Below are 72089 nucleotides of genomic sequence, written 5' to 3' on the forward strand. Positions count from 1 at the left end.
ACCTAACCAACTAAACGGCGCAAGTAGGAAAGGCTTACGGACCTCACCTGAAGTGGGACCGCTTATTGCCTCCAAGCCGGCTGTACTACAGCTACCCTACACCTGGTACCCTTGACTGAAGACTGCTACCATCAGTAAACCAGGTAAAAGACTTTGCAAGCCTGTGTCCTCGTTCTTTGTGCATTCATCGGCTTACACCATCTTGCCATACACCTGGGAAGCCCTGGGGACCCCGCTTCACCTGTGGGAAGCTTTACCATCTAGCTGCCCTATCATCACCCCAGAGGACCCCTTTAAGCGGCGTCGGTCCCAACTGACCGAACACCACAGGTGCCGTCACGAACATAGACTTCATTCACAAATCCTCTTAAAGACCTTTCCCTTTAATTGCACGCCCAGGGCCACGGACCGGGTCACAGCCACCGTGACATCCCCTTTAAGACCTGACCCGATGCCGAGTACCCCACTGCCCTGGTAGGGTGATCCACTAGGCCTTCCCTTGAGCCCCAGTGGGAGTACTGTTTGGTGCCATTGCTTTACAGATGCTACTCCTAGTGGACTGTCTGCAAGTATTGGACTTTCTTCATATATCCTATGGGAGAATGCCTTAGGGGCGGCATCTGAATGAGGATTTGTGGACCTCCCCTTAGAAATAGCTAAATGTTGCTGGACTTAAGAAAGGGAAAAATGGAGGAAATAGGCACTAGAACCTACATTATTAGTATGAGGTCTATAGTGCTATGTAGAGGTTTTAGAAAAAAGGACAAAATGAGAAAAAATAATATTACTGTTTTGCTCTAAGAGGTTAAAAGAAATGTACATTCCTGAGAAAATAAAACTGTGAAACATAGTGATGGATAAGATATATGAGAGCACATTTCTGCGGTTCCTATTGTTTATACTGTATGGAGGCTTTAATTAATCCCTCTGTGCTGCAGATAGCATGATGCTTGACGAGAGGGAGGGAGGGAGACGGGACAAGCGGAAGTGAAATCCCAGGCTTGCTGCATGCTCATAGGAATATATCCAAGCTTTATGAGAACCATGCCAATGTCAGTTACGGTAAATGGAGAGTTAAGTTCATGATACCAAACAAAATTCTGCTGCTTTTCTATGCACAAAAATCATATTTTGTAAAGCTTTTCCTTCCAGACGTTAGTAATTATTTCATATGAAATTATCTATACTCTGCAGTGGAAAAATCGTCTGTTAAGCGTTGATACTTTACCTTTGGAATATCAGTTTTCCTGGAAATAAATATACAGTGAAACTTCTTTTACAAAAAGCTCCCCAAAATATTAGTCCCTACAGCGAAGAGAGAATCAACATTCATAAGGAAGAGGGTAAAGTTCTGCAGGGTTTATCCTCTCGTCTTTTGAAGAAGTTTTATGTCATGTTTGCAAAATGCAGAAAATGTGCGCAAAGTTTTCGCATTAAAAACTCCATGTGCTATTTACAAATATCATTGTGGATTTGGCTGTGGATTTCACCCTGCTCCATTCCAAACATTTAACGGGGTGAAATCCCAGATGACAATCTGCACAAGGACGGGTAAATTGCAGGTTCGAAAATTTACATCATGTTCTCACTTGGATTTTTGCCAAAGTGTGTAAATGGTGTTTTCAAAACCACATTCTCTTGTTTCATCCAGGAAATTTTTGCAGTTTTGTGGTGCGAATAAAAGTTGAGCAGATCAATTCGCAGAGGATTGAGTTTGATACGAATTTCTTAATTTTCACGCAAATTCAAAATTTTGAGATTAGGTATGCAGTTTGCAAAAAAGCCCCAAAACTTGCTTTGCACCAGTTCCTCCAATGCTGAAGCATCAGACAGTGGGTTCATATAATTTTCCATTGCTGCATAGGCCACTTCATATTGCCCTGCAGTTATGACGCCTTACAGACTATCAAACCTTGTACACTGGTGATCAGTACCTGGGTCATCACAGATAAAAGGTTACCGCTAGAGCATAGTTTGTATGGCAGAATTGTTTTCCATCTCCAGAGTCACTGGGTAAGTCTTAGCGGGGTCCTCTCTCCTTCCTGAAGAGTGTAAGCCCTTATGATCAGAGCGGTCATCTCTCTCTATGTCTTTCTCTCTTTCTTTTATTCTCTCGCTCTCTGTCCCAGCCACTGTCAGGAACAATGTTAGGGGGAAAACTGTGCAACCCCCGGCCCCCAACCCCTAAGTGGCCCTCAGGATTTACAACAAAATCTACATTGATGAGAGCAGTTCTGCAGTAGCGCTTCAGAAACGTTGGTGACATCACAATGTCACCACAGGTCCTGTACCATCCAGTAATCTAGAAGAACTGAAGAAGAGTGTGTGTGTGTGTTCTGTGTATACATGTGTCTACATGTAAGTGCTGTGTATACATGTATCTGCATTTATGGGCTGTGTATGCATATCTCTGTATGTATGTGCTCTGTGTATGTATGCGCTCTGTGTATGTATGCGCTCTGTGTATACATGTATCTATATGTATGTACTGTGCATTTATGTCAGCTTGTATGTATGCATGTGCTTATGTATACAGATGTCTACATGTATGTATTTGCTATGTGTATGTATGTCTTTGTATGTATGTGCTCTGTGTTTGTGTACTCTTTGTATACATGTGTTTGTATGTATGTTCTCTGTTTTACATATATCTCTGTATGCATGCTCTGTGTATACATGTGTCTGTATGTATATGTTTAAAATAGTAAACCATGTATCATTGCCTTTACACTTCACAAATACTTGCTCCTTTGTGTTGGAATATCAAATAAAATCCAAATAAAACACATTTAAATTTGTGGGTGTAAGGTGAAAAAATGTGGACAAGTCCATGGGGTATGAATACTTTTTCAAGGCACTGTAAGTGTTAGTGCGTGATGATGGAATATGTTAGCATTTGGAACCTCACTTTAAACTTTTGCCCAGGGCCCCACTATGTCTAAAACCAGTTCTGGCAAACGTAGTCTCAGTGGCTGGATGGAACCAGCTCCACCCAGAGCTACTAGTCCCAACATTTTCCCCATCAACAGCGCCACCCACAGAATGAATACTGTGTTGCCTTATGACGGGAGAGGACATTGAAGGAAGGGTCCCAGAGGACATGTGAATCCTTTCCAATGTTATTGTCAAATATTATATTATTATCCACAGAGCAAATAAAGATAATACAGCAAATATTGTGCTGCGAAAAGGCAAGTTAAAAAAGAGCTCAATATATCACAACTGATGTACAGGGCTCAGGAACCAAGGGTGCCAGACTACAGCAAGGCTATCCTAATGTTCAAAGACAGATCCAGCACCCCTGGAACATGCAAGTGTATGATATTCTGTTCAGCCAATGGACCATGGTGTTATTCCGAATTTCAAGTAGGCTTTTAGCAGAATGTTTTTTGCAAACTCTTACAGGCTTCTTTCAAGAATGATATTTATGCTGTTTCTTGAGCACATAAGCTAGTAGGCATGAAAGAATAGATGGGTTGCCTCTGTGCATTTAAAGATTCGTTGAAGTAACAGAAGTAGAAGAACAATGAAGGAAAAAAAAGTCCTGTTTCCCCCAAAAGACAAATAAAATTCAGGTATATATTTTAAAATATTGTATAATACAACACTAAAATCATAAAAAGAGAAAAAGAAAACACCCATGAATATAATTTGTAATACTGGCGACAATGACCATCATACCATAGGTTCTATTTTAATTTGTTCCTCCTCATCCACAAAGTAATACATGCATATCCCGGTGTGCTGACATACAGTAGATGGACTAATAGTTCAGGAACCTATTGATCAGCTTCAGCACTATTGCTACATGGTGGTGAGTCTGTTTTTTTCTGGAATTCAAAATTAACTTGTTGCCAAAATGCAAAGTATATCTATTAACATTATAGAAGACCTTTTCAATTTGTTTTTCATTTCACCTCTACGTTGCAGAGGTAGGACCAATCAAAGTATTTGGCACCCAATGAGGTTACGTTTGTTAAGTCAAAGTGGGTGTTATCATCAGGAGTATGGATCACTGCACACGTACAAGAGAAAATTATGCTTGCAAGTGGAAGTTTATTAATAGTGGCTGTGAGGTCAAGCGACTGGTAAATTAACGTTTCGGCTAATACATAGCCTTGGTCACAACGTCGCTGCAAAAAACATAAAGATACAACTATTTACAATCTAATATTTACAAAATGGCAATAAAATCATAAATTGTACATTATATACATGGTTCATAGGTGATAATCATGTACAGAATGGTAGTTCTGTAAGACTGTGTAACGAAGTATGCTAGAATTGGGATAGTTTCTAACCAAGGGTTATATAGAAAACAAGGGAATTGAAGAAGGGGTTCCATGTTGGGACGAATGGATTTGCAAATCCATTCGTCCCAACATGGAACCCCTTCTTCAATTCCCTTGTTTTCTATATAACCCTTGGTTAGAAACTATCCCAATTCTAGCATACTTCGTTACACAGTCTTACAGAACTACCATTCTGTACATGATTATCACCTATGAACCATGTATATAATGTACAATTTATGATTTTATTGCCATTTTGTAAATATTAGATTGTAAATAGTTGTATCTTTATGTTTTTTGCAGCGACGTTGTGACCAAGGCTATGTATTAGCCGAAACGTTAATTTACCAGTCGCTTGACCTCACAGCCACTATTAATAAACTTCCACTTGCAAGCATAATTTTCTCTTGTACGTGTGCAGTGATCCTTATACCCAGTGACTTTGGAACTATTGGTTCCCTTCACTAGCACCGTCATCTTCACCCCAGTTGAGTGCTAACCATCATACTTTTTGATCATCAGGAGTATGTTTTTCTCTGTATGATCCTGACCAATCATTTGTCAGGCAGCATGGCGGTGTAAGCAGGTTGCGGAATGCAGTAACACACTGGAGGCAGAGCAAGGGTTAACACGTTTAATAACAGGGGAATGCTCCATGCAGGGAGGCAATGGGTTAAACAGGGGAATAAATGGTTCAGTTTGCAAAGGATATGCAGAATTCAGAAATAAAGGATCAGTTAACGGCAGTTCTTGTGAAACACTTATATCAGAAGTTCCTCAAACTGTGACTCCTGCTGGGAAGTCAATGGTACCGGCAACGGCTGACGCGGTATCTTTTCCTAAGGGGTCCTATGGGCAACAGTGCCTTGTCTTCTGGCGGCAGCGGTCAGTGTCCGGTACCTTCCGCTGGGCCTAGCCCATATGCTATAGTGGCTGAAAAGGGTACAAGCCTGTATGAGCCCAAAGTGGCTCTGCAAATATACACTGGCAAAGTCACGGTTTCCCGTGAGCGGGAAAGTATGAGCTGGTAAGGTGGGTTATGCAAGTCTATCCAGCACTCAGTTCTCTCTTTGTGGCACGTGGACTGTACTCACAGTCATGAATCACATGGCACTTCGATCTCTGTCAGCTACCAGGCACACTCCACTCTTCTCTCTATGCTGCGCGCTGCCTGCTCCTGCCAAGACTGAAATGGCGATAACCACTGGCACGCTGCTTCTCTGGTGGTGTGCTGCACCTGATCTCTCTTTGGCAGCACACACACAGTACTCACTAGCATGGAGCATTCACCACTTCGCTCCGCGGTGACCAATGGGCACCCTGCACGTCACTCCTTACAGTCTCTGTCAGCGGTGACGTTGGGGGTGCTTGGGCGAGGGCCTGCGCTGTATGGATGCTCCGGGATTGTCATACTCACTAGTCCCTGCGGCTGGTGGCAGGAGACAATGGAGGCTGACCTGAGCGTGGTTGGTACTCCCAAGACAGAGCACTCCCCTCTCTGGCTGCTACTGCACACAATTGGCTCTGTACTCTCTGCAGCGGTTCCTCTCTCTGGATTGCTGCTGGGCACACTGCTCCCCTCAGTGCTGCGGTCCTATTCAGATGGTACGACCCTGCCGCAGCCCCAGTACTCTGTCAGGGGGAGGGGAAGCAGAGCATATTGCTCACCTAAGTGCGCTCTGCCCTGGGTTGGCACCAAACTGCTCTGCTGCGCAAGCTTTCCCCTTTTATATCTCCATCCCCCTCAGTCAAGAGTAAGTTTTGCCTCACTCCAGCTTCTCCAAGGAAACAGAGGAAGGTCCGCCTCACTAAAGCTTCCCCCAGGAACAGAGGATGCAGCCTCTCAAGTTCAGGACCTGGCACGCAGGTACCCGCTGTCTCTTCATCCCCCTTACATTGGCTCAGTGGTTAGCACTGTTTGCAGTGCTGGGGTGTTGGGTTCCAAACCCGCCAAGGGCAACATCTGCAGGGAGTTTGTATGTCCTCCCTGTGTTTGCGTGGGTTTCCTCCGGATACTCCGGCAGCCCCCCACACTCCAAAGACATAATGATAGGGAATGATAATGTATGCTGAATATGATAGTGCTATATAAGCAAAGCATAATAAATAATAAAAATAATAATTAAAGCAGATTTCTCAGTGTGTGAGATGCATGTCATACCCTGATTTCCTAGTCTAACCTCTTGCTTAAGTAGAAAGCACAAATGACAGGGCATCACAGCTGAGTTTAACTGCACTGCTTTAGGCGCTCCCTCAAAACACATTTGTTCAGAGCGGCCTATGACATTGCCTAATCAAAGTGTACCCCATTCACTATCTCCACCTATCCCCCACCGCTGAAGATGGCTGGACCATCATTGTAAATACACACCTGTACTTTGTATCTCCCCCACCTCATTGGAGATTGTAAGCTCTCATGAGCAGGGTTGTTTTATTATGCATCAATCATTATATTATTGTTAACTGTTTAACTGTAAAGCGCTGCGGAATATGTTGGCGCTATATAAATAAAGATTATTATCATTATTAACTGTGTAACATTACAAACCCTTCTATCAGCTCTCAGTCTCTCCTAGCATTGTCTGCTGTATTTCCCCTCCACCATATTGCCTGTCTGGAGATGAGTGTTCATTGTCAGTATCACAGTTATATCTGCTGTTCTCACTCAGTAATCACGAGAGCTGATAGTTGGTTTGTAATGTGACACAACTAAACGCAACAGTGCTGCTCTTCCCCCCACATTGATTCGTGCAGAAGATTAGACCAGGAGATCAGGGACAGAGACACTGTAGCTATGATGGGGGCGTGTTCTTTACGTTGAGTGTTGATGCCTGATAATGATTGGTCAGCATCATAGAGGGGAAGAAGTACACACCCCCATTGAAAGCTATTCAATTTTGATGATTGTTAAGCCAGCTTGAAAATCATAATTCTCGACATCACATTGTGCAATCAGGAAATGTCCTTTTGATAACAATGATATTCTACATGCTTAGAGCGATCGTATTGTTTGTAAAGTGTTAATACTCTGCTAGCTCCCGTTTTAGACAGGAATCTTACTAGTATACCAATTCATTGTTTAACAATGTGAAAACTATTACTATCATGAGCTGCATTTTCCAGTCATGCTGCGAAAATGATGCCCCTACTGAACAATATAAAGTCGTGCCTGGCTATGCCCACTGCACTCTGTGCCACTCACATCCCATATCTCTTTTTCTGACTTTACCCAAAATACTTGAAAATGTTGGAAAATGTTTCAAATAGAATGGAGATTTATAAATATGATATATAATGAGAAAGCACGAAGTAATTGCATTTATAGATTTCAAGATTGCAACTAGTCCATCTCGATCCTATTCATGTTTGAGGTTATGCTGTTGCCATCCTATTTCACATATTGTGTTTTTCTCATTCTTTCTTCACTTCTGTGTGTTGTTATCTATCCGTAATCAGCCTGCCCTCCTCCTCTCTATGTCTGGCGTCTCTCTCAGCCTTCACACCTCAATAGTTTTCTTTAGATCACTGTATGTCTTGTGCCTTGGAACTTGCAGAATCAGGAGGGCAGTGCTGAAATAATACAATTTTATTTTATGCAGATTTAATGGTTCTTACAAAGGCATAATGGTACGCGTAAGATGGCGTCAATCTTATACTTCAAGCTTTTACCTTGCAAGCCAAGATTCTTCTAAAGATAAAGCAAGTAAGCAATAAGGAAAAGCTGATATTGATAAAGCCGCAAGCCTGGTGGTGTCCTTCGTACAATGCTGGTACAATGACGGAGCACTTATCTACACCATCACAGAATCAAGCTGTGCAGCCGTAATAAATGAGCCATAATTAAGGAAAGTGAACAAGAGCTGACTTATCAATTCAGAATGCTGCACATAGAGGATTTCTGTGTAAGGCTTATTACTTCCCCACAATGCCTCTGGTGAGACATGACCTGAATCTATGAATCCATTCAACATACAAAGGAATAACAGCGCCAATCGATATGCTAACCTTTTCCCTCTCCGCTGTTTCTCTGTAAGTCTCTCCAAGGTGATGCTCTGCCAGTTTGCGAGGTGGGGAGGAGGGATAAGTCACTTTTGGCTTAACACCTTTTTAATCCTTAACTGCCTGGAAGGGGTTTCTGTTTGGTAGAATCAGCATCGTTTTCCTATAATTTAGTGGTGTGGCCTCCACAGTCAGAAGGTTAAAGGGAACCTGTCACCACGTTTTTGGAAGATGGGATAAAAATAGCGTTAAATAGGGGCAGAGGTGGGCGTTACATTAGTGTGTGTGTTATGCGTTTATTACCCACCTAAGTTGCCGAAATAACTTTGCAAAGTCTCCGTTTTCGCCTGTCAATCAGGCTGGTCAGGTCACATGGGCGTGGTGTCTTCACCCAGATTTGGCGTAGTTTTCCGTTGGTGGCGTAGTGGTGTGCGCATGCCCAAAGTCCGGAATCCTCTTCCAGGGGATTTAAAATAGCGCGGTGTTCGTTATTGCATTGGTGATCGGTGGGCGCGGCCATCTTCCTTTGGCCGCGCGTGCGCAGAAGCGGCGCTCTGCTGGCCGCGGCTTCAGGAAAATGGCCGCGGGATGCCGCGCGTGCGCAGATGGATATCGCGGCGGCCATTTTCCTGAAGCCGCGGCCAGCAGAGCGCCGCTTCTGCGCACGCGCGGCCAAAGGAAGATGGCCGCGCCCACCGATCACCAATGCAATAACGAACACCGCGCTATTTTAAATCCCCTGGAAGAGGATTCCGGACTTTGGGCATGCGCACACCACTACGCCACCAACGGAAAACTACGCCAAATCTGGGGGAAGACAACGCCCATGCGACCTGACCAGCCTGATTGACAGGCGAAAACGGAGACTTTGCAAAGTTATTTCGGCAACTTAAGTGGGTAATAAACGCATAACACACACACTAATGTAACGCCCACCTCTGCCCCTATTTAACGCTATTTTTATCCCATCTTCCAAAAACGTGGTGACAGGTTCCCTTTAAGTTGTAAAGTTATATTACGATTCTGAATGGGTAAGGTAAAGCTCCTGGGCTCTTATACTAAATTAATAATATGGCCCCCTCCTACTAGGTAGCATTTATGATACTAGACACTTTGTTTTTGCACTAGGTTCCTAAATCCCAGGGTATACAGTATGCTAAAGGTATCCATAGGGTTCCATTGAGTTGCCATCTGTTAAAAGAGTGTCCTTAACCCCTTCATGACCGTGGGATTTTTCGTTTTTCCGTTTTCGTTTTTCACTCCCCTCCTTCCCAGAGCCATAACTTTTTTATTTTTCCGTCAATTTGGCCATGTGAGGGCTTATTTTTTGCGGGACGAGTTGTACTTTTGAATGACACCATTGGTTTTACCATGGCGTGTACTAGAAAACGGGAAAAAAATTCCAAGTGCGGTGAAATTGCAAAAAAGTGCAATCCCACACTTGTTTTTTGTTTGTTTTTTTTTGCTAGGTTCACTAAATGATAAAACTGACCTGCCATTATGATTCTCCAGGTCAGTACGAGTTCATAGACACCTAACATGTCTAGGTTATTTTTCACCTAAGTGGTGAAAAAAAATTCCAAACTTTGCAAAAAAATAAATAAATAAAATTGCGCCATTTTCCGATACCCGTAGCGTCTCCATTTTTCGTGATCTGGGGTCGGATGAGGGCTTATTTTTTGTGTGCCAAGCTGGCGTTTTTAATAGTAGCATTTCGGTGCAGATACGTTCTTTTGATCGCCCGTTATTGCATTTTAATGCAATGTCGCAGCGACCAAAAAAACGTAATTCTGGCGTTTCGATTTTTTTTCTCATTACGCCGTTTTGCGATCAGGTTAATGCTTTTTTTTTATTGATAGATCGGGCGATTCTGAACGCGGCGATACCAAATATGTGTAGATTTGATTTTTTTTTATTGATTTATTTTGATTGGGGCGAAAGGGGGGTGATTTAAACTTTTATATTTTTTTTATTTTTTTCACATTTTTTTTAACTTTTTTTTTAACTTTTGCCATGCTTCTATAGCCTCCATTGGAGGCTAGAAGCAGGCACAGCCCGATCGGCTCTGCTACATAACAGCGATCATCAGATCGCTGCTATATAGCAGAATTGCAGGTGTGCTGTGAGCGCCGACCACAGGGGGGCGCTCACAGCCACCGGCGATCAGTAACCATAGAGGTCTCAAGGACCTCTATGGCTACAATATACAAGCATCGCCGACCCCCGATCATGTGACGGGGGTCGGTGATGCGCTCATTTCCGGCCGCCCGGCCGGATGCGGTAGTTAAATGCCGCTGTCTGCGTTTGACAGCGGCATTTAACTAGTTAATAGCGGCGGGTGATCGCGATTTCACCCGCCGCTATTGCGCGCACATGTCAGCTGTAAAAACAGCTGACATGTCGTGACTTTGATGTGCGCTCACCGCCGGAGCGCACATCAAAGCAGGTGACCCGACATCGGACGGTATAGTACGTCCGATGTTGGGAAGGGGTTAAAGGGAATATGTAGGCATATTTTTGCTATGTTTTCTGAGGATAGAGCGAACGCAGCGATGTATCACATGTCCGGCTATGTGGGGTTCTTTACTTAGACTGAGTGATTAATCACCCGGTGAATAACATTGCTGTGACTATCAGGCATGTGGGCAATCGTCCTACTCCACCCCCTTCTGTGATAAGGAGCTCACTGTTTATAGTAATGTTCATACCGAGCCTGGTGTGGGTGGGGTTAGCTTTGGTATGGGTAGTGTTGGCTGTGGTGTGGGTGGGGTTAGCTTTGGTATGGGTAGTGTTGGCTGTGGTGTGGGTGGGGTTAGCTTTGGTATGGGTAATGTTGGCTGTGGTGTGGGTGGGGTTAGCTTTGGTGTGGGCAGTGTTGGCTGTGGTGTGGGTGGGGTTAGCTTTCTCACCTCAGCTACATTGCTAAATCAAAAAGCTCTAATTGTGTAAGAAAGGCTTCATCCAGTAAACTAAGCGATACATTATTAGATTCAGGGTTGCTTTGCCTACATCATGCTGCTCTCAGATGGGATACCAGACAGATTCCCTTTAACTTCTTCCCACACTATAATATACTATCAAGTCATGGAGTTAAACCTGCCATTCTAAGGTCACCGTAACTCCACCAAAAATGCAAAAAAATAAAAATAAACTTGCAGATACCCCAAAATGGTGGTAATAAGCTACAGCTCTGCATGTAAAAAAAAAGCCCTCATGCAGCACCACTGACAGAAAAGTAAAAAAGTTAAGCAACACAAAACAATTTGTTCAAAGTTCTAATTTTTTCCCGACAATACAATAATAAAAAAATGCAATTCACATTTGGCATCATACTGACCTGGAAAGTCGGGTTGTCAGGTGATTTTTACACAGTGAACAGTGTACAAATAAAAAACAAATGGAGGAATTCAACTTTTTCACGATATCACATTATTTTACATATTTTTCATGTTCTTCTGTAAATTATATGGTAAAGTGACTGGTCATATTCACAACTACAAATCAACCCTCAAAATATAGGCCATTGATGGAAAAATAAAAAAAAGTTATGATTATTGAAAAAAAGAGGAAGAAAAAACAAAAGTGCAAAAATTAAAATTGTCTGTGTCTTTAAGAGATTAACACATAACTAGTGTTGAGCATTCCGATACCGCAAGTATCGGGTATCGGCCGATACTAGCGGTATCGGAATTCCGATACCGGGATTCCGATACTTGGCGCGTATCGGATACCGGAATCGGAAGTTCAATGATTCAAAATTCAGAAATTCAGCCAATGAGAAAGATTCCAAGTGTGGGCACATCCTGTTTAGCATGGAGGGCATGAAACTACTGGCAAGGCTGTGATTGGCTGCTGAAATGATGTCATGATGCAGTTTAAAAGTCGCTGGCGCCATTTTGCGATCACTCTGCTGTGAATTCAGTTAGTGACAGGACGCTGTTTGCTGACTGAGGGACAGTTTAGAGATAGCGATTTGCTTCTTTGTGCTTTCCAAAGGCTAATTTAGCAACCGCTGTGTTCACCTACTATTCACCTTCCTTTTGCCTTGTAGCGCTGTTTTCACAGCGATCTGCAAGGTCTCTCTGTGTGTGTGTGTGTGAGTGCAGCCCACTCTCTAGTCTGAGTGCAGCCACATAGGCCATCCATAGCTGGTTGTATTCAGTTCAGGGAGGGTGGTTCATTGCCTCATACTGTCCTTTTTTTTTTTTTTTTTGAAGTAGTGCAGGCTGCTGCACATTTTTTCCAAAAATTCCTATTAGTGTCTTTCCACCCGTCTCCAGCTAATTTGTGGAAAAACACTACATAGGATAAAGTAGAGGAGGGTTTTTGGGCCTTGCAGCGCCGTTTACGGCTGTCTGCACGGTCTCCGTGTGACTGCAGCTCGCCCTGTAATCTGTGAGCAGCTATAGCCTGGTTGTCTCCAGCTCAGGGTTTTTCACTGCGTCATACCGCCAAATCAATTTTCTTTTTTTTCAAAGTAGTGTAGTCTGCTGCTAATTTATTTTAAAAAATCCTATTAGTGTCTTTCCACCCGTCTCCAGCTAATTTGTGGAAAAACACTACATAGGATAAAGTAGAGGAGGGTTTTTGGGCCTTGCAGCGCCGTTTACGGCTGTCTGCACGGTCTCCGTGTGATTGCAGCTCGCCCTGTAGTCTGTGAGCAGCCATAGCCTGGTTGTCTGCAGCTCAGGGTTTTTCACTGCGTCATACCGCCAAATCAATTTTCTTTTTTTTCAAAGTAGTGTAGTCTGCTGCTAATTTATTTTAAAAAATCCTATTAGTGTCTTTCCACCCGTCTCCAGCTAATTTGTGGAAAAACACTACATAGGATAAAGTAGAGGAGGGTTTTTGGGCCTTGCAGCGCCGTTTACGGCTGTCTGCATGGTCTCCGTGTGATTGCAGCTCTATCCGTTGTCAGTTCAGCCCCAAAAAAATAAATAAATAATAAAGTTCACCAAACACACCAGTTACACCACTTTACATTTGTGTAGGCCACATTAGCTCATATTCAAGTCTAGTCCACACTTTAGAAAATTAGTGTGTCTTATACCTGTTAGGAGGAGTTGCTCAGGAATAAGCACACAAAGCCGTTAGTACTTTTCTGCTTATCTTTATCAGTCAACCAAGATGAAGAAGGCAGTGAGTAAGGTACGTGGGCGTGGGCGTGGGTGCGGAGCAGGGAGGGGACGTGGGGATTCTGTGCCTGCTGCGGGCACCGGTGAGTCATCAGCACCCACTTTCACAAGGGAACAGTCGTTCATGCGCAGCTTTGTCGCCGAGCGCCGTACACCGCTGCTGCGTGAAGACCAAATTGAAGCCGTTGTGGGATGGATGGCAGCTAATGCATCAACTTCCATTAGTGCCACATCCTCTCAGACACAGAGCACTGGAGAGCAGCCATCTGTCTCTTCACCACCTGCAAAATTGCCCAGGCAGACAGAGATCCCAGGACAGGAGCAGTCTCTACTTCTGTTCTCTGAATCATCTCTTGGCTTGGAAACAGGGGGCCAGCCAAGCAGCATTGGAGAAATGGAAGAAGAGGCAGGGTGCAGTGATGCCCAACAGCTTTTTCTGTCTTCCTCTGAAGAGGTGGGTGGGCCAGTGGCTCCGGTCACCACCTCGCAGGCCGCATCAGCTGGTGATGACACTCAGGTGCCACTTACTGGTGCGTGCTCTGCTGCTGAGACTACCCAGGAGGAGCAGTTGGGGGCAGAGGGTAGTGTAGATGATGAGGTCCTTGACCCATCTTGGCGTCAGGGACAGGAAGGTGGTGGGAGCAGCTCTGAGGAAGAGATTCCCCGTACGGCCCAAAGAGGGAGAGGGAGGGGGAAGACTGCGGATCCTGCAGCCTCCGCTTTGGCACCCGTAAGGAGCATGTCTCTTCCAAAAGTCAAAAGGGGGGCTCCCAAGACTTGCAGTGCCTGGTCCTTTTTTGACACAGTTGCAGATGACATTTGCTATGTCAGATGCAAGGTGTGTCATCAAAAAATCAAAAGAGGTCAAAAAGTCGCCAACCTCAATACCTCCAACATGTGGAAACATGTGCGCAACAGGCACCCGGCGGAGTTAGACAAACACACTGAAGAGCTAGGCCAACCAACAGCGGCAGCTACCACCTCTTCAGCTCGTGTTGCCTCTTCCTCTAGCTCACACGCAGCTGGTTCGGCTTCCTCCCAGGATCGCCGTGGAAGAACCTCTGGCCCTGTTGTCCAGAGACCCGCTGTCATTCCACCCGCAGCACCACTTTCCCAGTCAACCACACACTCCCAGCCCAGTCTACAGCCATCGGTAGTACAGGCATGGGAGAAAAGGCGGCCTTTCTCGTCAAACCACCCACGAGCACAGGCTCTGACTGCAGGCATTGCCAAACTTCTGTCACTGGAAATGCTGTCATTCAGGCTGGTGGAGACTGACAGCTTCCGTGACTTGATGTCATTGGCAGTCCCACAGTACAGTGTGCCCAGCCGCTTTTACTTCAGCAGGCAAGCCGTCCCTGCCCTGCACAAGCATGTGGAGGGACACATAAAACACGCGCTACTGAACGCCGTCAGTAGCAAGGTCCACCTCACCACCGATGCGTGGACCAGTCAACATGGACAGGGGCGATACCTTTCCCTCACTGCCCATTGGGTTAATGTCGTTGAGCCGGGTACAGACCGTGCGAGTGGCGCAGGACGTGTCCTGCCCACTCCAAGGATTGCAGGAATCCATTCTGTACGCATTGACTCCTCCTCTTACACCAGTTCCTCAGAATCATCGCTGCAGGAGCCGTCACAGTCCACCTCCACATGGACCCGTGATGAACGTGTACCTGTTACGACCGACATGAGCACAGCCGTGGCCAAACGTCAACAGGCCGTCTTGAAATTAATTTTTTTGGGGAATCGTAGCCACACAGCGCAGGAGCTCTGGAATGCCATCAAGCAGGAGAGCGATGTGTGGTTTGAGCCAGCGAATCTCCAGCCAGGCATGGTAGTGTGTGATAATGGCCGAAATCTGGTGGCAGCCCTGGGCCTCGGCAACCTCACTCACATCCCATGTCTGGCACATGTGCTCAATTTGGTCGTGCAGAGTTTTTTGAGGGACTATCCGGATCTTGATGCACTGCTGCACAAGGTCCGCCTAGAGTGTGCTCACTTGCGGCGTTCCAGCACGGCAAAAGCGCGCATTGCGGCTCTGCAGCGCCGACACCGCCTGCCGGAACATCGCATCATATGTGACCTACCTACCAGGTGGAATTCCACGTTACATATGTTGGAGCGGTTGTGTGAGCAGCAGCAAGCTGTAATGGAGTACCAGCTGTATCAGGCGCAAAAAAGTCGCAGTCAGCGCCGTACAGACTTCACAACCACAGAGTGGGCCACTATGAAGGATGTCTGCCAGGTTTTGCGTCCCTTTGATTATTCCACGCGGATGGCGAGTGCAGATGATGCACTAGTCAGCATGACTGTCCCCCTTATCTGCCTGCTTGAAAAATCACTGCAAGCGCTAAGGGATGATGTTGTGGAAGAGGTGGAGGATGAGGATTCACCACTTCCATCATCTTCTGGACAGTCAGCGCCACGTGGTTCCTCACAAACGCGTAGGCAGGGGACAGTTTGTGAGGAGGATGAGGAGGAGTCAATGGAGGAGGAAGACATCCGTCCAGAGGAGGGAGTTCCCGAATTGTCCAGTACTCAGTGTGTACAGCGAGGGTGGGGTGATGACGAGCGGGCAGAGATCACGCCTCCAGCTGGGGACAGCGTTTCTTGGGCAGTTGGCAGTCTGCAGCACATGGTGGATTACATGCTGCAGTGCCTGAGAAACGACCGCCGCATCGACCACATTCTCAACATGTCTGATTATTGGGTGTTCACCCTCCTCGATCCTCGCTACCGGGACAACGTAGAAAGCCTCATCACACCGTTGAACCGGGAGCGAAAAATGCGGGAGTACCAAGACACACTGGTCAGTTCCATCATCTTCTCCATTCCAACTGAGAGAAGTGCTGCTAGTGCATTCCAAAGCAGCTCAGTGCGTCCAGGCAGTGGTGGAGGCTCTGCACAAAGAGGGAGCAGAAGCAGTGCCTCTGCCCAAGGCAAGACCAGTATGGCCGAACTGTGGCACAGTTTTCTGTGCCCGCCACAAAAGTCTACACCATCACAGACGGCTCCAGTCAGCAGGAGGCAACGGTTCCGTCAGATGGTGACAGACTACATGTCTTGCCCTCTTGCTGTACTCCCAGACGGCTCTTCCCCTTTCAAGTTTTGGGTCTCAAAGCTGGATACATGGCCAGAGCTAAGCCAGTATGCATTGGAGGTGCTGTCTTGCCCTGCGGCCAGTGTATTATCGGAACGTGTCTTTAGTGCTGCAGGTGGTGTACTAACTGACCGTCGCATGCGACTATCCTCCGATAACGTTGACCGGCTTACTTTCCTGAAAATGAACAAGGCCTGGATCTCGCAGGAATTTGCCACTCCTCCTCCTGATTAAATAATTAGGTCACTGTATACGTTATCCAGGTCTCCTGTTGTGTTCATCTTTCTACCACCTGAACTTAAATTCCTGGGCTCCAACACCGCCAGTTGAGGCTCAGATGTGCCGTCTGCACAGTCAAAACATACGACCCAGTGTTATTGGGTTTCAGTAACGTCAGCTGATCCCCAGCTGTGTAGCCGGCAATGTGTCATGCGACTGCCACGCTGACACAACAACTGAAATGTAAGGGAATCTGTCCCCCCCCCCCAAGGCGTTTGTTACTGAAAGAGCCACCTTGTGCAGCAGTAATGCTGCACAAGGAAAAAGGTAGCTATTTTGGTTTTGCTCCTTGCACACGCAAAACTTAACACTTATAAAATGTGTCCACTGATACCGTAAAACCGTCCCGGAGGTGGGACTTTCCTTCGTAATATGACGCAGCACAGCCGTCATTCCTACCCCCCCGGCGCCGCGCCCCGGCTCCTCAGCGTTGTTTGATTCCGTCCCGGAGCCTGCGCTGTTATGTTATCCCGTGGCCAGGCACACTTAGCGCTGCCCGTCTTCTGGCATCATTTGGTGTCAGGCTGGCTGCGCCTGTGCGGCCACGCTGGCCGAGAGCCCGCCTCGCAGTGTCTTCTGATTTAATCCCACTGGGGGCCTGGGATCTATGGACATGCGCAGTGCATATCTGAACCTCCACCTCTCACTCATCTCCCTATGGCTTCTTCAGACTGTTCGGTGTCAGCTGGTCCCTAATAGCATGCCACGGCCGTGACACCGCACAGTCTGAAAAAGAAGCCGTAGGGAGGGGAGTGAGAGGCGAGGATATGCACTGCGCATGGCCATGGATCCCAGGCCCCCAGTGGGATTACATCAGAAGACACTGCGAGGCGGGCTCTCGGCCAGCGCGGCCGCACAGGCGCAGCCAGCCTGACACCAAATGATGTCAGAAGATGGGCAGCGCTAAGTGTGCCTGGCCACGGGATAACATAACAGCGCAGGCTCCGGGACGGAATCAAACAACGCTGAGGAGCCGGGGCACGGCGGCGGGGGGTAGTAATGATGGCTGTGCTGCGTCATATTACGAAGGAAAGTCCCACCTCCGGGACGGTTTCACGGCTTCAGGGGACACATTTTAAAAGTGTTTAGTTCTGTGTTTGCAAGGAGCATGATGAAAAGAGCCACCTTTTCCTTTTGCATCTTTTGTGCTGCACAAGCTGGCTCTTTCAGCTACAAACGCCTTGGGGGGGGGGGTTAAAGGTTCCCTTTCGACTTTCTCAGGCTTCGGCCTACATTGTGTTCCTCTGCTTTTCCACCTGCCCCTGGGCTCCAACACCGCTAGTTGCCGTCCAGAAGTGCTGTACGCACAGTCAACAGTCGCTCCTCTGTTATTGGGGTTCAGTAACGTCAGCTGTTCCCCTGCTGTGTGTGTGGCAATCCCTCCTACCTCCTCCAACCTCCTCCAACCTCCTCCTCCTCCACCTGTCCCTGGGCTCCAACACCGCCAGTTGCCGTCCAGAAGTGCTGTACGCACAGTCAACAGTCCCTCCTCTGTTATTGGGGTTCAGTAACGTCAGCTGTTCCCCTGCTGTGTGTGTGGCAATCCCTCCTACCTCCTCCAACCTCCTCCTCCTCCACCTGTCCCTGGGCTCCAACACCGCCAGTTGCCATCCAGAAGTGCTGTACGCACAGTCAACAGTCCCTCCTCTGTTATTGGGGTTCAGTAACGTCAGCTGTTCCCCTGCTGTGTGTGTGGCAATCCCTCCTACCTCCTCCAACCTCCTCCAACCTCCTCCTCCTCCACCTGTCCCTGGGCTCCAACACCGCCAGTTGCCGTCCAGAAGTGCTGTACGCACAGTCAACAGTCCCTCCTCTGTTATTGGGGTTCAGTAACGTCAGCTGTTCCCCTGCTGTGTGTGTGGCAATCCCTCCTACCTCCTCCAACCTCCTCCTCCTCCACCTGTCCCTGGGCTCCAACACCGCCAGTTGCCGTCCAGAAGTGCTGTACGCACAGTCAACAGTCCCTCCTCTGTTATTGGGGTTCAGTAACGTCAGCTGTTCCCCTGCTGTGTGTGTGGCAATCACTCCTACCTCCTCCAACCTCCTCCTCCTCCACCTGTCCCTGGGCTCCAACACCGCCAGTTGCCGTCCAGAAGTGCTGTACGCACAGTCAACAGTCCCTCCTCTGTTATTGGGGTTCAGTAACGTCAGCTGTTCCCCTGCTGTGTGTGTGGCAATCCCTCCTACCTCCTCCAACCTCCTCCAACCTCCTCCTCCTCCACCTGTCCCTGGGCTCCAACACCGCCAGTTGCCGTCCAGAAGTGCTGTACGCACAGTCAACAGTCCCTCCTCTGTTATTGGGGTTCAGTAACGTCAGCTGTTCCCCTGCTGTGTGTGTGGCAATCCCTCCTACCTCCTCCAACCTCCTCCTCCTCCACCTGTCCCTGGGCTCCAACACCGCCAGTTGCCGTCCAGAAGTGCTGTACGCACAGTCAACAGTCCCTCCTCTGTTATTGGGGTTCAGTAACGTCAGCTGTTCCCCTGCTGTGTGTGTGGCAATCCCTCCTACCTCCTCCAACCTCCTCCAACCTCCTCCTCCTCCACCTGTCCCTGGGCTCCAACACCGCCAGTTGCCGTCCAGAAGTGCTGTACGCACAGTCAACAGTCCCTCCTCTGTTATTGGGGTTCAGTAACGTCAGCTGTTCCCCTGCTGTGTGTGTGGCAATCCCTCCTACCTCCTCCAACCTCCTCCTCCTCCACCTGTCCCTGGGCTCCAACACCGCCAGTTGCCGTCCAGAAGTGCTGTACGCACAGTCAACAGTCCCTCCTCTGTTATTGGGGTTCAGTAACGTCAGCTGTTCCCCTGCTGTGTGTGTGGCAATCCCTCCTACCTCCTCCAACCTCCTCCAACCTCCTCCTCCTCCACCTGTCCCTGGGCTCCAACACCGCCAGTTGCCGTCCAGAAGTGCTGTACGCACAGTCAACAGTCCCTCCTCTGTTATTGGGGTTCAGTAACGTCAGCTGTTCCCCTGCTGTGTGTGTGGCAATCCCTCCTACCTCCTCCAACCTCCTCCTCCTCCACCTGTCCCTGGGCTCCAACACCGCCAGTTGCCGTCCAGAAGTGCTGTACGCACAGTCAACAGTCCCTCCTCTGTTATTGGGGTTCAGTAACGTCAGCTGTTCCCCTGCTGTGTGTGTGGCAATCCCTCCTACCTCCTCCAACCTCCTCCAACCTCCTCCTCCTCCACCTGTCCCTGGGCTCCAACACCGCCAGTTGCCGTCCAGAAGTGCTGTACGCACAGTCAACAGTCCCTCCTCTGTTATTGGGGTTCAGTAACGTCAGCTGTTCCCCTGCTGTGTGTGTGGCAATCCCTCCTACCTCCTCCAACCTCCTCCTCCTCCACCTGTCCCTGGGCTCCAACACCGCCAGTTGCCGTCCAGAAGTGCTGTACGCACAGTCAACAGTCCCTCCTCTGTTATTGGGGTTCAGTAACGTCAGCTGTTCCCCTGCTGTGTGTGTGGCAATCCCTCCTACCTCCTCCAACCTCCTCCAACCTCCTCCTCCTCCACCTGTCCCTGGGCTCCAACACCGCAAGTTGCCGTCCAGAAGTGCTGTACGCACAGTCAACAGTCCCTCCTCTGTTATTGGGGTTCAGTAACGTCAGCTGTTCCCCTGCTGTGTGTGTGGCAATCCCTCCTACCTCCTCCAACCTCCTCCTCCTCCACCTGTCCCTGGGCTCCAACACCGCCAGTTGCCGTCCAGAAGTGCTGTACGCACAGTCAACAGTCCCTCCTCTGTTATTGGGGTTCAGTAACGTCAGCTGTTCCCCTGCTGTGTGTGTGGCAATCCCTCCTACCTCCTCCAACCTCCTCCAACCTCCTCCTCCTCCACCTGTCCCTGGGCTCCAACACCGCCAGTTGCCATCCAGAAGTGCTGTACGCACAGTCAACAGTCCCTCCTCTGTTATTGGGGTTCAGTAACGTCAGCTGTTCCCCTGCTGTGTGTGTGGCAATCCCTCCTACCTCCTCCAACCTCCTCCACCTGTCCCTGGGCTCCAACACCGCCAGTTGCCGTCCAGAAGTGCTGTACGCACAGTCAACAGTCCCTCCTCTGTTATTGGGGTTCAGTAACGTCAGCTGTTCCCCTGCTGTGTGTGTGGCAATCCCTCCTACCTCCTCCAACCTCCTCCAACCTCCTCCTCCTCCACCTGTCCCTGGGCTCCAACACCGCCAGTTGCCGTCCAGAAGTGCTGTACGCACAGTCAACAGTCCCTCCTCTGTTATTGGGGTTCAGTAACGTCAGCTGTTCCCCTGCTGTGTGTGTGGCAATCCCTCCTACCTCCTCCAACCTCCTCCAACCTCCTCCTCCTCCACCTGTCCCTGGGCTCCAACACCGCCAGTTGCCGTCCAGAAGTGCTGTACGTACAGTCAACAGTCCCTCCTCTGTTATTGGGGTTCAGTAACGTCAGCTGTTCCCCTGCTGTGTGTGTGGCAATCCCTCCTACCTCCTCCAACCTCCTCCAACCTCCTCCTCCTCCACCTGTCCCTGGGCTCCAACACCGCCAGTTGCCGTCCAGAAGTGCTGTACGCACAGTCAACAGTCCCTCCTCTGTTATTGGGGTTCAGTAACGTCAGCTGTTCCCCTGCTGTGTGTGTGGCAATCCCTCCTACCTCCTCCAACCTCCTCCTCCTCCACCTGTCCCTGGGCTCCAACACCGCCAGTTGCCGTCCAGAAGTGCTGTACGCACAGTCAACAGTCCCTCCTCTGTTATTGGGGTTCAGTAACGTCAGCTGTTCCCCTGCTGTGTGTGTGGCAATCACTCCTACCTCCTCCAACCTCCTCCTCCTCCACCTGTCCCTGGGCTCCAACACCGCCAGTTGCCGTCCAGAAGTGCTGTACGCACAGTCAACAGTCCCTCCTCTGTTATTGGGGTTCAGTAACGTCAGCTGTTCCCCTGCTGTGTGTGTGGCAATCCCTCCTACCTCCTCCAACCTCCTCCTCCTCCACCTGTCCCTGGGCTCCAACACCGCCAGTTGCCGTCCAGAAGTGCTGTACGCACAGTCAACAGTCCCTCCTCTGTTATTGGGGTTCAGTAACGTCAGCTGTTCCCCTGCTGTGTGTGTGGCAATCCCTCCTACCTCCTCCAACCTCCTCCAACCTCCTCCTCCTCCACCTGTCCCTGGGCTCCAACACCGCCAGTTGCCGTCCAGAAGTGCTGTACGCACAGTCAACAGTCCCTCCTCTGTTATTGGGGTTCAGTAACGTCAGCTGTTCCCCTGCTGTGTGTGTGGCAATCCCTCCAACCTCCTCCAACCTCCTCCTCCTCCACCTGTCCCTGGGCTCCAACACCGCTAGTTGCCGTCCAGAAGTGCTGTACGCACAGAGCCAAACACCTCGCCAATGTGTTAGTGGGGTTCAGCACCGCCAGCTGTTCCCCTGCTGTGTATACGGCAACGTGTACTGCGACCGCCACGCAGGCACAACAAGTTAAATGTAAGGGAACCTGACCCCCCCCCCCCCCAGGCGTTTGTTACTGAAGGAGCCACCTTGTGCAGCAGTAATGATGCAAAGGGAAAAAGTGCCTCTTTTCGTGATGCTCCTTGCACATGCTGAACCAAACACTTATGAAATGTGTCCCCACACAGCGTTAAACCGTCCGGTAGGTGGAACTTTCCTTTGTCGTGTGACGCAGCACAGCCATCATTTTTACCCCCTTGGCGCCGTGCGCCCCCTCCTCAGCGTTGTTTGAATCTGTCCCGGAGCCTGCGCTGTTAGGTTAGCCCTTGGCCATGCACACATGTTGCGCTGCCCGTCTTCTGACCTCATTTGGTGTCAGGCTGGCTGCGCCTGTGCGGGTGCGCTGGCCGAGATCCCGCCTCGCAGTGTCGTCTAATGTAATCCCACCGCGGGCCTGTGATCCGTGCCCGTGCGCAGTGCATATCCTCTCCTCTCACTCCCCTCCCTACGGCTTCTTCAGACTGTGCGATGTCAGCTGGTCCCTAATAGCATGCCACGGCCGTGACACCGCACAGTCTGAAAAAGCCGTAGGGAGGGGAGTGAGAGGAGAGGATATGCACTGCGCACGGGCACGGATCACAGGCCCGCGGTGGGATTACATTAGACGACACTGCGAGGCGGGATCTCGGCCAGCGCACCCGCACAGGCGCAGCCAGCCTGACACCAAATGAGGTCAGAAGACGGGCAGCGCAACATGTGTGCATGGCCAAGGGCTAACCTAACAGCGCAGGCTCCGGGACAGATTCAAACAACGCTGAGGAGGCGGCGCACGGCTCCAAGGGGGTAAAAATGATGGCTGTGCTGCGTCACACGACAAAGGAAAGTTCCACCTACCGGACGGTTTAACGCTGTGAGGAGACACATTTCATAAATGTTAGGTTCCGCATGTACAAGGACCATAATTAAAAGAGCTAAGTTTACCTTTTCCAGCATTAGTGCTGTACACAATGGCTCTTTCAGCTACAAACGCCTGGGGGGGGGGGGGGGGGGTTAAAGGTTTCCTTTCAACTTGCTCGAGTGCAGGCTTCGGCCTACACTCCGCTCCCCCTGCTCCTCCTGCTGACCCTGGGCTCTAACACTGCCAGTTTTTGCCCAGATGTGCTAGCTGCACAGAGAAAAACACCAGCCAATGTGTCAGTGGGGTTCAGCACCGCCAGCTGTTCCCCTGCTGTGTAGCCGGCAACGTGTCCTGCGACCGCCACGCAGACACAAGAACTGAAATTGAAGGGAACCTGTCCCCCCTCCCCCAGGTGTTTCTATGTTTTACAGCTACCTTGAACAGCAGTAATGCTGCATGTGTTCAAGGTGGCTCAGAAACTTATTCTCCTTGCCCATGTTGAAGTGAACACGTCTAAAATGTGTCCTCTGTGACCATTAAAACGTCCCTCAGGTGTGATTTGACTTTGAATTGACACGCAACAAGCTCCTTGGTAACGCTGCCCGTCTTCTGGCATCATTGTTTGGCTGGCTGCGCCTCTGCGGCCGCCCTGACCCACACAACAGCCCTCGTTGTCTTATTTAATGGGACTGCGAGGGTGTGATTGATGGGCAGGATCAGTGCATCAGTTCGCCTGTCCCTCCTCTCCTTCCGCCTTCTTCGGACTGTGCGGCTTCATGGCCGTGGCATGCGATAAGGGATCAGATGACGCCGCACAGTCTGAAGCGGGTGTAAGGACCCGAGTGTGAGAGGCGAACATATGTGCTGCGCCAGGCCCTGAATCCCAGCCCCGCAGTGTTTTAACAATGTTAAGACACTGCGGGGCTGGGATTCATGGTCATCGCGAACCGCACCGGCCGACATTACATGATGCCAGAAGATGGGCAGCGCTAACGGCGCTAGGCCAGGGGATAACACGACAGCGCAGACTCCTGTACAGCAAATAACAACGCTCGGGAGGCTGCACCCAGCACCAAGGTGGGATTCTTGACACCTGTGCTGCGTCTCATTACAAAGGGAACTCTCGCCTCCATTACACAGTTTGACTGTATAAAGGGCTAAATGTTATACGTGTTCCATTCAGCGTGTGCAAGGAGAAAAATTACAAGAGCAACCTTTGACTTGCGCAGCACTGCTGCTGCATAAGCTGTGGCTCTTCTACTTTGTAACCCCTGAGGGGGGGTTAAAGGTGACTTTTGAAATCGGTTCAATTAGGCTTCGGCCTACACTCTGCTCCACCTGCAGAGCCCGGGCTCCAACAACGCTAGTTGCTGTCCGGAAGTGCTGGCTGCACAGAGCCAAACACCTCGCCAATGTGTCAGTGGGGTCCAGCACCGCCAGCTGTTCCCCTGCTGTGTAGCCGGCAACGTGTCCTGCAAAAGCCACGCAGACACAACACACCCAAAGCTGCCGCCTGTGCAGGCTTCGGCCTACACTCCCCTCCCCCTGCTCCTCCTCCTCCTGCTCCTCCTCCTGCTGTCCCTGGGCTCTAACACACCGCCAGTTGGGGCCCAGATGTGCTAGCTGCACAGAGAAAAACACCAGCCAATGTGTCAGTGGGGTCCAGCACCGCCAGCTGTTCCCCTGCTGTGCAGCCGGCAACGTGTCCTGCAAAAGCCACGCAGACACAAGAACTGAAATTGAAGGGAACCTGTCCCCCCTCCCCCAGGCGTTTTTACGTTATCCAGCCACCTTGTACAGCGGTAATGCTGCATGTGTGCAAGGTGGCTCAGAAACGTATTCTCCTCGCACATGTGGAACTGAAAACACGTCTGAAATGTGTCCTCTGTGTGACCATTTAACCGTCCCGGTGGTGTGACTTTCCTTTGTAATGACACGCTGCAACCCCCTTGGTAGCGCTGCCCGTCTTCTGGCATCATTGTTTGGCTGGCTGCGCCTCTGCGGCCGCCCTGACCCACACAACGCCCCTCGGTGTCTTATTTATTGGGACTGCGAGGGTGTGATTCATGGGCAGGATCAGTGCATCAGTTCGCCTGTCCCTCCTCTCCTTCCGCCTTCTTCGGACTGTGCGGCTTCATGGCCGTGGCATGCGATAAGGGATCAGATGACGCCGCACAGTCTGAAGCGGGTGTAAGGACCCGAGTGTGAGAGGCGAACATATGTGCTGCGCCAGGCCCTGAATCCCAGCCCCGCAGTGTTTTAACAATGTTAAGACACTGCGGGGCTGGGATTCATGGTCATCGCGAACCGCACCGGCCGACATTACATGATGCCAGAAGATGGGCAGCGCTAACGGCGCTAGGCCAGGGGATAACACGACAGCGCAGACTCCTGTACAGCAAATAACAACGCTCGGGAGGCTGCACCCAGCACCAAGGTGGGATTCTTGACACCTGTGCTGCGTCTCATTACAAAGGGAACTCTCGCCTCCATTACACAGTTTGACTGTATAAAGGGCTAAATGTTATACGTGTTCCATTCAGCGTGTGCAAGGAGAAAAATTACAAGAGCAACCTTTGACTTGCGCAGCACTGCTGCTGCATAAGCTGTGGCTCTTCTACTTTGTAACCCCTGAGGGGGGGTTAAAGGTGACTTTTGAAATCGGTTCAATTAGGCTTCGGCCTACACTCTGCTCCACCTGCAGAGCCCGGGCTCCAACAACGCTAGTTGCTGTCCGGAAGTGCTGGCTGCACAGAGCCAAACACCTCGCCAATGTGTCAGTGGGGTCCAGCACCGCCAGCTGTTCCCCTGCTGTGTAGCCGGCAACGTGTCCTGCAAAAGCCACGCAGACACAACACACCCAAAGCTGCCGCCTGTGCAGGCTTCGGCCTACACTCCCCTCCCCCTGCTCCTCCTCCTCCTGCTCCTCCTCCTGCTGTCCCTGGGCTCTAACACACCGCCAGTTGGGGCCCAGATGTGCTAGCTGCACAGAGAAAAACACCAGCCAATGTGTCAGTGGGGTCCAGCACCGCCAGCTGTTCCCCTGCTGTGCAGCCGGCAACGTGTCCTGCAAAAGCCACGCAGACACAAGAACTGAAATTGAAGGGAACCTGTCCCCCCTCCCCCAGGCGTTTTTACGTTATCCAGCCACCTTGTACAGCGGTAATGCTGCATGTGTGCAAGGTGGCTCAGAAACGTATTCTCCTCGCACATGTGGAACTGAAAACACGTCTGAAATGTGTCCTCTGTGTGACCATTTAACCGTCCCGGTGGTGTGACTTTCCGCTGTAATGACACGCTGCAACCCCCTTGGTAGCGCTGCCCATCTTCTGGCATCATTGTTTGGCTGGCTGCGCCTCTGCGGCCGCCCTGACCCACACAACGCCCCTCGGTGTCTTATTTATTGGGACTGCGAGGGTGTGATTCATGGGCAGGATCAGTGCATCAGTTCGCCTGTCCCTCCTCTCCTTCCGCCTTCTTCGGACTGTGCGGCTTCATGGCCGTGGCATGCGATAAGGGATCAGATGACGCCGCACAGTCTGAAGCGGGTGTAAGGACCCGAGTGTGAGAGGCGAACATATGTGCTGCGCCAGGCCCTGAATCCCAGCCCCGCAGTGTTTTAACAATGTTAAGACACTGCGGGGCTGGGATTCATGGGCATCGCGAACCGCACCGGCCGACATTACATGATGCCAGAAGATGGGCAGCGCTAACGGCGCTAGGCCAGGGGATAACACGACAGCGCAGACTCCTGTACAGCAAATAACAACGCTCGGGAGGCTGCACCCAGCACCAAGGTGGGATTCTTGACACCTGTGCTGCGTCTCATTACAAAGGGAACTCTCGCCTCCATTACACAGTTTGACTGTATAAAGGGCTAAATGTTATACGTGTTCCATTCAGCGTGTGCAAGGAGAAAAATTACAAGAGTAACCTTTGACTTGCGCAGCACTGCTGCTGCATAAGCTGTGGCTCTTCTACTTTGTAACCCCTGAGGGGGGGTTAAAGGTGACTTTTGAAATCGGTTCAATTAGGCTTCGGCCTACACTCTGCTCCACCTGCAGAGCCCGGGCTCCAACAACGCTAGTTGCTGTCCGGAAGTGCTGGCTGCACAGAGCCAAACACCTCGCCAATGTGTCAGTGGGGTCCAGCACCGCCAGCTGTTCCCCTGCTGTGTAGCCGGCAACGTGTCCTGCAAAAGCCACGCAGACACAACACACCCAAAGCTGCCGCCTGTGCAGGCTTCGGCCTACACTCCCCTCCCCCTGCTCCTCCTCCTCCTGCTCCTCCTCCTGCTGTCCCTGGGCTCTAACACACCGCCAGTTGGGGCCCAGATGTGCTAGCTGCACAGAGAAAAACACCAGCCAATGTGTCAGTGGGGTCCAGCACCGCCAGCTGTTCCCCTGCTGTGCAGCCGGCAACGTGTCCTGCAAAAGCCACGCAGACACAAGAACTGAAATTGAAGGGAACCTGTCCCCCCTCCCCCAGGCGTTTTTACGTTATCTAGCCACCTTGTACAGCGGTAATGCTGCATGTGTGCAAGGTGGCTCAGAAACGTATTCTCCTCGCACATGTGGAACTGAAAACACGTCTGAAATGTGTCCTCTGTGTGACCATTTAACCGTCCCGGTGGTGTGACTTTCCTTTGTAATGACACGCTGCAACCCCCTTGGTAGCGCTGCCCGTCTTCTGGCATCATTGTTTGGCTGGCTGCGCCTCTGCGGCCGCCCTGACCCACACAACGCCCCTCGGTGTCTTATTTATTGGGACTGCGAGGGTGTGATTCATGGGCAGGATCAGTGCATCAGTTCGCCTGTCCCTCCTCTCCTTCCGCCTTCTTCGGACTGTGCGGCTTCATGGCCGTGGCATGCGATAAGGGATCAGATGACGCCGCACAGTCTGAAGCGGGTGTAAGGACCCGAGTGTGAGAGGCGAACATATGTGCTGCGCCAGGCCCTGAATCCCAGCCCCGCAGTGTTTTAACAATGTTAAGACACTGCGGGGCTGGGATTCATGGTCATCGCGAACCGCACCGGCCGACATTACATGATGCCAGAAGATGGGCAGCGCTAACGGCGCTAGGCCAGGGGATAACACGACAGCGCAGACTCCTGTACAGCAAATAACAACGCTCGGGAGGCTGCACCCAGCACCAAGGTGGGATTCTTGACACCTGTGCTGCGTCTCATTACAAAGGGAACTCTCGCCTCCATTACACAGTTTGACTGTATAAAGGGCTAAATGTTATACGTGTTCCATTCAGCGTGTGCAAGGAGAAAAATTACAAGAGCAACCTTTGACTTGCGCAGCACTGCTGCTGCATAAGCTGTGGCTCTTCTACTTTGTAACCCCTGAGGGGGGGTTAAAGGTGACTTTTGAAATCGGTTCAATTAGGCTTCGGCCTACACTCTGCTCCACCTGCAGAGCCCGGGCTCCAACAACGCTAGTTGCTGTCCGGAAGTGCTGGCTGCACAGAGCCAAACACCTCGCCAATGTGTCAGTGGGGTCCAGCACCGCCAGCTGTTCCCCTGCTGTGTAGCCGGCAACGTGTCCTGCAAAAGCCACGCAGACACAACACACCCAAAGCTGCCGCCTGTGCAGGCTTCGGCCTACACTCCCCTCCCCCTGCTCCTCCTCCTCCTGCTCCTCCTCCTGCTGTCCCTGGGCTCTAACACACCGCCAGTTGGGGCCCAGATGTGCTAGCTGCACAGAGAAAAACACCAGCCAATGTGTCAGTGGGGTCCAGCACCGCCAGCTGTTCCCCTGCTGTGCAGCCGGCAACGTGTCCTGCAAAAGCCACGCAGACACAAGAACTGAAATTGAAGGGAACCTGTCCCCCCTCCCCCAGGCGTTTTTACGTTATCCAGCCACCTTGTACAGCGGTAATGCTGCATGTGTGCAAGGTGGCTCAGAAACGTATTCTCCTCGCACATGTGGAACTGAAAACACGTCTGAAATGTGTCCTCTGTGTGACCATTTAACCGTCCCGGTGGTGTGACTTTCCTTTGTAATGACACGCTGCAACCCCCTTGGTAGCGCTGCCCGTCTTCTGGCATCATTGTTTGGCTGGCTGCGCCTCTGCGGCCGCCCTGACCCACACAACGCCCCTCGGTGTCTTATTTATTGGGACTGCGAGGGTGTGATTCATGGGCAGGATCAGTGCATCAGTTCGCCTGTCCCTCCTCTCCTTCCGCCTTCTTCGGACTGTGCGGCTTCATGGCCGTGGCATGCGATAAGGGATCAGATGACGCCGCACAGTCTGAAGCGGGTGTAAGGACCCGAGTGTGAGAGGCGAACATATGTGCTGCGCCAGGCCCTGAATCCCAGCCCCGCAGTGTTTTAACAATGTTAAGACACTGCGGGGCTGGGATTCATGGGCATCGCGAACCGCACCGGCCGACATTACATGATGCCAGAAGATGGGCAGCGCTAACGGCGCTAGGCCAGGGGATAACACGACAGCGCAGACTCCTGTACAGCAAATAACAACGCTCGGGAGGCTGCACCCAGCACCAAGGTGGGATTCTTGACACCTGTGCTGCGTCTCATTACAAAGGGAACTCTCGCCTCCATTACACAGTTTGACTGTATAAAGGGCTAAATGTTATACGTGTTCCATTCAGCGTGTGCAAGGAGAAAAATTACAAGAGCAACCTTTGACTTGCGCAGCACTGCTGCTGCATAAGCTGTGGCTCTTCTACTTTGTAACCCCTGAGGGGGGGTTAAAGGTGACTTTTGAAATCGGTTCAATTAGGCTTCGGCCTACACTCTGCTCCACCTGCAGAGCCCGGGCTCCAACAACGCTAGTTGCTGTCCGGAAGTGCTGGCTGCACAGAGCCAAACACCTCGCCAATGTGTCAGTGGGGTCCAGCACCGCCAGCTGTTCCCCTGCTGTGTAGCCGGCAACGTGTCCTGCAAAAGCCACGCAGACACAACACACCCAAAGCTGCCGCCAGTGCAGGCTTCGGCCTACACTCCCCTCCCCCTGCTCCTCCTCCTGCTGTCCCTGGGCTCTAACACACCGCCAGTTGGGGCCCTAGGAAGACAAGCTTGAATAGGTCCCCATCCGGGTTCCAGTACCGTCAGCTGGTTCTCGGCAGTGTCTTTTGCTCTTGTACCTTCTGCTCCCCATCCTGGTTCCAGTACCGTCAGCTGGTTCCGGGCAGAGCCTTTGGCTTAGGTGCCTCCCTCTGGGTATCCGAGTTCCACCAACGTCAGGTGGTCCTTGGTAGTGCTTTCAGGCACGGGTACCTCCTGCTTAGTAACCGGGTTCCAGTAACGTCAGCTGGTCCTCGGTAGTTCCATTGGCTCTTGGACCTTCGGCTACCCATCCGGGTTCCAGTACCGTCAGCTGGTTCTCGGCAGTGTCTTTTGCTCTTGTACCTTCTGCTCCCCATCCTGGTTCCAGTACCGTCAGCTGGTTCCGGGCAGAGCCTTTGGCTTAGGTGCCTCCCTCTGGGTATCCGAGTTCCACCAACGTCAGGTGGTCCTTGGTAGTGCTTTCAGGCACGGGTACCTCCTGCTTAGTAACCGGGTTCCAGTAACGTCAGCTGGTCCTCGGTAGTTCCATTGGCTCTTGGACCTTCGGGTAGCCATCCGAGTTCCAGTTCCATCAGCTGTTTCTCGGCATTTTCTCAGCCTTCTTGTACCTTCTGCTACATTTCCAAGTTCAAGACCCAAAAGACGATGACCCGGAAGACCACCCCTAAGATGATGACGACACCAGAGACGACAACCACCGAGATGACGACGACCCTGGAGACGATGACCCTGAAGACGACCCCGATGACGACGACCCCGATGACGACGACCCCGATGACGACGACCCTGGAGATGACGACCCTGGAGATGACGACGACAACCTGGAAGACCGAGAAGCAGAAGAACAAGAGGCTGCAGAACAAAGAGCAGAAGAACATTAAGCATAAGACTAAATATCAGAGCAAAAGATATTATCTAAATTATAAGCAGAAGAAGACTAAGCAGTGTATGGGGGTGAGTCCGTTCCTCCTCGTGGTGCCCCTGGATAAAGCCTGATGCTGCAGGCCAAACTGAACGCGGACAAATGTAACTGTTTTGTGACAGGCAGAACGGAAGGTGTAATCTTCAAACTTTTATAGATAACAACTACGGGAATGCCTGTCACAAATAAGAATATGATGAAGAAGTTGAATATAAAAAAGATAATAGTTAAATAAAAAGAATATGAACAATGTAAAAAAAAATATATATATATACGTAGAAAAGAAGAAGATGAATAAGGTGAAGAAGTTGATGTCACAGAAGCTGATGATGAGGATAATGAAGAAGAAAGTGTGGGAGAAGTAAAAAATAGGGTGAAGGGCGTGGAAGTAGTGAAACATCAATATCTGACAAAATAAATAAAAAATTAACATAGTCAAATTCTTTCTAACGCCGAACGTCATAAAAAAATTAAAAATACTGCTATTCTATTTGATTGGGATAAACCCCTGTGCCTTTAATGTCTCCGCCACCTCCCCCAATACATCCTACATTATTCTTAGTTGTTTTCCTTCATGTAGAATTAACCTACAAGGAAAGAAAGGGTTTATTTTAATTCCGATATTTTCGTCCCATTGACTTGCATTGGGATCGGGTATCGGTATCGGATTGGATTCCGATACTGTGACGGTATCGGCCGATACTTTCCGATACCGATACTTTCCGATATCGGAAAGTATCGCTCAACACTACACATAACTGTTTTCATGTGACTTCACAATAAATTGTTATGTATGTATAGAGGTGTACATAAGGAATAAAATAATTTCTGACCATAAAATGTATTGTATTGGGTGTTTTTAACTGTTTTTCCAGCTGCAATAGGAGCCTCAGCAGTTTCTCCTTGTTTATTTCTGCATTTTTTTTTGCCGCTCCTCCTCTTTCTCCCCCGTACAAAGAATTGTAGTGGTAGCATGTGCAACTTGATTTCTCACTGTAGACAGATTTGTAGACAGATTTGAGCAGTTTTCAGAGGGAATGATCAGTGCAGCAGAAAATAAAGTGACTGATAAATAGAGAAAGAATATTTTTTTTTCTAATAAGATACATTACAAAGTGTTATATTCTCACTTGTACTACTGATTTTTTTAATAAAAAAAATAAAATAATCATAGTTAGTTACTAATGAGGCATTTGTGGGGCCCAACATTTTTTTTCTCACTCTGTCATGATGAATTGAAAAATCAAAGATAATGAACATTTTCTGCAATTTGTGAAGCCTTATACTGTATATACACCTGGAGCGCCCTCACACCGCCGCAGGGCCGAGGGGTACCCGGAGCCGGGCCTCTAGGTCTCAGTCCTGGGGTTGTCACGGTGGCTAGACCCGGTCCGTGGCCCTGTCTGTCAGTGGGGGACGTCCGGTGCAATAAGTGGTGTTGTAACGGTGCAGTTGTGGGGTGCAGGTCGCGGTAAATAACGAGGACACCAGGTTGCAGTCTCTTTACCTCTTTACTGGAGATCTCTGAGTCCTCAGTCCAGAATACGGTTCACCAGGCTGCGCAAGTCCGGCCGGTCCAATGGCACCTCCAGAGTTCACTTCACAGGTGGAAATCGGTGCCTTCCTTCTTAGCGCTATGTGTTGTAGTCCTCCCCTGCTGTGCTTACGGAAAGTACCCCACAACCGTTGTGTCTGTTTCTTAAGTTCCCTCACAACTCGATTAAATGATGTTCTTCTAATCTTCCGTCCCTTCCTGATGTTACAGTTAGAACGGCACCCGTTTGTCGGGTAGGCCTGGAGTTCTTCCGGGACCCTAGAGACGCCCCTCTCCCGCAATTGCCTCCCAAGACTTCATAGGTGATATGTGTTAGACAGCCCGCCTTAAACTGACTGTCCTGCCGCTGTTTAGAGTATTGCTTGAAGCTGAATGTTATAATACTCCCTCGGCGTTCCGGCCACCGGTAGTGCGCCTCAGTAGGGTGTTGCTCCGGTCTTACAGCACGACCCCTACTGGAATTCTCCTATTGCTTGATCTCGTTTCTCACTCAGCACAATCTATCTCGCTTCTAGTCCTTTCTTGGCTCCCGCCGCTTCCCGGAGCTGGCGCGGACCCGTTACGTTCTTTTCAATGCCAAGCCTCTGTCAGGATCCCACCCCTGACAGAGACCCTACTGTCTCTTCCTCCACAACACCCTCTGCCACTAGGTGTTGCTTCGTCCAATCCAGTCAGCTTTCTGATCTAACTTCCTGCCTGACCCCCGGTTTACCCACTATGGTGGGGAGTGGCCTAATGAATAGCACCCTTAGCTCCCCCCGGAGGCCCGGCTGTGAAATGTATTGGTGTCTGTGATACCTGATCAGATGAACTCCTTCAGTGCCATCGGACGCACCATAGCTCCCCTGTTGTGAAATTGGATTCTGGGCTCCCCCGGTGGCCACTTGTGGAATTGTACTTGTGTGCATCATCCCCTCTGTTCACCTGCTCCTATCAGGATGTGGGAGTCGCTATATAACCTTGCTCCTCTGTCAGTTTCATGCCGGTCAACAATGTAATCAGAAGCCTTTCTGTGCATGTTCCTGCTACTAGACAACTCCCAGCTAAGTTGGACTTTTGTCCTTGTGTGTTTTTGCATTTTGTTCCTGTTCACAGCTGCTGTTTCGTTACTGTGTCTGGAAAGCTCTTGTGAGCGGAAATTGCCACTCTGGTGTTATGAGTTAATGCTAGAGTCTTAAAGTAATTTCTGGATGGTGTTTTGATAGAGTTTTCTGCTGACCATGAAAGTGCCCTTTCTGTCTTCTTGCTATCTAGTAAGCAGACCTCGATTTTGCTAAACCTATTTTCATACTACGTTTGTCATTTCATCTAAAATCACCGCCAATATATGTGGGGGCCTCTGTCTGCCTTTTTGGGGAAATTTCTCTAGAGGTGAGCCAGGACTGTCTTTTCCTCTGCTAGGATTAGGTAGTTCTCCGGCTGGCGCTGGGCATCTAGGGATAAAAAAAACGTAGGCATGCTACCCGGCCACTTCTAGTTGTGCGGCAGGTTTAGTTCATGGTCAGTATAGTTTCCATCTTCCAAGAGCTAGTTCTCATATATGCTGGGCTATGTTCTCTCGCCATTGAGAATCATGACAGTTTGACCGGCCCAAAAAAAAGGGTTAAATTACTGGCTGAGAAAGGAGAGAAAAAAGAAGTCTGCTACAATTTTTTTTTTTTTTTTTTTTTCCTCTAGTTCTGAGTGTGCTCTTAATTGAATCACTTGCTAGTCTGCCTATACTGCAGCCTTCCTCTCTTTCTCTCCTTCTTATCCTTGAATGGCTCTGTGTTCACCTGTTTCAAATGGATCTTCAGAGTGTAGCTACAGGTTTGAATAATCTCGCCACAAAGGTACAAAATTTGCAAGATTTTGTTGTTCATGCACCTATGTCTGAGCCTAGAATTCCTTTGCCTGAATTCTTCTCGGGGAATAGATCTCACTTTCAAAATTTTAAAAATAATTGCAAATTGTTTTTGTCCCTGAAGTCTCGCTCTGCCGGAGACCCTGCACAGCAGGTCAGGATTGTAATTTCCTTGCTCCGGGGCGACCCTCAAGACTGGGCTTTTGCATTGGCACCAGGGGATCCTGCGTTGCTCAATGTGGATGCGTTTTTTCTGGCCTTGGGGTTGCTTTATGAGGAACCTCATTTAGAGCTTCAGGCGGAAAAGGCCTTGATGTCCTTGTCTCAGGGGCAAGATGAAGCTGAAATATACTGCCAAAAATTCCGCAAATGGTCTGTGCTTACTCAGTGGAATGAGTGCGCCCTGGCGGCGATTTTCAGAGAAGGTCTCTCTGATGCCATTAAGGATGTTATGGTGGGGTTCCCTGTGCCTGCGAGTCTGAATGAGTCCATGACGATGGCTATTCAGATCGATAGGCGTCTGCGGGAGCGCAAACCTGTGCACCATTTGGCGGTGTCTACTGAGAAAACGCCAGAAAATATGCAATGTGATAGAATCCTGTCCAGAAGCGAGCGGCAGAATTTTAGACGAAAAAATGGGTTGTGCTTCTATTGTGGTGATTCAACTCATGTTATATCAGCATGCTTTAAGCGTACTAAGAAGCCTGACAAGTCTGTTTCAATTAGCACTTTACAGTCTAAGTTTATTCTATCTGTGACCCTGATTTGTTCTTTGTCATCTATTACCGCGGACGCCTATGTCGACTCTGGCGCTGCTTTGAGTCTTATGGATTGGTCCTTTGCCAAACGCTGTGGGTATGATTTGGAGCCATTGGAGGCTCCGATACCTCTGAAAGGGATTGACTCCACCCCATTGGCTAGTAATAAACCACAATACTGGACACAAGTGACTATGCGTGTTAATCCGGATCACCAGGAGGTTATTCGCTTTCTGGTGCTGTATAATCTACATGATGTTTTGGTGCTGGGATTGCCATGGCTGCAATCTCATAACCCAGTCCTCGACTGGAGAGCTATGTCTGTGTTAAGCTGGGGATGTAAAGGAACTCATGGGGACGTACCTTTGGTTTCCATTTCATCATCTATTCCCTCTGAGATTCCTGAATTCTTGTCTGACTTTCGTGACGTTTTTGAAGAACCCAAGGTTGGTTCACTACCTCCGCACCGGGAGTGCGATTGTGCCATAGACTTGATCCCGGGTAGTAAATACCCTAAGGGTCGTTTATTTAATCTGTCTGTGCCTGAACACACGGCTATGCGAGAATATATAAAGGAGTCCTTGGAAAAGGGACATATTCGTCCTTCGTCATCTCCCTTAGGAGCCGGTTTTTTCTTTGTGTCTAAGAAAGACGGCTCTTTGAGGCCGTGTATTGATTATCGACTTTTGAATAAAATCACGGTTAAATATCAATATCCGTTACCACTGCTTATTGATTTGTTTGCTCGTATAAAGGGGGCCAAGTGGTTCTCTAAGATTGATCTCCGTGGGGCGTATAATTTGGTGCGAATCAAGCAGGGGGATGAGTGGAAAACCGCATTTAATACGCCCGAGGGCCATTTTGAGTATTTGGTGATGCCTTTTGGTCTTTCAAATGCCCCTTCAGTCTTCCAGTCCTTTATGCATGACATTTTCCGCGATTATTTGGATAAATTTATGATTGTGTATCTGGATGATATTCTGATTTTTTCGGATGACTGGGACTCTCATGTCCAGCAGGTCAGGAGGGTTTTTCAGGTTTTGCGGTCTAATTCCTTGTGTGTGAAGGGTTCTAAGTGTGTTTTTGGGGTTCAAAAGATTTCCTTCTTGGGATACATTTTTTCCCCCTCTTCCATCGAGATGGATCCTGTCAAGGTTCAGGCTATTGGTGATTGGACGCAACCCTCTTCTCTTAAGAGTCTTCAGAAATTTTTGGGCTTTGCTAACTTTTATCGTCGATTTATTGCTGGTTTTTCTGATGTTGTAAAACCATTGACTGATTTGACTAAGAAGGGTGCTGATGTTGCTGATTGGTCCCCTGATGCTGTGGAGGCCTTTCGGGAGCTCAAGCGCCGCTTTTCTTCCGCCCCAGTGTTGCGTCAGCCTGATGTTGCTCTTCCTTTTCAGGTTGAGGTCGACGCTTCTGAAATCGGAGCTGGGGCGGTGTTGTCGCAGAGAAGTTCCGACTGCTCCGTGATGAGACCTTGTGCTTTTTTTTCCCGTAAATTTTCGCCCGCCGAGCGGAATTATGATATTGGGAATCGGGAGCTTTTGGCCATGAAGTGGGCTTTTGAGGAGTGGCGTCACTGGCTTGAGGGGGCCAGACATCAGGTGGTGGTATTGACTGACCACAAAAATTTAATTTACCTTGAGTCTGCCAGGCGCCTGAATCCTAGACAGGCGCGCTGGTCGTTGTTTTTCTCTCGGTTTAATTTTGTGGTGTCTTACCTACCGGGTTCTAAGAATGTTAAGGCGGATGCCCTTTCTAGGAGTTTTGAGCCTGACTCCCCTGGTAATTCTGAGCCCACAGGTATCCTTAAAGATGGAGTGATATTGTCTGCCGTTTCTCCAGACCTGCGGCGGGCCTTGCAGGAGTTTCAGGCGGATAGACCTGATCGTTGCCCACCTGGTAGACTGTTTGTTCCTGATGATTGGACCAGTAGAGTCATCTCTGAGGTTCATTCTTCTGCGTTGGCAGGTCATCCTGGAATCTTTGGTACCAGGGATTTGGTGGCAAGGTCCTTCTGGTGGCCTTCCCTGTCACGAGATGTGCGAGGCTTTGTGCAGTCTTGTGACGTTTGTGCTCGGGCCAAGCCTTGTTGTTCTCGGGCTAGTGGATTGTTGTTACCCTTGCCTATCCCGAAGAGGCCTTGGACGCACATCTCGATGGATTTTATTTCGGATCTGCCTGTTTCTCATAAGATGTCTGTCATCTGGGTGGTGTGTGACCATTTCTCTAAGATGGTCCATCTGGTTCCCTTGCCTAAGTTGCCTTCTTCTTCCGAGTTGGTTCCTCTGTTTTTTCAAAATGTTGTTCGTTTGCATGGTATTCCGGAGAATATCGTTTCTGACAGAGGGACCCAATTCGTGTCTAGATTTTGGCGGGCATTCTGTGCTAGGATGGGCATAGATTTGTCTTTTTCGTCTGCTTTCCATCCTCAGACTAATGGCCAGACCGAGCGGACTAATCAGACCTTGGAGACATATTTGAGGTGTTTTGTGTCTGCGGATCAGGATGATTGGGTTGCTTTTTTGCCTTTGGGGGAGTTCGCCCTCAATAATCGGGCCAGCTCTGCCACCTTGGTGTCCCCGTTTTTCTGTAATTCGGGGTTTCATCCTCGATTTTCCTCCGGTCAAGTGGAATCTTCGGATTGTCCTGGAGTGGATGCTGTGGTGGAGAGGTTGCATCAGATTTGGGGGCAGGTGGTGGACAATTTGAAGTTGTCCCAGGAGAAGACTCAGCTTTTTGCCAACCGTCGTCGTCGTGTTGGTCCTCGGCTTTGTGTTGGGGACTTGGTGTGGTTGTCTTCTCGTTTTGTCCCTATGAGGGTTTCTTCTCCTAAGTTTAAGCCTCGGTTCATCGGCCCGTACAAGATATTGGAGATTCTTAACCCTGTGTCCTTCCGTTTGGACCTCCCTGCATCCTTTTCGATTCATAATGTTTTTCATCGGTCATTGTTGCGCAGGTATGAGGTACCGGCTGTGCCTTCCGTTGAGCCTCCTGCTCCGGTGTTGGTTGAGGGTGAGTTGGAGTACGTTGTGGAAAAGATCTTGGACTCTCGTGTTTCCAGACGGAAACTCCAGTATCTGGTCAAATGGAAGGGATACGGTCAGGAGGATAATTCTTGGGTCACTGCCTCTGATGTTCATGCCTCCGATCTTGTCCGTGCCTTTCATAGGGCTCATCCTGATCGCCCTGGTGGTTCTGGTGAGGGTTCGGTGCCCCCTCCTTGAGGGGGGGGTACTGTTGTGAAATTGGATTCTGGGCTCCCCCGGTGGCCACTTGTGGAATTGTACTTGTGTGCATCATCCCCTCTGTTCACCTGCTCCTATCAGGATGTGGGAGTCGCTATATAACCTTGCTCCTCTGTCAGTTTCATGCCGGTCAACAATGTAATCAGAAGCCTTTCTGTGCATGTTCCTGCTACAAGACAACTCCCAGCTAAGTTGGACTTTTGTCCTTGTGTGTTTTTGCATTTTGTTCCTGTTCACAGCTGCTGTTTCGTTACTGTGTCTGGAAAGCTCTTGTGAGCGGAAATTGCCACTCTGGTGTTATGAGTTAATGCTAGAGTCTTAAAGTAATTTCTGGATGGTGTTTTGATAGAGTTTTCTGCTGACCATGAAAGTGCCCTTTCTGTCTTCTTGCTATCTAGTAAGCGGACCTCGATTTTGCTAAACCTATTTTCATACTACGTTTGTCATTTCATCTAAAATCACCGCCAATATATGTGGGGGCCTCTGTCTGCCTTTTTGGGGAAATTTCTCTAGAGGTGAGCCAGGACTGTCTTTTCCTCTGCTAGGATTAGGTAGTTCTCCGGCTGGCGCTGGGCATCTAGGGATAAAAAAAACGTAGGCATGCTACCCGGCCACTTCTAGTTGTGCGGCAGGTTTAGTTCATGGTCAGTATAGTTTCCATCTTCCAAGAGCTAGTTCTCATATATGCTGGGCTATGTTCTCTCGCCATTGAGAATCATGACACTCCCCATAGTGGCGGAGCCACAGTACTGCAACGACCAGGACTCTGGGGCGCTGCACACCAAAATAACTTTTCAAATAACAGCCCTGAAGTCCATTTTTTGCATAGGTGACACCAATAGTAAGTGAAGATGTATTGCTTTGATCCATATTAATTTAGACAATTTAAAAATTTTACTGGTTGCCATGGAGAGTATAATGGAAGGGCATATGTGATTAAATTCTGAAATGACAACATATCAGTCGGCTAATTGTCATTGTTTGTTTTACAGCTGCAATTAAAACAGATTCATTATTTCAATCTATTTCTTCTCTTATCTTTTCATGTATTTGTAGGGTGGATGAACCCTCTGTGCCTTTCCAATATAAGGGTGTCAGGTTATCGGTTGGATTTGATGGAGTTGTGACTTCTTTCAACCTTAGAATTGTGAAACGATGGTGTAACTTGTAATGTTCACACACTTCTTTCTTTGTTTGCTAATTATTTTTTTTATTTTAAAAAGTAATATATAGGAAAGTGGGTAGAATGGAAGAGTTAAAAGAAAACAGGAAAAATATATAATCTTTAATAGTGGTTGTGGTGTGGAAGTTCTGACAGTTCTTAACTTTGGATTGCATAGATTATAGTTAAGGAATTCATCAAGTTAAATACAAAAAACCCCTGCATTTCATGACATTATCCAGATTTATGTATTTTAGACACTTTATTTGCCTTGTTCCGTGTTTAGTTGAAATAGGGGATGGCTTACTGGTTAGCATGCAACACTGTCCACCAAGCATTGTGTCAAAATTGTGGCCCATATTTCAAAGTAGGTCAACTAATATTTGGTGTAAAATTAGATAGTTTACACATGTAAGACAAGGTATACCTCGCAGCAAGAACCACCATGCCAAATATGTAGCATTTTAAGATTCTCTAGTCTACGTTTGCACTGTCTAAGAATTGGACAGTATTGCTATTTATACCTCAGTGTCTGTAAATAAAATATGGTTGAGTAACAGATTGGTCCCATCATTTGTAATCTGAGGCAGAGAATTCCAGTGGAAATGTAAAGCATGGCCATAATTGCTTTTGGGAAGCAATAATTGACAAAATAGTAGAATTTAATTCATTATTTTACCTGGGTCTGGTAGTATTGACTTTAGTTAGGTGGGCAAATTACTCCCTAATGAAAAAATTAAAGTGTTTCCAAGAAGCAGGAGATGAATAAAGAGTGACTGATCGATAGTCTTTGAGTACTAGAGTCTGGCCATAAAAATGAGCGGCTTGTAGTGCTCCATGCAGGCCATCATTGGTGAGATTTAGGCTGAGAGTGCTTTCAGCTTGGGGGAATTAGCTGTTGAGAAGTCTACTGGAAATATTGAGAAAATATCAGCCTAAAAGGTTAGTAATCCAATAAAAAGTGAGTTGTGCAGACCCAAACCATGCCAAAGGAAGTAGCTAGGTCCAAACAAGGCTGTAATGAAAGTCAGACCCGGGACAAGTGAGAAGCTGAATTGGAGGCTTAGATACTGTACCTAAGGAGTAGCGAACTGAGCTGGATAAGACTGATGCTCTTATTGAGTGTTAGGCTTCTTTTACACTTGCCATGATTTTACGGCCCGTTTTTGCAGCCCCAATAGATTTCTATGGGGCTGCAAAAATGGGCCGCAATAATTCTATGGCGCGCTTTGCACCATATGGCCGTGAGGGCCGTATTTACAGCTGTGAAAAAAGATCGAGCTTGCTCGATCTTTTTCACGACTTACAAACACGGCCCCCATTGTAAACAACGGAAGGTTGTTTTTGCGGTGCGCCGTCACTTCCGGTTTTGCAGACCGCCGTTTTTTCCCCAATACAATCCTATAGTATTGGGAACCTGGAAACCGGCAATCCGCAAGTTTTTTGCTCAACAAACAACACAAATATCATTCTTGAAGGAAGGCACAGTATACTTGTTGGTTACAATACTCATATGGTTTCAATGTACAAAAAGTAGTGATGTGAAATTTTACAAGATTTAATTCTAACACATTATAAGGCTACTTTTACACATACTGTGTTTTTTGCGGCCTGTTATTGCGGTTCTTTTTTGCGGGTCGTTTGTTGAGCAAATATGTTAGTAGGCTAAAAACAAATGAATAGGTTGCCTAATGGCAACCAAAAAATCGTCATCACAGTCGCAGAAGAGATGTGGGTTGGCAATTCAATGAAAAGAGTGCCGTTTCGGATCATCATGCAAGTTTAAGCATGAATATTTTGGATGTGGGGGATCCCACAGCCATACCAAAATGTTTTAATGAGGGAAAGGGCAAAGCCATCTAGTCATCAGCAGAAAGAAAAGACTTCGATGAGTGAAGATTGGATGCTACCTTTTTTAAGTAGGTATCTTGATAGGGAGGTGGCCTACTTGTTATGTGAGGGTTTCAGTTTTGGTTTTAAGATCCCATCTTTGGTTGAACGGTAACTGGGGATACCGACCATAAATAGGACGTGTTTAACCCCTTCACCCCCAAGGGTGGTTTGCACGTTAATGACCGGGCCAATTTTTACAATTCTGACCACTGTCCCTTTATGAGGCTATAACTCTGGAACGCTTTGACGGATCTTGGCGATTCTGACATTGTTTTCTCGTGACATATTGTACTTCATGTTAGTGGTAAAATTTATTCGATATAACTTGCGTTTATTTGTGAAAAAAATGGAAATTTGGCGAAAATTTTGAAAATTTTGCAATTTTCCAACTTTGAATTTTTATGCCCTTAAATCACAGACATATGTCACGCAAAATACTTAATAAGTAACATTTCCCACATGTCTACTTTACATCAGTACAATTTTGGAACCAAAATTTTTTTTGTGACGGAGTTATAAGGGTTAAAAGTTGACCAGCAATTTCTCATTTTTACAACACCATTTTTTTTTAGGGACCACATCTCATTTGAAGTCATTTTGAGGGGTCTATATGATAGAAAATACTCAAGTGTGACACCATTCTAAAAACTGCACCCCTCAAGGTGCTCAAAACCACATTCAAGAAGTTTATTAACCCTTCAGGTGTTTCACAGGAATTTTTGGAATGTTTAAATAAAAATGAACATTTAACTTTTTTTCACACAAAATTTATTTCAGCTCCAATTTGTTTTATTTTACCAAGGGTAACAGGAGAAAATGGACCCCCAAAGTTGTTGTACAATTTGTCCTGAGTACGCTGATACCCCATATGTGGGGGTAGACCACTGTTTGGGCGTATGGCAGAGCTCGGAAGGAAAGGAGCGCCATTTGACTTTTCAATGCAAAATTGACTGGAATTGAGATGGGACGCCATGTTGCGTTTGGAGAGCCCCTGATGTGCCTAAACACTGAAACCCCCTACAAGTGACACCATTTTGGAAAGTAGACCCCCTAAGGAACTTATCTTGATGTGTGGTGAGCACTTTGACCCACCAAGTGCTTCACAGAAGTTTATAATGCAGAGCCGTAAAAATAAAAAATCATATTTTTTCACAAAAATGATCTTTTCGCCCCCAATTTTTTATTTTCCCAAGGGTAAGAGAAGAAATTGGACCCCAAAAAATGTTGTGCAATTTGTCCTGAGTACGATGATACCCCATATGTGGGTGTAAACCATTGTTTGGGCGCATGGCAGAGCTTGGAAGGGAAGGAGCGCCATTTGACTTTTCAATGCAAAATTGACTGGAATTGAGATGGGACGCCATGTTGCGTTTGGAGAGCCCCTGATGTGCCTAAACACTGAAACCCCCTACAAGTGACACCATTTTGGAAAGTAGACCCCCTAAGGAACTTATCTTGATGTGTGGTGAGCACTTTGACCCACCAAGTGCTTCACAGAAGTTTATAATGCAGAGCCGTAAAAATAAAAAATCATATTTTTTCACAAAAATGATCTTTTCGCCCCCAATTTTTTATTTTCCCAAGGGTAAGAGAAGAAATTGGACCCCAAAAAATGTTGTGCAATTTGTCCTGAGTACGATGATACCCCATATGTGGGTGTAAACCATTGTTTGGGCGCATGGCAGAGCTTGGAAGGGAAGGAGCGCCATTTGACTTTTCAATGCAAAATTGACTGGAATTGAGATGGGACGCCATGTTGCGTTTGGAGAGCCCCTGATGTGCCTAAACACTGAAACCCCCTACAAGTGACACCATTTTGGAAAGTAGACCCCCTAAGGAACTTATCTTGATGTGTGGTGAGCACTTTGACCCACCAAGTGCTTCACAGAAGTTTATAATGCAGAGCCGTAAAAATAAAAAATCATATTTTTTCACAAAAATGATCTTTTCGCCCCCAATTTTTTATTTTCCCAAGGGTAAGAGAAGAAATTGGACCCCAAAAAATGTTGTGCAATTTGTCCTGAGTACGATGATACCCCATATGTGGGTGTAAACCATTGTTTGGGCGCATGGCAGAGCTTGGAAGGGAAGGAGCGCCATTTGACTTTTCAATGCAAAATTGACTGGAATTGAGATGGGACGCCATGTTGCGTTTGGAGAGCCCCTGATGTGCCTAAACATTGAAACTCCCTACAAGTGACACCATTTTGGAAAGTAGACCCCCTAAGGATCTTATCTAGATGTGTTTTGAGAGCTTTGAACCCCCAAGTGTTTCACTACAGATTATAACGCAGAGCCGTGAAAATAATTTTTATTTTTTTTCTCAAAAATGATTTTTTAGCACCCAGCTTTGTATTTTTACAAGGGTAACAGAATAAATTGGACCCCAAAATTTGTTTTCCAATTTGTCCTGAGTACGCTGATACCCCATATGTGGGGGGGAACCACTGTTTGGGTGCATGACAGAGCTCGGAAGGGAAGGAGCGCCATTTGGAATGCAGACTTAAATGGATTGGTCAGCAGCCGTCACGTTGCATTTGCAGAGCCCCTGATGTACCCAAACAGTACAAACCCCCTACAAGTGACCCCATATTGGAAACTAGACCTCCCAAGGAACTTATCTAGATGTGTTTTGAGAACTTTGAACCCCCAAGTGTTTCACTAAAGTTTATAGCGCAAAGCCGCGAAAATAAAAATTCTTTTTTTTTTTTCACAAAAATGATTTTTTAGCCCCCAGTTTTGTATTTTTACAAGGGTAACAGGATAAATTAGACCCCAAAAGTTGTTGTCCAATTTGTCCTGAGTACGCTGATACCCCATATGTGGGGGGGAACCACTGTTTGGGTGCATGACAGAGCTCGGAAGGGAAGGAGCGCCATTTGGAATGCAGCCTTAAATGGATTGGTCTGCAGGCGTCACGTTGCATTTGCAGAGCCCCTGATGTACCCAAACAGTACAATCCCCCCACAAGTGACCCCATATTGGAAACTAGACCTCCCAAGGAACTTATCTAGATGTGTTGTGAGAACTTTGAACCCCCAAGTGTTTCACTACAGTTTATAACGCAGAGCCGTGAAAATAAAACATCTTTTCTTTCCCACAAAAATGATTTTTAGCCCCCCAAATTTTTATTTTCCTAAGGATAACAAGAGAACTTGGACCCCAGAAGTTGTTGTTCAATTTGTCCCGAGTACGCTGATAACACATATGTTGGGGTAAACCCCTTTTTGGGCGCACGGGAGAGCTCGGAAGGGAAGGAGCACTGTTTTACTTTTTCAACGCAGAATTGGCTGGAATTGAGATTGGACGCCATGTCGCGCTTGGAGAGCCCCTGATGTGCCTGGACAGTGGAAACTCCCCAATTCTACCTGAAACCCTAACCCAAACACACCCCTAACCCTAATCCCAATGGTAACCCTAACCACACCCCTAGCCCTGACACACCCATAATTCTAATCCCAACCCTAATCCAAACGTAAATGTAATCCAAACCCTAACCCTAACTTTACCTCCAACCCTAGCCCTAACCCTAACCCTACCCCTAACCCTAACCCTAAACGTGACTGAAATACGTGTCACTAAAATACGTGGCACTGAAATACGTGGCACTGAAATACGTGGCACTGAAATACGTGATACGTGGCACTTAAATACGTGGCACTGAAACACGTGGCACTGAAATACGTGATACGTGGCACTGAAATACGTGGCACTGAAATACGTGGCACTGAAATACGTGGCACTGAAATATGTGATACGTGGCACTTAAATACGTGGCACTGAAACACGTGGCACTGAAATACGTGATACGTGGTACTGAAATACGTGGCACTGAAATACGTGGCACTGAAATACGTGGCACTGAAATACGTGGCACTGAAATACGTGGCACTTAAATACGTGGCACTGAAATATGTGATACGTGGCACTGAAATACGTGGCACTGAAATACGTGGCACTGAAATACGTGGCACTGAAATACGTGGCACTGAAATACGTGGCACTGAAATACGTGGCACTTAAATACGTGGCACTGAAATATGTGATACGTGGCACTTAAATACGTGGCACTGAAACACGTGGCACTGAAATACGTGGCACTGAAATACGTGGCACTGAAATACGTGGCACTGAAATACGTGGCACTGAAATACGTGGCACTAAAATATGTGGCACTGAAATACGTGATACGTGGCACTGAAATACGTGGCACTGAAACACGTGGCACTGAAATACGTGATACGTGGCACTGAAATACGTGGCACTGAAATACGTGGCACTGAAATACGTGGCACTGAAATACGTGGCACTATGACTGTCAGAAAATGTTCATTAAATGGTTAGGGATGAGTTTAGGGGTAGGGTTAGGGTTTGGATCCCTTTATCACCTTGATGGTGGTGGGTGGCTTTTCAGTGTGTTTTCTGTTTTTTTTCGATAAAAATGCATGCGTTTTTAACGCAAACAAACGCATGTGCTTAAAAACGCAAGAAAATACTGCAGGTTGTATTTCTGAAAATGAACGCATGCAGAAAAAAACCGCATGCGTTTGAAAACGCGACCAAACGCGTACAAAAAAAATGCATGCGTTTTTCATGTCAAATATAGGGAAAAAACGCATGCGTTTTTTTGTGCAAAAAACGCTGCAGACAAAAACGCAAGTGTGAAACCAGCAACGCTTTTTATAGCAAAAAAGTTTTTGCGTCTCCACATTTTGAGACCTATAATTTTTCCACATTTTGCTCCACAGAGTCATGTGAGGTCTTGTTTTTTGCGGGACGAGTTGACGTTTTTATTGGTAACATTTTCGGACACGTGACCATTTTTGATCGCTTTTTATTCCGATTTTTGTGAGGCAGAATGACCAAAAACCTGCTATTCATGAATTTCTTTTGGGAGAGGCGTTTATACCGTTCCGCGTTTGGTAAAATTGATAAAGCAGTTTTATTCGTCGGGTCAGTACGATTACAGCGATATCTCATTTATATCATTTTTTTATGTTTTGGCGCTTTTATACGATAAAAACTAAAATATAGAAAAAATAATTATTTTGGTATCGCTTTATTCTCAGGACTATAACTTTTTTTTTTTTTTGCTGATGATGCTGTATGGCAGCTTGTTTTTTGCGGGACAAGATGACGTTTTCAGCGGTACCATGGATATTTATATCAGTCTTTTTGATCGTGTGTTATTCCACTTTTTGTTCGGCGGTATGGTAATAAAGCGTTGTTTTTTGCCTCGTTTTTTTTTTTTTTTTCTTACGGTGTTTACTGAAGGGGTTAACTAGTGGGGCAGTTTTATAGGTTGGGTCGTTACGGACGCGGCGATACTAAATATGTGTACTTTTATTGTTTTGTTTTTTTTATTTAGATAAAGAAATGTATTTATGGGAATAATATATTTTTTTTTATTATTATTTATTTAGGAATTTTTTTTTTTTTTTTTTACACATGTGGAAAAATTTTTTTTTTACTTTTTTACTTTGTCCCAGGGGGGGACATCACAGATCATTGATCTGGCAGTGTGCACAGCACTCTGCCAGATCGACGATCTGCTGTGCAGGGCTGCAGGCTTTCCAAGTGTCTGCTCTGAGCAGACACTCGGTAAGCCACCTCCCTCCCTGTCCCTGCAGGACCCGGATGCCGCGGCCATCTTGGATCCGGGACCTGCGGCGAGGAGGGAGGTAGGAGACCCTCAGAGCAACGCGATCACATCGCGTTGCTCCGGGGGTCTCAGGGAAGCCCGCAGGGAGCCCCCTCCCTGCGCGATGCTTCCCTATACCGCCGGTACACTGCGATCATGTTTGATCGCGGTGTGCCGGGGGTTAATGTGCCGGGGGCGGTCCGTGACCGCTCCTGGCACATAGTGCCGGATGTCAGCTGCGATATGCAGCTGACACCCGGCCGCGATCGGCCGCGCTCCCCTCGTGAGCGCCGCTGATCGATGATGACGTACTATCCCGTCGGCGGTCATACGGGCCCACCCCACCTCGACGGGATAGTACGTCGGATGTCAGGAAGGGGTTAACTATATACTACAAGAAACCTGTAGAAAATGTATACCCACTGCTAATAAAATGTCCAGGAATAAAAAGAAACCATTATGGATAAATAAAACAGTACAAAGTTTAATAAGACTAAAACAAAAGGCATTCTAAATCTTGAAGGCTGAGACTAAAGAAACTAAAGAAATAGCATTTCAGGAGTATAAAGATCTAAATAAGAAATGTAAAAAAGAAATCAAGCTGGAAAAGTTATCTTCAGAGAAACAAATCACCAATGCCATTAAAATAAATCCCCAAACTTTTTATAAATACATGAATGCCAACAGAAAAGATAATATAAGCATCATTCAACAAAGCAAAAATCTAAGTTCACCACCTTATATAACTACTAGTTAAACACAAGAAGAAGTACGCCTGCGTCTGAGTAGATTAAACATTGACAAAATACCCGGCCCAGAAGGAATTCATACACAGATACTGAGGGAATTGAGCTTAGTATTTGACAGACCGCTGTATCTTATATCCTTAGTCTCTGTTGTAACAGGGGTGGTGCCATAAGATTCAAGGATGGCTCATGTGGTACCGATATTTAAGAATGGTAAAAAGGTGGATCCAGGCAATTACCATCCGGTAAGCCTGACATCAGTAGTGTGCACAATTATTCTTTTGGACCAGTGGGGTCCCTGATTTGTTCATTGCTGCTCAGGATGATAGAACAGGTGACCCATCGTTTTGGTATTCCATTGGCTCATGAAAATGCTAAGGAACCATCAATGGCAATAAGGTTTTGGGGCATTAAAATTGACTCTTTCAATATGGAATGCCATTTGCCAGCAGGCAAATTTTTGGATTTGAAAGTGAACGTACAGAAGGCCTTGCAGGCTAAAAAACTTTGACTGCGGCAGTTGCAATCTCTGTTAGGCAACCTTAATTTTTCTTGCCGAATTTTGCCAATAGGAAGTGTTTTTTTTGCATAGGATGGCACAAGCTACAGTGGGCATTAAGCACCATCAGTATTATGTTCCAGTTTAATTAACATGTCGGCAGGATTACCATCACTGGTTGCTTTGTTGCGTCACCTGGCTTTGAAGTATTTAGAATTTAATTTCTGGCTTTGTGCTGCCCATGTGCCTGGTATACAGAATTCAAAAGGTGACGCTTTGCAGAGCAGTAAGAAACTTTTTGGCCCCATCAGTTGTGGGATCTGGTTTCAGTTCAGCCATGAAATTGTTTAGGAATTTGGTCTCACCGGGCACTTATGGCAGCCTGGCATAAGTAGCAGAAGCTTACGAACACTGTAGATGAGCAAGTTTCAGGATTGACAGGGTTTACGTGCTGCTTTATATGATTGGTAAAGTATTTGAAGAGGGTTTGTCATTCGCCATTGTTTCTGACGGGATAACAGGACTGGTGTTTTTCTTTAAGTTAATCGGTCGGAAGGACGTTCTAAAAGATATTTTGGTATGTCAAGCACTGAAAGCATTTCAGAAGAGTCGAGTGGTGAAGGATTGTCATCATCCAGTATCTTCCCAGTTTTGGAAAGTTATTAAGTTGCCTTAAAGGGGTGTGTAAATCGGAATATGAGTGTCATTTGGTTGGGTTAGCATTTGTCCTTGCTTTTTCGAAGCTTTTCGGGTGGGCAAACTAGCAATTAAGAATGTGAAGTGTCATGGTTATTTATTTTTCATGGATGTAGTCTGCAAAGCAGATGTTGTATGGTGTAATTTCAGGTGTTCAAAGATTAATCTTTTTGGCAAGGGTTGCGTTATTGAGCTTTGACGAGTGCAAGGAATGGAAGAGTGTACGGTTAGATGGGTCTCGTCATTTTTGGAAGCAAGAGGTTCTGGTCCTGGTTTTTTGTTAACGCTTCAGGATGGGTCTGCCCTGTTGGTTTATCAGTTTGTGAGTATATTTTGACATTGCTTGAAGCGTTGTGGCTTAAATGGGCAGATTTTGAGTCCCATTGTTTTCGGATCAGGGGCCGGCTGCTACAGAAGTGACACATTAGGGGTTTGGGTGTGCATGCTGTGCACAAGATTAGCCCCTGGGAGTCTGCTAGATTTTGTTCCAGTTTTGTTAGGCCTCACTTGTTATGAGTTGTGATATTCATGGATGATGTCTGTCCTTTGAATGTATACTCTTCACTGTTTGCATTGATTCAAGCAGTTACACACCACCCCCTGCTGTTTTTTGTTTCTGTAATTTCAGGAACCCCCTTTTGATCTTGGTGTTAGGACATTGTTTTGTTTACTGGAGTGCCCTTTTGGGCTGACGTCAGGCCGACACTGTGTCTTGCCAGAGGGGTTGCGTTGGTTCGTGGGATCGGGGTTAGAGGTATGCACTGAAACAGGGTATCGCCCGAATTTCAATTTCATATTGTTATGGATAGACCACCTGATATTTTTTTGCTCCATGCGATTCAGAATAATTTGGATTCTAGGGCTTTGAAGGATTTGATCTGTGACATTAAGTGTGATTGGCATAAGCTCTTGTCATCCCATCCTGGTTTGGTGCTTGTCTGGTCTAACATTGTAGCACGCTTCACATGGAAACATGCACAGTCAGGAGAAGTGATTAATAAGGCATGCATTAAAGGGAAGGTGCCATCAAAAAATTTTTTTTTCAACAATTGAAAAAAATGTAAAGAATTAATGTTTACATTTTCTTTAAAAATATTCTCACTTGTTTATCGTTTAGTAAAATGTAAAATATAATTTTAGAGGAGCAGCTACTGAAATTTGACAAAAGCCTAGTGTACAACTAGCTGACATTACTTCACTGCAGTATGGGCTGAATCTGCTCACATGTGGGTGATGTCACTCCTCTCCTTCTCTGGGTTTGCTAAGGGATAAGAGAGGATGACATTTAGGATAACAGTGTGGAGCCATTGGGAGGTGTCTCATTTGGTTGCTAGGCTCATTGGAGTGGTGGTACTACACCGCCAATTGGAAGCCCATTCTCTGGATTTTTTGAGGTTGGATGGAGTTCATTTAAACTCTGTTGGACTGTGTTGAGAAGGCTTTAGGTCTGTGGCATGACTCGCATGCATAAAGAGTCATGCCTGCATACTGTGACGGAAAAGGAGGTGGGTCTTGGAAGGTGGTAGATTGCACAGCAGGACGGTGCATGGCAGAGTTCCAAGATGAAAACCACTGCTGAGCAATAAGAACATAGAGACTAATCTCAGTTTTGCCAGAAAACATCTTGATGATCCCCAAGACTTTTGGGAGAATGCTCTGTGGACTGCCAAGACACAAGTAGAACTTTTTGGAAGGTGTATGTCCCATTACATCTGGCGTAGAAGTAACACAACATTTCAGAAAAGGAAAATCATACCAACAGTAAAATTTGGTGGTGATAGCATGATGGGCTTGGGTAGTTTTGCTATATCAGGACCTGAAAGACATGCTGTGGCAAATGGATCCATGAATAATGCAGTCTACCAGAAAAACTGAAGGAGAATGTCTGACCATCTGTTCGTGACCTCAAGCTAAAATGAACTTGGGCAGCAGGACAGTGATCAAAATCAAAAACACTTCAGCAAGTTCACCTCTGAATGGCTTAAGAAAAACAAAATTAAGACTTTGGAGTAGTCTTGTCAAATTTCTGACCTTAACCCCTTCCTGACCTTTGACGCCACGTAGGCATCATGAAAACCCGTGCCAATCCGACCCATGATGCCTATGTGGCGTCATGGAATGATTGCGTCCCTGCAGATCGGGTGAAAGGGTTAACTCCAATTTCACCCGATCTGCAGGGACAGGGGGAGTGGTACTTCAGCCCAGGGGGGGTGGCTTCACCCCCCCATGGCTACGATCGCTCTGATTGGCTGTTGAAAGTGAAACTGCCAATCAGAGCGATTTGTAATATTTCACCTAAAAAACTGGTGAAATATTACAATCCAGCCATGGTCGATGCTGCAATATCATCGGCCATGGCTGGAAACACTGATGTGACCCCCCCACCCCACCGATCGCCCCCCCAAGCCACCGATCTGTGGTCCGCTCCCCTCCATCTTGTGCTCCGCTCCCCCGTCCTCCTGTCCGCTCCCCCCGTGCTCCTATGCCACCCCTCGTGCTCCGACGCCCCCCCGTGCCCAGATCTCCACCCCCTTATACTTACCGAGGCTCCCGGTGTCCATCCGTCTTCTCCATGGGCGCCGCCATCTTCCAAAATGGCGGGCGCATGCGCAGTGCGCCCGCCGAATCTGCCGGCCGGCAGATTCGTTCCAGATATAATTTGGTCACTGTGATAAAACCTATCACAGTGATCAAAATAAAAAAAATAGTAAATGACCCCCCCCTTTATCACCCCCATAGGTAGGGACAATAATAAAAAAAAGAAAATATTTTTTTTTCTTTTTCCGCTAGGGTTAGGGTTAGAACTAGGGTTAGAACTAGGGGTAGGGTCAGGGTTAGGGGTAGGGTTAGGGGTAGGGTTAGGGTTAGGGCATGTGCACACAGTGCGGATTTGGCTGCAGACCGCAGCGGATTGGCCACGCATCCACAGCGGATTGGCCACGGATCCGCAGCGGATTAGCCGTAGATCCGCAGCGGATTGGCCGCGGACCCGCAGTGGATTGGCCGCTGTGAATTCGTAGCAGTTTTCCATCAGGTTTACAGTACCATGTACACCTATGGAAAACCAAATCCGCTGTGCCCATGGTGCGGAACATTCCATGCAGAAATGCTGCGTTGTATTTTCCGCAGCATGTCAATTCTTTGTGCGGATTCCGCAGCGTTTTACACCTGTTCCTCAATAGGAATCCGCAGGTGAAATCCGCACAAAAAAAACACTGGAAATCCGCTGTAAATCTGCAGGTAAAAGGCAGTGCCTTTTACCTGCAGATTTTTCAAAAATCGTGCGGAAAAATCTCACACGAATCCGCAACGTGGGCACATAGCCTTAGGGTTAGGGTTGGAATTAGAGTTAGGGTTGGAATTAGGGCTAGGGTTGGAAATAGGGTTAAGATTAGGCTTGTGGTTAGGGTTACGGATAGGGTTAGGAGTGTGTTGGGGTTACAGTTGTGGTTAGGGTTGGGATTAGGGTTAGGGTTGGGATTAGGGTTAGGATTAGGGTTAGGGTTGGGATTAGGGTTACGGGTGTGTAGGGGTTAGGGTTGTGGTTAGGGGTGTGTTGGGGTTAGGGTTGTGATTAGGGTTAGGGCTACAGTTGGGATTAGGGTTAGGGGTGTGTTGGGGTTAGTGTTGAAGTTAGAATTGAGGGGTTTCCACTGTTTGGGCACATCAGGGGTCTCCAAACGCAACATGGCACCACCATTGATTCCAGCCAATCTTGCGTTCAAAAAGTCAAATGGAGCTCCCTCCCTTCCAAGCCCACACGTGCGCCCAAACAGTGGTTTACCCCCACATATGGGGTACCAGCGTACTCAATACAAACTGGGCAACAACTGTTGGGGTCCAATTTCCCCTGTTACCCTTGCAAAAATAAAAAATTACTTGCTAAAACATAATTTTTGAGGAAAGAACAATTATTTTTTATTTTCACGGCTCTGCGTCATAAACTTCTGTGAAGCACTTGGGGGTTCAAAGTGCTCACCACACATCTAGATAAGTTCCTTGGGGGGTCTAGTTTCCAAAATGTGGTCACTTGTGGGGTGTTTCTACTGTTTAGGCACATCAGGGGCTTTGCAAATGCAACGTGATGCCCACAGACCATTAAATCAAAGTCTGCATTTCAAATGTCACTACTTCCCTTCTGAGCCCTGACGTGCGCCCAAACAGTGGTTTACCCCCACATATGGGGTACCAGCATACTCACAACAAACTGGGCAACAAATATTAAGGTCCAATTTCTCCTGTTTTTCTTGTGAAAATAAAAAATTGCTTGCTAAAACATCTTTTTTGAGGAAAGAAAAATGATTTTTTATTTTCACGGCTCTGCGTTGTAAACTTCTGTGAAGCACTTGGGGTTGAACGTGCTCACCACACATCTAGATAAGTTCCTTGGGGGGTCTAGTTTCCAAAATGGGGTCACTTTTGGGGGATTTCTACTGTTTAGGCACATCAGGGCCTCTGCAAACGTAACATGATGCCTGCAGACCAATCCATCAAAGTCTGCATTCCAAAACGTCACTACTTCCCTTCCGAGCCCCGGCATCTGCCCAAACAGTGGTTTACCCCCACAAATGGGGTATCAACATACTCAGGAGAAACTGGTCAACAACTTTTGGGGTCAAGTTTCTCCTGTTACCCTTGGGAAAATTAAAAAATTCTGGGCTAAAAAAATATTTTTGAGGAAAGGAAACACATTTATTATTTTCACGGCTCTGCGTTATAAACTTCTGTGAAGCACTTGGGGGTTCAAAGTGCTCACCACACATCTAGATAAGTTCCCTTGGGGGTCTAGTTTCCAAAATGGGGTCACTTGTGGGGAGTTCCTACTGTTTAGGCACATCAGGGGCTCTGCAAATGCAACCTGACATCCGCAGAGCATTCCATCAAAGTCTGCATTTCAAAACATCACTACTTCCCTTCCGAACCCCGACGTGTGCCAAAACAGTGGTTTACCCCCACATATGGGGTATCAGCGTACTCATGAGAAACTGGACAACAACTTTTGGGGTCCAATTTCTCCTGGTACCCTTGGGAAAATAAAAAATTGTGGGCTAAAAAATCATTTTTGAGAAAAGAAAAATTATTTTTTATTTTCATGGCTCTGCGTTATAAACTTCTGTGAAGCACTTGGGGGTTCAAAGTGCTCACCACACATCTAGATTAGTTCCTTGGGAGGTCTAGTTTCCAAAATGGGGTCACTTGTGGGGGAGCTCCAATGTTTAGGCACACAGGGGCTCTCCAAACGCGACATGGTGTCCGCTAATGATTGGAGCTAATTTTCCATTCGAAAAGCCAAATGGCGTGCCTTCCCTTCCGAGCCCTGCCGTGCGCCCAAACAGTGGTTTACCCCCACATATTGGGTATCATCGTACTCAGAACAAACTGGACAACAACATTTGGGGTCCAAATTCTCCTGTTACCCTTGGGAAAATAAAAAATTCCGGGCCAAAAATCATTTTTGAGGAAAGAAAATTTTTTTTTTATTTTCACGGCTCTGCGTTGTAAACTTCTGTGAAGCACCTGGGGGTTTTAAGTGCTCACTATGCATCTACATAAGTTCCTTGGGGGGTCTAGTTTCAAAAATGGGGTCACTTGTAGGGGAGCTCCAATGTTTAGGCACACAGGGGCTCTCCAAACGCGACATGGTGTCCGCTAACGATTGGAGCTAATTTTCCATTCAAAAAGTCAAATGGCGTGCCTCCCCTTCCGAGCCTTGCCGTGCACCCAAACAGTGGTTTACCCCCACATATGAGGTATCGGCGTACTCAGGAGAAATTGCCCAACAAATTTTAGGATCCATTTTATCCTGTTGCCCATGTGAAAATGAAAAAATTGAGGCTAAAGGAAATTTTGTGTGAAAAAAAGTACTTTTTCATTTTTACGGATCAATTTGTGAAGCACCTGAGGGTTTAAAGTGTTCACTATGCTTCTAGATAAGTTCCTTGGGGGGTCTAGTTTCCAAAATGGGGTCACTTGTGGGGTAGCTCCAATGTTTAGTCACACAGGGGCTCTCCAAACGTGACATGGTGTCCGCTAGCGATGGAGATAATTTTTCATTCAAAAAGTCAAATGGTGATCCTTCCCTTCCGAGCCTTACCATGTGCCCAAACAGTGGTTTACCCCCACATGTGAGGTATCGGTATACTCAGGAGAAATTGTCCAACATATTTTAGGATCCATTTTATCCTGTTGCCCATGTGAAAATGAAAAAATTGAGGCTAAAATAATTTTTTGGGGAAAAAAAAGTACTTTTTAATTTTTACGGATCAATTTGTAAAGCACCTGGGGGTTTAAAGTGCTCACTATGCATCTAGATAAGTTCCTTGGGGGGTCTAGTTTCCAAAATGGGGTCACTTGTGGGGGAGCTCCAATGTTTAGGCACACGGGGGCTCTCCAAACGCGACATGGTGTCCGCTAAAGATTGGAGCCAATTTTTCATTCAAAAAGTCAAATGGCGTGCCTCCCCTTCCGAGCCTTGCCGTGCACCCAAACAGTGGTTTACCCCCACATATGAGGTATCGGCGTACTCAGGAGAAATTGCCCAACAAATTTTAGGATCCATTTTATCCTGTTGCCCATGTGAAAATGAAAAAATTGAGGCTAAAGGAAATTTTGTGTGAAAAAAAGTACTTTTTCATTTTTACGGATCAATTTGTAAAGCACCTGGGGGTTTAAAGTGCTCACTATGCATCTAGATAAGTTCCTTGGGGGGTCTAGTTTCCAAAATGGGGTCACTTGTGGGGGAGCTCCAATGTTTAGGCACACGGGGGCTCTCCAAACGCGACATGGTGTCCGCTAAAGATTGGAGCCAATTTTTCATTCAAAAAGTCAAATGGCGCTCCTTCCCTTCCGAGCCCTGCCGTGCGCCCAAACAGTGGTTTACCTCCACATGTGAGGTATCAGCGTACTCAGGACAAATTGGACAACAACGTTCGTGGTCCAGTTTCTCCTTTTACCCTTGGGAAAATAAAAAAAATTGTTGTTAAAAGATCATTTTTGTGACTAAAAAGTTAAATGTTCATTTTTTACTTCCATGTTGCTTCTGCTGCTGTGAAACATCTGAAGAGTTAATAAACTTCTTGAATGTGGTTTTGAGCACCTTAAGGGGTGCAGTTTTTAGAATGGTGTCACTTTTGGGTATTTTCAGCCATATAGAACCCTCAAAATGACTTCAAATGTGAGGTGGTCCCTAAAAAAAATGGTTTTGCAAATTTTGTTGTAAAAATGAGAAATCACTGGTCAAATTTTAACCCTTATAACTTCCTAGCAAAAAAAAAATTTGTTTCCAAAATTGTGCTGATGTAAAATAGACATGTGGGAAATGTTATTTATTAACTATTTTGTGCCACATAACTCTCTGGTTTAACAGAATAAAAATTCAAAATGTGAAAATTGCGAAATTTTCAAAATTTTCGCCAAATTTCCATTTTTTTTAACACATAAACTCAGAAATTATCGACCTAAATTTACCTCTGCCATGAAGCCCAATATGTCATGAAAAAACAATCTCAGAATCGCTAGGATCCGTTGAAGCGTTCCTGAGTTATTACCTCATAAAGGGACACTGGTCAGAATTGCAAAAAACGGCCAGGTCATTAAGGCCAAAATAGGCTGGGTCATGAAGGGGTTAATCTGATTGAGATGCTATGGCATGACCTTAAAAAGGCGACTCATGCTCAGAAACCTTCCAATGTGGCTGAATTACAATAATTCTGCAAAGATTTTTCTTTCTTTTTCTTTCTTTCTTCCTTTCTTTCCCTCTACTATTTATTTTTTTCACTCTTTTCTTTCTTTTTTTCATTAAAAAACATCAAAATAGTTGTAGTCCAGTTTTTTTTTTTACTGAGGCCAAAAATATGAATATCTCAGGTAACTTATTTCCCGCCAGGGAGTAGAAGCAATTTGCTAAGTTTGTGCAACACTTTACATGTTAATTAACCGCATCAACTGAGGTTTGCACTGAAGCATGGAGGCTCTCCCTGCAGCCATAGCTTAGACTGCATTCAAGTATATTAACATTAAAGGTGGCAGGAAAACTGCCACTATTAGTCAAGGCAATTAAGTCTAATGTATCTTTTGGGTGCATTTCCCCATTAAACCATTATGTTCGAAGTAGCTCATCTGCACCAATTTTATTTAGCTTGGCCTTTGTCCAAGTAATGTTCCCGGTGACCTCTAAAAGTAAGTCATTTTGTCTTTGTGCCTCATGCACCACAATTAGATTGCATGTGCCACATGACCTGTAACTATTTTTATGCTAATCTTACATAATTGGAATGACAGATTTTCTGTTAATCTGTACGTTCGGCTATTTCTTTATCTCTGGCTTCCTGGCTTTCCTATTATGACTCGATGGGAATGTTAATTGCGATCTTCTCCTTGGGCGCCATGAAGCCAATGATTTCCTTTCCTTTACATCAGCACAACATCACAACACTTCAAAAATAAGTTTCAACACAATAGTTATGTGTTCTTGACACCTACTATTGTATATCAGCATCCCCAGTGGTGTAACCTAAACCTTGTGGGGTCTTCAAAGAAGCTTTCTACTTCTAATAAAGCACTTATGTAAAATGATAAAACCAGCTACTGGTACTTCTCCTGTCTCTTTGTTTGGCTGCAATGTGATGTTGAAAGCACACATCTCCATTGCAGCCAATCACTGAGCTCAGTGTCTCGAGTCGCCTGCATTAGCGGTGATGGCTGCAGCAGTGATAGCTGCAGCGGTGAAGTGAGCTGTTTAGGTGACATCACTGCTGAAGCCAAAATGCAGAGACAGGAGCAGAGGATGAGATCTGGCACTGGAATCAGGGAGAGTACTGTCTGGTTTAGTTAATTTACATGAATGCAATCATATGAGGACCACCTTTTTAAAAAGTATGAAACCCCTTCAATAGAATAGGTCTTCTCATATGGGCCAAAGAATCCTTTTTGGCCCCCTTTGGCTACTGGGCCAAGATGTGACTAGAACCTTTGCTCCTCTCATAGACACACCAATAGGAAACTCCCTGTCAGCATATCACATTACAATTATCAAGATGATGGAAGCCAAATCTGTTAATATCTACTTACAGTATAGAAGAATTTACTGGGCCCAAGTTAATTGAAGGTGCTGGAAGAAAAATAAGATACTTGTGGGCAAAACATTTCTTCTTGCTAGTAATGTCTTAGTTTTCTAGTTGATATACATTCTTGAGCAAGTGCTCACTTTCCCATCCAATAGTTGGCCATTTCCGTAGTCAAACCTCAAAATTATCATATCAATAAAGGAGTCATCAGTTGGCTGCCGATCATTTTCATCAGCTTTCCAATAATTCTGAGCCGTGTTTTCCTTTATCCTATGGGCAGATTAACCCTTTAATTGTATTACATGACAGCATACTATAGGATCTGTGTACGTGAGAACAGTACTGTACCCTATAACAGCCAACAAAAACAGTTGCTATCCGATCCTATCAGTCCATACATCCGTGACTATACTTTGTAAAGAATATTTCTGATGTGAAAGAAGGCCGGTCAGCTTTCCTACATCTCTGTTTGGATAAGGCTGCATTCACACTGTATTAGCAGTGTAAATTAGCCATATGTACAAACAATAATCCTGACATACGTCAGAGATAGGCAACTATTCCTCTGAGGGAGATATAAAAATTGTTCTTTTGACCTCAGTTGTTTCTGCTTAGTTATTCCGTACAAAGACATTTCACAGCGTTGATAAGACTTGAGCTGCAGTATCCAGGAATGTCCACTACACTGTGAAACCAGAGGTAGCGTTCAGCTCCATACAGTTCAAAACATCTGATTGGTGTCAGACCTCAACCAATCTGAGAACGATGACCTATCCTAATGGTCGGATATAAATATTTTTAACCTAGAAAACACCTTTTAATCTTTTAACAATTTTCGACAATATTTTCTTAGAATTGTATGTAATTCCTCTTTTATTTCACTTGGACATGCATGGATAGGCTATTTTTTATATCCTAACGTGCTCGTATAAGTCAAAATGTTATGTCTCAGAATAAAGAAACACAATCAGGAATTTTTTGTAAAGTTCTCTGATTTGGAAGAGTAGCAAAACGTAAAAACTGATATAACTTTTGTATTGTCGTAATTGTACTGACTTGTGGATTAAAGTAACTACGTCATTTTTACTACACAGCAAATGCCCTAAAATAAGACACAAAAAAACAACTCCATGCCATAAGATTTTTTTCTATTTTCAATACAATATATTATATTAAAACATAACTCATCCTGGAAAAAAGTCAAGCCCTATTATGTCTAGGTCGATGGAATACAGTTATGGCTCTTGGAAGGCCCGGACAAAAAAACAAACAAAAAAAAAAACAGTGACGGGAAGAGGTAATAATTTATCTAGACTCTACAGTAATACAAAATAATATTATTATTAAATTAGAATATTTATTTCTGTGTTGTTTTCATAACATGTATTCGAGAGAAAACATTTCGGAATCCTTCGATGTACGGTACATATGCAGCAGCTAGGTTCATCCCTGGCCGCCGTTATATTTTTTATTTGGCTTGGTTTGATCTGTTCACATTGAACCTCTGCTAAGTATATATGTTTGCACTGTTAGCCCAGTAATCCCATCTAGCAGTATACGCTCGCGCACTTAGTTATAAACAATAAATGTGTGCGGCATGAATTACTGACATACATCAATACCGGTCCGACATGATAGAAGTAAATACATAAGAAAATGGAAAGTGCTAGAAGCGGCATATACTGGTAAAGTGTCTATTGATTTTCACACCAAATTGTCAACACTATTAATGTATTCAGTTTGTTACATGGGTTGTATTGACTTTGGTTCTGATAAGATGAAAATGAATCTACTTTCCTGACCCTCCAAACCTTCTTGAATAAAATATTATATTTAATATTGATTTGAATACTTCATTTCTGTGATATACCGAATGGTCCATAGAAAGGAAAGAAGATATAAATATTGAATCTCTTGGAAAAAGTTTGATATTAATGGTGAAGGATGGTCAAATTAGAAGTATGGATACTAAAAATAGCCATCACGAGTAATCACCAGCGTATGGGTCACACTATGATGTTTGCCAATGGATGTCTTTGTCATTTCCATCAGCAGGTACTGCTGACATTTGAGCTCACAGTGGGATTTAAGGTTCTTTTTGTCAGGTTATTCCTATATTTTCATATAGAGTGATAACATGCTGTTGTATTGATCTATATGACAGTCGATAATGAATAGTGGTGGACAACTGAGACGATAGATCATTTGAAATAGGCGTCTTTGCTGTAAAGCACGGTAGCCAACTTGACTTTTTTTTTTTTGGAGAGCTTATCTAAAAATCTTGAACAAACAATATTTTTCTATGGACCCTTTGTAAAACCATAATACATTATTATGATTATAAATGATACGTCTCCAGCCCATAATTCTGATATGAAGATATTAGGAACATTCACTGTAAACTGCAAAATGATGACAAGTACAGTCAAAATAGCCTGTATAAGTTTTCAAATCTAGAAAACAAAAGTGGCAGTCACCATCCACAAAATCTTCCTTTATTGTGACAGTATTAAAACATTAACAGGAGGAAGTGAGGAGCATCTTGTATGATGGCCGTTTCATGTGACACTACACTTCTATGGGCCACAACATAGTGTCACACCAAACAGCCGACGTGCATGACACTCCCCGCTTCCTCCCATTAATTTTTATGAAGTCTCACTACTTTTTCAAGTTGAACACCAAATAAGTTTCTTCAGTTTCAAAAAAATCATGGACTCCTTAATTTCCATTTTTAATTCCAATCTATTTAATGCAATAATTTAATCTATTTTCTAACACACTTTAATTATAAACTACCTATCCTTCCCTAATAACACTATCTAACTGCTTTGTTTTTGATGATGCTTCATTTGAGAATCACAGAGCATGATAGAATACTCAAACGAAGCGCCATCAGGGGGCAGAGACTATGGTGTCTGGTGCAGCCTCTGCCCCCTACCTGAAACGAAGCATCTTCAGTGACTGTTTTCACTGGCTCGGCTAGTCCTTGCTGTACTGAGCATGCATCGGTTGTCAATTCCAATGGATGCTCAGTAGATTCTTGTCACTGTGCAATCAATATGCACAGTGACGGAGATCTGTTTTGCCGGCTCTGATTAAAAGTAACGAGCCGACAACAGAGTGCACTGTCAATGCGCATTGTAAGAGGATTACACTGTCAATTTTTTCATCATTTTATTTATACTATAATTTTCTTAATCTTTACTAGACTTAGGCCCCAATTCATCAAGATCCACAATTTTCTTGATGAGACGGCAACGTGGAGTCAGACACTCCTGGTTCATGAGGAAATGCATGCCTCTTCATGAATCAGAAGAGACTAACAAGTGGTGTGCGCCTCCTTGCAGTGTAAGGGATTGTTCGGGATGAGATTTCTTTCACAGTTCCAAAGCACCCATCTACAGAACCCTTTGGTGTCTGTGTTTGATTTGGGGGTTTGCTACTTACTCCTTTTCAGGCCGCAAGTGGTTTGATAGTACCAAAAACGTATAAATACACAATAAATCAGTGAGACTAGAATCTGTTGTAAAAAGTTTAAAACCTCCTTACTGGAATTCTTCAAACAGGATTTCAACAATTAATAGAAGGCACTATACGGTAAATACAATTGTTCTGCATCAAACAAAGGCTCCATTTTTGGGAGAATTAAATGCAGCATTTCAATAGCATAGATACAATTCATGAGTAACAAAGTACTTCTTAAGCTTTCTAGCTCTGTTCTTACTATCACGCTAGTGGATAGTGAACTCACTGTGCCACAGGTCCGGGCTTAGAGGCTACCTGGTTTTCAATAGAGTCCCTAATCGTGGAGTTAGGTTTTAGAAGCAGGTAGCTGCCAAGTACCACTCCAGGGCAGTCCCTGATACAGCAGCAGCTGACCACAAAGTTCAGGATTGCAGAAACAGACTCGGAGTCACTGGCAGGATATGATTCTGAATCATGGGTAAAATGGATATAGGAGCCGGTTCAGACATAAAAGGATTAAGTTCGGACAGAACAGGACGTTCAGACAAGATAGACTCAGGTTGTAGACAAAACAGGTTTTGGAACATTGGCAAAGGATGCATGTGCAGGTTTAGATTGAATGGGTTCAGGACTCAGAATTAGGTTCAGTCAGAATGGGCTTAAGAACAGGTTCAGGTTCAGACAGGACAGGTTCAGGAACAGAGACCTGACAACAGACTAGTGGGTACAAACACTAACTAGAAACTAAAGTTGATCAGGCACTGCCCTACAGGAGAGAGTGCCTTAAATACCTGATGCCTCTAAGCTGTGAGCTAGGGACATTTCAAAAGTGCTCACGCCATACCTCTAAGAAACGCAATGCTGGGAGATGGGAGACCTGCGAAACATGTGCAGGCCCTGCGGGCAGGAAGCCACAGCTGGAATCGCAACAGAAGGAACAACAGATCGGCCAAGGTGATTAGAATGTCGGTGTCCCTGCCAGGAGGATGAAGAGAGATCAATTACTGTATAATGGATACCTTGTGTTTATTCCTGATCGGAATAAGATTTCTCTAAATCTCCAGAACTGGTTTACATGCTGCCTTCCAGTAGCCAACTCCTTCTAGCTGCTTAGGGGAATTCTGACTCCTCTCCACTCTGTTTATTTCTATGGCCTGTATGCACTGACAGTGAAATGAACATTCTGCATACTCCTCCAATCTGCGCACTCTGGCCATATTAGAAATCAGTTGTTGTAGAATACTTTTGTCTGGAAAATTGCTATCCTTTCAAAAACTTATGTCTCTTAACACACTTTCTCTCTTGTGGTCTTCTCTTCCTAAACAATAATGTTTCTTATCTCTGCAATAGCTATTCATCAACTGCTTATCAACCAGGAGTTAGCTTTCTATGTGCCCATGTAAGTCCTCCTCACCTGGGCTGGCACTGTAAACCCTTTCATATATTAACTAGACTGCTGCAGAGGACAGTGTGTAAAATCGTATGTCGAACAGGTCAATACAAATACAAGTGCATTCATTAATTCCAATGATTTTCAGAAGGGGTGCCAACAGCTTTTCCACTTCGTTATAGCACCATGCCACAAATTTCTGATGTAGGGAACACTACAACTTATCATAAATTAGATGAGCTTCGGTGACATGCCCCGCAGCACCTCTGTAGCGGCCCAGTTCCACCCATTTTGTTGGTGCCGTGAGAAAGTTGTATGAAAATGCCAAAAATCTCAAGATTTTGTGCTACTCAGTGTTGCACAAACATTTTGGGACTTTTCAAAGCAATGTAAAGAATTCTAGCTAAATTGATTTGATGAATCAGGTCTTAGTATTTCTATAGCTATTGGAAACCAATGACCCTTACTATTTTTAGGGTTAATCCTTACTTTTTCCCAAAAGCTTTAATACATGAAACATGTTTTACGTTTAGAGCCATAGAACTTTATATGAACCTTCAGCTAATTTTGCAAGCTTCTATTTTGTGCAGTAAATGAAAAGACTCTTTGAAAGGTCCTTGGAAGGTGTAATAACCAAATTACCTTGGTTTGAAGATACCAGTGAAATTCTCCGCGATGGTAATAAGCGAGAACAAAAATATTCTTGTAATACTCAAAACATTGACCTTATTATAGCGGCTAACTAAACCTGCAAGGTTATTATATCACTTCTCAGTGCCTACAAGAAAGCATTCCTTATATCAGAGAATGAGCGAGCTGGGTCTTTCTACAACCATTGATTGTCATGGAGATAAAATTCCAGACTTAATTCCAGATTTTTTCCTTTATTTTTGCACGGAGGCCTGACCTGGTGGTTGGATTAGATACTTTAACACTCTGAGATGCTTAGAAAAACAAATTCTTTGCCATCAAATAAAGTTTATTTTTCTTAATATTTTTCTGATAATGTGATAGAAAAGGTCACAAATCAATCAAGTTAACAGAGTTATATAATCTATGTTATATAGATTCAGCAGAAGTTGTAGAGATAGTCTGGTATACAATTACACACTGACTCCGCTTGGTCATGAGATAAGAGAGAGGAGGCAACTGAAAGCAAAGCAGCAATAATGGATTCTTAAAAGCCATGGACAACTAAATGTTCTCAGTACATTGTTGGTATCCTGGGAAATAAAACATTTTTGCAATTAGTTACAATTTATTCCTTTGTGGCAAAAGAGTTTTAATTTTTGCCTCTAGTTTTGTTTTATTGACTTCCTCAAAGAGCCAAATCTTTTTTATTCTTCAATCAAAATAGTCAAATTAGGTCGTATTTTTTTTATAGCTTACTCTATCCTGTGCTGAAACACAGGAAAAAACGGTCCAAGTGGTGGTAAAGAGGCAATTCTGCAGTTGGTAATTCATTTTTGTTTTCTCTAGTGTTCATTGTTTGCTAAAAATGATCTGGGGATATAATTTTCCAGGTCAGTGGCGACATTAAACTTGTAAATTTGTAAACAAAATAATTTTTTTGTTTCTATTTTCTGAGACCAATAAAATTTAAATTTTTTCATCGATGGAGATGTGTGAAGGCTTTTTTTTATGCATACAGAGCTGCCGTTGTTTTCTGATACTACATTGAGGTACATACAACATTATGATCATTTTATATTGCATTTCTTTAGGGAAGTGTGGGTACCGAAAAACATGCCATGTTTTTAACCTCTCGTTTTTGCTGCTTGAAAAAAACACAATAATCTACAGTATTAGCAAAGTGAATAAAATTTCTGAAATCTCATACACACGCACTGTTAGGACTGGCGGAATGCACCAAATAATGATATTAGAGAATATGAGGTGTGTTCGCAGTCCGGGGTCCACCGTGCAGAGATGACACCTGCTGCTGAGTAATGGCGGATATACGCTTGCTCTCACGTGGGTTAGACCTTACCCAGTGTGAATGGAAGCGAACTCTGTTGCTTCACAGAGTCATCGTAAATACGCTGTGCCCTGTTAACAGTCACAAGTCACAGGGTGCAGCTGAAATACACTATTGGGATCCCTATGAATCACCCCCACTAAACACTAAACTGGTGATTGGACTCGCTCTGACCCTCGGTGGCTTTTTAGCCTGCGCCTGAGGACGCCCTGAGTCAGATGCTGAGTCCAAGCGAGAATTCCCACCCTACACTGACCGGCTGTCAGGAAAGCGCACTGATTGCGCAAGGTGCCGTACAGGCGGGCACTGCGAATAGACACAGAATCGTGTGCTAAGTGTGCAGGTAGCAGTGTCGGGGGCTAGGGAGCTTCCACCATTCGCGAGCAGTCATCAACACTAGGAATGGGAATCATTAAGGAGCTTTCTCGACAGACATGCATCTACACACACACGTTATCAAGTTTATACTATACTATAAGTAGCGCTCCAGGACATTCCAGATGGTCCAATAGGAGCCGCAACAGGACCTGAGCATGTGACCCCCGACCTCCAATGGGAGGTCATCCCGTGGGCATGCTCAGTAAGGGAAAAGCTGGACTTAGTCCAAGAAATGCCTACTCGCTGCTGATCAGTGCTGGCTACAAAGGCAGAGCCTGGAAAGGCAGCAGTAACCAAGTGCACAATATTAGTTTGAGCCAGACGCTGTGATCTACGTCTCTGCTGAGCAGGTTCCACTGCAGCTGGAGGAGAATGGAAGACCGCATTAGACATGGTTCGAGATTCCCCCTGTGCAGCGGCGGGAACTCGACACCTAACACGCACCTTATTTTTTCTTTGCACTTTTTCCTGCCAGCATTCTGAGTTTTGCAGTTGAAAAGTCTGTTATAGGTACTAAAGGTATGCACATACCCTTAGATGAAGTCCTATATTTGTAAACAATAAATCACATGAATTGCTGCAATAATTAATAAAATGCAAATGACACATGGCAGTTTTATTTTTTCTTTCTCTACCAACTTGTTTCCGATTATTGGCATTCATTTTTCAAACTGTTCTTTGGTAAATGGCAAAACTGAGTTTGCTAACATCAAGACATGTTAATGGAACTCAAAGACCATTCAATACGTAAAAGTCATATCTAAATGCTCCTCAATCTTCAGTTGCAAAGTCAAGTTGAAATAAGCTGAGAAAACTACGAGACACTGGTGTTACTTGCATCTATTCTTGGTGTCTCTACTTATTCCTAAGTTTATATATAATATTTATCTTCTCTTTGGCAAATGGCGCCATTTATTTCTACGTAAAAAATATTTTCAAACTGTGTTCTATAATCCGATTGACGTACTATCACTTTTTATGACATCTTATGAAGCCAAATACAAGTATTTGTTATCCTACAAAAAAAGTCTTATGGCAGGCTAAATGGGGTATCACACTTCTTTCAAAAAGTTAACAGAGCGCAGATGTCCTTGTAGAGAAAGAAATATCAGCACTTACTTAAGAATCACCCACAGCTCCAGCACTGCCATGTTGAATAAGTGATAGAACCCCTAAAACTACTCACATGACAGCTCAGACCTCTGATTGGTAGCAGTGGTCAGCTGACTGATGAATATTACACCAAAGGTAATGCTATTCCAACCACCGCTGATTAAGTTATTGGCATTAAGGAGGTTATCCAGCCTTTAAACAAAATACACCAGTGACACTCTTCAAAGTAATAAAATCAGACTTACCCACTAACCTTGTGGATCCCGTGCAGGTGGCACCAGTGGTCTGCTCTGGGTGAAAAACAACCATGATGTCCTAATCTTCCTGAGTACCTGACCACTGGAGCCAATGGATGGCTGCAGCATCAGATTGGGACTTCTAGTCCTGATGGCGACCATCTGAGCAGAAGCCCTGGAGTGGTGGTGGAAATCTAGTGGTAGTATACCTCATTTATTTCTCCTATAAGAATCCCATTAGATATTCTCTGTTAAAATTTAAAAAGAACCGGAAAACCCATTCAAGATATCATACCTTGATCTATAGTATAACTAATATCAATAGTTGACTCTCAAAAGGAGAGTTAATTTACAATATATAGCATCTCATTTATCCATGGCAGAAAATTACATTGGTGGCAACAATCTGAGAGCTTGAAAACCCACTGATGTTCCAAACCAGTGTCCTCCAACTCCTGTTCTCAAGAGCCACCAACAGATCAAGTTTTGAAAATTTCCGTAGTATTACCCAGATTAGAGTTTCAGCATGTGTGCAATGCTAAGGATATCTTGAAAACATGATCTGTTGGTGGCTCTTGAGGACTGGAGTTGTGAAACACCGCTCTAAACTAAGGAAACCTGGCACTCAGTAACTGGCTCTAAGTGGGCACTGATTAAGGTATTGCCAAGAACACAACCCAAGCAAATTCAAAAGGGCTGAATATTAGATTAAATGACTGTGGCTATGTTATGTGATCATTATAAATTTATAGTTACTTCAGCGTCTTCTTTACAATAAAAATATGGAATTCTTGAAGGCCTCATATTGACTTCATATTAATCATATTAACTTTGTTTTAAAAATAGATGAGAGGCCGATGCCCTCTGCCTACCCTCATTCATTCACATCCTCCAAACTACCAAGAAAACTCTTCACTAATCACATAGCATGTTCTTTCGGGCCCCTGTAGTATTTCACAGCAGTATAATTGCTGTCACCTCTCAACACCTGTTAAGCTATTCTACCTGAAATCTTAAAGAAATGGCTTTTGGGATCTGACATTTCACCTTTATGTCCCTTTTTGGTTTAGGAAGACATCTTCCTTCTACTTCCCTGTTGGCCAGCAGCTGCCTGCAAGGATACTATTGCTTAATGATGTGCAAGCGGCAGATGGTGAAACTGCCTCTACGCCTGAACTGTAAAGGAAAACTTTCCTGACGGCACAAAACATGCATGCAGAGAAGGGCCAAGGGCTGTACTGTTCCACGCACAAAAAAAGCCTCATTAGCAACAGAATTGTGCACAGTGTAATGAATGCATGTTAATGAGTCGTTTTAATCAGCCTCTCTAGCTTTCTGGTTTAGAGATCAGACGTTCAGCTTCTGAATTAACCAGCCAGACTGTACGCGCTCAGTTATCTTATACACAGTATCCATTTCACTTTCCAAACCACAAAACTTCATACCTTGGATGAGTCACAGAGGTCTATCACTGCGGGCCTCTGATATAAATTGATCTTGGAGCTGCTCTACTGCCCTATCTACCTGGGGACTGCTTAACTCAAGAAATGTTTCTGATATTGCACTGCGAAAAGTAATTAAGAAAGATTTTAATAATTTAATTGGAAACAAACATGGAAGAAATACTGTGGAAAAAAGCTACATAGTTATATTTAATGATACAGTATAAGGAAGATTGGGGCACTCACCACTTTGCACTAAAATACCACTTTATTGCGGTTTCCATAAACCAGAGAATTATTTAATTTTAAAGCGCCATTGATTCCATGCTGCTGTGCATGAGAAGGGGTTACATACAAAATACAGACAAAGATTAAAATGAACATACTAACAATGGTAAAGACAGAAAGGAGAAGGACCTGCTCTTGGGGGCTTACAGTCTACATGGTAATTAGGGAGGAGACAATTGGTAGGGGGGTTGACAGCAGCTCCAGGTTGGTGAGGAGGCAGGGGGTCATTGCAGGCTGTAAGCTTTCTTGAAAAGATGGGTTATCGAGTTCCATCTGAAAGTTCAGTGTGGTGGATGTTCGGACATGTTGGGGCAGAGAATTCCAGAGTTTGGGGGAAAATGTGGCTAACAACTTTTTCATGTGAAAGTCATGCTTCCTCTGAGCCTCTGAGCTCAGAAGAAGCATGACTCTCGTGTGAAACGGCTGTTAGCCTCAATTGTCTCCACATACTCAGTTTTATTCAAACCACATCAAAATGACATTTTATTTTTGAGTGGCGAGTGCCCAATCTTCCTTATACTGTATTTACAAATGGACATTCTTCATAGTGAGCACCACCAGAGCACTTCTTTGCTGCAATTAAATCTTTGACATCGTATAGGATTACTGATAAATTTTGCAGAATGTGACTGGTGATCAGTGCCAGATCCTTGTTTTCCGTAATTGGTTATATTAATGATATGCATATATATTTATGGGGGAGTCAATGTAGATACTGTAGCTTCTGGTAGAAAGAGTGTTAAGGTGATCACTATCTACAGTGTCTGAATCCCATAGGTTGTGTTGTTATGATGAGTTTTGGATGCTGCGTGTTTTTACTGCATCAAAAATACAGCGTCTTACAGTTCCAGCAAATTGAATGGGATTTATCGAAATCTCCTTCCCACTGTGCATTTTTATGCAACGTAAAGTGACCTGTGGTACATGTTTCAAATCCGCAAAGTCAATTTTTCAAAGTTTTAAGCGTAGATTTGTATTAGATGAGTAAAATCCCCCATTTAACCCCTTAATAACCAATAAAGCATATAGCACATCATGAGCAAGTGTCAGTTCCCGCACCAAACCCAGTACCTTTTCTCCTAATAACCCTAATAAAAATAAAATATTATCTGCTAAAACAACATTTTAGTGGTAAAAATGTAATTATTCTTTCTTCACCGCCCAATGGTATAAGTTTCTGTGAGGCACACGTGGTGTCAATATGCTCACTGAACCCCTAGATTAATTAATTGAAAGGTGTAGTTTGTGAAATGATGTAACTTATGGGGGGTTTCTGCTGTTCTGGCACCTCAGGGGCTCTGCCTATGTGATATGGCACCCTTACACTATTCCAGCTTATGGGTGTTGCGCCGTCAGTTAAAGTTTTGGGTAATCCCATCAGGCATATGATGAAGAAAGGAGCAGAAGTTACTAAAAGTCTTGAGTTCCTAGATCAGGGTTTTGTTTCCCTGGGACAGGCCAAGATACATTCTGTCATTTCATGCAGATCTTACATCAAGGTCTATATTTGTTTCCTGTTGTCAATTCTTAAGGAAGCACTTTCATTCACCTAATATATTGTAATCATCATATTGTATAGCATTGTGCACTTACAATTGCCCATTTTGCCTTTCAGCCCAGCTAATTCTTCTCTTTTCTCTGCTCTATGTAGAAACAGGAAGTCTCTTTTCCCAGAATAGATCATTCATCTCTTCAACTCCTGACCCAGCTCCTTTCTCCACCCCCCTGCCGGGGACTTTGCAGTGACTCATGAGTCATGCAGGAAAACGAGACCTCCTGTTTCTACATAGAGCTTAGAAGGATTCAGTAAGTCAGTTTATTATCACTTGATGTCATAGACCTAATGGAAAAGAGAATTTTCAATGTTCCCATAAACATACATCCTTATTACTACCGGTTTGCAAAATATTGTACTTTATATATTAGGTTTAAGAAAGGTCTTTTAGTACAAATTTCCTAATTTTACATAGATCTAGCCCTACAATAATGGACTTAAATCCCTGAGATATTTAGGACAACAGATAGCAGCGGTAATCTTCAGTATAACGCCAACCTCGTTACTTCATCCAGGATTTGATCTCGGCCACTGCACATGGACAGATTGTGAGCTGCATTCCTGCATTGTCCACCTGGCCATGTTGATTGTGCGTCACCTCTGTATCTTTCTGCCCACACCACTCCGTTGTAATGGTTTATTGATTTTTGTGTTGAGCAGAAAAAAAGCAGCAATGTTACAGCTCACAGGAGCCAAGTCAGAGCCTTAATAAAATATTCATGGCATGAAGCTGCCTTCCAGAGTGGGGAACACATTGTATCTGCCTCTTGCTGACTACAGGCTCACACTTAATTCACCGCTTGTTGAGAAATTGAGTAAACAGCTCATAGCTCACGAAAGCTCGCCTGTATGTCTTTGCCCCATTCCCTGCCCTTGATAGGATGGCAAAGTATAGGTAGCAACCAATGCAAAAGACAACCAAGGTCACGTGGGAATATTTGCCCTTCATGTTATGAAATTTGAAGATGAAATGCAATAGAAATAATATAATAAAGGGGTAATATAAAACAAGGTGTGCCAGAATTTGGGCACAAAAAAAATTAAAATTTCGGTTGTTATCTCTTTTGTTTGAAAATTTGGGACATTTTATATTTTTATACCGATATTGCTGCTTTAAATCTATCAGTTCGATCAACTATCCTAGGCTGTCTACATGGGCATGTACTTTAGATAATAGGCAGCTGAATAAAATTATACATTGATATCAGCGATCCGATGTCTTATTCCAGAGAAAGCCACTTTTTTTTTGGTGATATGTAAATGAGCTGTTAAGATCTATGGGCTGGACATAGATCTCCCTGAGAATCTTTCTCCAGAGCTTATTATAAATGAAAAGGGGGTGTTACTAGTGTGAGTCAAGTAATGATTGACAGTCTGCTCTACTGATATACATGACTCAGGCTTTTAAAGCCCCCTTTTGTTTAGAAAAGCTCTGGAAGTGGATTCTCTGGAAGATCTGTGTCCGGCCCATAGATCTTAACAGCTGATTTACATATTAAGAATAAAATGTATTTATCTGGAATAAGACATTGGGTCGAAGATATCAAGCTATCATTTTATTCAGTTTCCTATGACCTACATACCAATATAGATGGCATATGGAAGGTTGATCCTACTGACAGATTACCTTTAAAAAAGCAAAAAGCATCTCAATACTCTATGATCTGGTCTCTTAGTCTTATCTCTCAAAGTCTATCTATCCTCTCTGCTTTATTATCCTTTGAGTAAGAGTGTGTCCTCCCATTGCTTGCTCTTAGGTGCAACAAGCCATGTACGTACTGTGCAGAAATATGCAGGAGTAATGATTCTTCAGGTTCCATAGTGATATCACAGAGGAGAAAGGTCCTTTTAGGACAGTTCCTTCTTCAGTCTCCACCGAAATCAATGGAGATCACGGCCTGCAGCAATTCACTTTCAGGAATCTTCAAGATGATCCCTTTCTGCCATTATATTTCTTGATGTTATTTTGCTAACAAGATATGGAATTATCCTTTGATGCTATGAGTTTGTTAAACTAATACTAAAGGACCACTCGTCTGTATAAACCCTACTATTAGAGGAA

The sequence above is a fragment of the Ranitomeya variabilis genome, chromosome 2 (assembly GCF_051348905.1).
Source record: "Ranitomeya variabilis isolate aRanVar5 chromosome 2, aRanVar5.hap1, whole genome shotgun sequence".
Taxonomy (NCBI): Eukaryota; Metazoa; Chordata; class Amphibia; order Anura; family Dendrobatidae; genus Ranitomeya; species Ranitomeya variabilis.